The sequence below is a fragment of the Taudactylus pleione genome, unplaced genomic scaffold (genome assembly GCF_031769625.1).
Source record: "Taudactylus pleione unplaced genomic scaffold, aTauple2 ptg000314l, whole genome shotgun sequence".
In the NCBI taxonomy this organism is placed as follows: Eukaryota; Metazoa; Chordata; class Amphibia; order Anura; family Myobatrachidae; genus Taudactylus; species Taudactylus pleione.
Genome location: NW_028284715.1, coordinates 8079654 through 8151742, shown reverse-complemented (window position 1 = coordinate 8151742; position 72089 = coordinate 8079654). Strand labels below are relative to the sequence as shown.

Sequence of the window (72089 nt, the reverse complement as noted above, 5' to 3'; positions counted from 1 at the left end):
GCACAGAAAAATCCATTTGAAAAGTGAGTGACAGGTCATCAGTGTTTGGGGGTGGTAATGGGGGGTGGTTGGAAAAACCCAGGCGTGTCTGACCTTTTAAACGCTGTTACATGAGCGTGCATAAATTAACTCTTGCGAACGCCTGTGCAACATGAGAGCCCCCTGTGTGTCAGGAGAACCACCAAGTCTGCAGCTAGTCGGAACAGTCGCAAGGGCAAAATGGGCGCTTGATGTGCGTCAATGTTACCGATATTTACAGAGGTAAGCGACGTCGTATGCAGATGAGAAGGCAGCAGTGGGTGTCCCTATCCAAGGGTAAACTTTGGAACTATTAGCATATTTTCGCAGCTGCGTTCCGTGCAAAATTGCAGCTGCGATCGCATTAGTGTAAATCTCTGAATCAGGCCCTTAAAACTTTATCTTCATGCAGATGACTTGATGTTTATTTTAAAATACATGTATTGTATGATATATAGACCTCACACTAAACACGTAAATGTATGTATTGTATGATATTTAGAACTCACACTAAACACGTAAATGTATGTATTGTATGATATATAGAGCTCACACTAAACACGTAAATGTATGTATTGTATGATATATAGACCTCACACTAAACACGTAAATGTATGTATTGTATGATATATAGACCTCACACTAAACACGTAAATGTATGTATTGTATGATATATAGACCTCACACTAAACACGTAAATGTATGTATTGTATGACATATAGACCTCACACTAAACACGTAAATGTATGTATTGTATGACATATTGACCTCACACTAAACACGTAAATGTATGTATTGTATGACATATAGACCTCACACTAAACACGTAAATGTATGTATTGTATGATATATAGACCTCACACTAAACACGTAAATGTATGTATTGTATGATATATAGAGCTCACACTAAACACGTAAATAAATTTTTTTGCTCAACAAATTTCACACCTGTGCTTGACGCAAATGCGTCCAATTGTAATTGAGCCTAAGTATAACTAATGCGGCCCATACACGATGCGATTTTTTTTTTGCACGATGTGGACGATTTTCATTGATCGTAACAAAACGATCAATCATGCACATCAGGTGTTTTTGTGCGTTTACGATGCAGTTGCGCGTCCCAGCCGTTGTATAGCTGGATCGTAGATCTTACAGAAAAAATTAAGATTGCGATCTATCGTGTTTTGCAACACATCGTATCGTATGATCGTATGTACAATCGTATGCCATTTGACCACATCGTATTGAGAATTTCAAGGGAAGAATCTCAAGGGAAATCGTACAACACATTGTTACGTTTCTAAATCGCACCGTGTATGGCCGGCCTAAGACTGTAATCTGCGACCTGTGCGCTTGCTGTATATTCTGTATTGACATGAGTGGAATATTATAGGGGCACAGTTGTGCCCTTATATTAAGGCTGCATCTAAAAAAACGGATTTCTCCACAGAGAATTCTGAAGGGGGGGCAGGGTGTTTAAGGGGCTACACCTCACAAGCTATAGGAGGTGCCGAGTTGAAATTTGGCAGAGGCGGATAGAACAGCCGGACGGTGCTGCATGCCAAATTTCAGGGCATAAACATAAAAAATTAGGATTTGGGAGTAATCTAAAGCTCCGTCACATTTTTCTGACATTCTCAGTTAGGACCACTTTTCTGCTGTAGTCTATGGGGTTTTTTGGGAAGGCAAGACTCAGGGTAGGTGGCAAATTTAGACTTGGGGTTTGTTTTATTAGGTAGCTATTGTGCCAGGGTACGTGCTTTTCGGGTTCAGGTAAATTAGAAAGTTACCGTTTTTAAACTATTACCTCGAGAATGCGCCATTGTAGAGATAGGATGCAGCCTTAGTAGGAGCTTCCAGCAGGTGTAGTCATAGTGGCTATACTTGGGTGCAGCAAGATGGCCGTCGTTTGCGGCCAGGGCCGGGACCGGGAAGCAGGAAGCCGGCGCTTGCTGCAGCCGGGATGCAGGGGAGAGTGGGTAGGGGTTAGCGGGCATTAGCTGCAGCCAGGAACCGGGGACGGTAGCGGGCGTTGGCGGCAGTGGTGCTGGCGTTAGGACCTGGGGGAGGTAGCAGCACACAGATGCAGGCTCGGATCTCAAAATTCTGTGATGCCTGCATCTGTGTTTGAAAAAAACAAACACAGAAGCACGGACGGGTCAGTGAGAGTGCTGAATCTGCAGTAAACCACAGGGTGTGATGGCATACCATATCTGTATTGTGCAAGGAACACATCCATTAAGGTGTCAGCCTTAATGATTGTAATGTCATTGCTTTTTGGAGTTTGAGCAGCAGAAATTCAATAGGTTTTGTGAATTTTCAGATCCTGTCTAAGCAGCCTTAATGGGACATGTGAAACCGTAAGATTTTTTGTCTATGGAATTTACTTATATCTGACTAACATACAGTCACATGAAGATTTGCAGATAAGTACATATACATGATATAACTGATGTAACACCTGGGAAACCATTGTCCTTCCAGTGTTATGCACTAATTACAGACATAATGCAATACGTTGTAACAGAGGCGTGCACATGCAGCATCCTCATTGGCTCCCTTGGTCTGTGTGTTGCACCTTCATCAGTATCTTGTTTCAGAGCTATGAGTCATGAAAGCACAGCCAATATATCAAGGCTGCAAGCCGTGTAGTGGCCAATCCAGTTATTGAGCTTGAATATAGTAATGGCTTTAAATAGTAACAATTACACACAGGCTTGTAAATATTGTTCTTTCTAAGACAAATTATCCTTTCAAGTCTGGGCACCATCCAGACAGCATACAATATACCGTTATCGTATGTTGTACGTTTAGAAACATTACATCGCCCAGGAGATGACAAGTCTTAATATAATAATATAATACAGCTGGTATGTACCTAGAAAATCGCAAAGAACAGCCCTCCCAGTAAAAGCTGTCCTTTGCAATGGAGGGTCATCCGCGTTTATGACCCAGAAGTCCCTCTGGCGACCTTCTGCGCATACGTTTAGGGGAGTTCCGATAAGAAGCCCATAGGCTTCTATTGGGTAATGCCATCTAAAAATGGTGTTACCCACCAGGATGAAGCACATTCCAGTGCTTAGTACATATGGGGAAATGTGGTATACCCGCAATTATGTAATTTTCGGGGGATTTATCACATTTCTGCCCATAGTACATCCTGCCCGGAGTGTGTCCCATTTCTGCAGTAGGAGTTGGGTGTCATACGCCTGTGATACGTGCCCCAATGTGCATGTCGGAGACGTTTCAGACCTTAGCCGATTATTATATTAGTGTTCCTGCTAAGCTGTTTTAGCGGGGCGTCGCACCCTACTCAAAGAGCAAAATGCACCCTGCCCTTTTAGCGGCTGCTAAAACAGCCTGCCCTGAGCCTTCCCCACATGCGGGCCGCAGTGTCCTGTTGGTGGGAAAAGTTGTGGTGAACAATCACCGCTGGGTGAATAGACGCAGAGGAGAGCTAGGGGGAAGCCCAGCTCCGTAAGTGCTGGGCGCTCCCCCAAGTGTGACTAATTGGAGACTTGTTACAAGGGCATGCCCCCTCCTGGCCGGCCACACCCCCTTTTCGGGAGCACCTGCAGGGCACCCCCAGCGCCCTGACCTTCCCGCAGTCTAGTGGGAATGCTATATATAATTATTAATTTTCCAGATAACAGTTTCAGCTGCGAGTGAGGAATTATGAAATTGAATGTAGTGAAGGGGAACATTTGTTGCCATCGTCGGGGAGGGGGAGGGAAGACGCCAGGATCTCTGTTGGCTGACAGAGATTTCCTGGCCTCTTTCTCTCATCTGCAGCGGCCGGCTTGCATGACACAATGGGCAGCGGCGGCTCCTACCTTATGTCTACGGGGGGAAGGGGGGCTGACCGGGCCGCAGTCCAAACCCCATTTGCAGCGGCAGCTGTGCGCGGCCCTCCTTATTCAATGCACATGTGCATAAAATTTTTTAAAAACAAGGCTCAAGAAAAAAGGCTCAAGCGCAGAAAACAGCATTGGCTAGGGGCTGCATCCTCTGCAGACCTAAGAAGCCAAATAAGGTTGCCGTAATAAAAGCAGAAGCACTCCTATTGGAGGCGTTTTCTGCTAACGACAGTCCGGACTGGCAGTCCCAGGGGAACTTCCAATAGGAAGCGCTTCTGCTGTTATAACAGTGGGCTGCTAATTTACACCTGCAGGGGGACTGGGGGATCACAGCCTATTGCTTGTTTCCCCCTTAGCTGAGGGAATACATCACGCTACATTAACTTGCACCAATCAGTCTTACAGGAGCATAAAGGATTCACATCTAAAGATATTTGCAACTCTAAATGGATGTGCTTTTCTTGCACACAAACAACCCCAATCCACCTCTCTAGAAGCAGGGGGTCATAATTGCAAGATACGTGTAACTATCCCTTTGTCTTCACCCACGGCTGATACTAATGGGTGCCGATGGAGCAATTCAATTTTTGTTCCGTTCATCCATGAATATACTCGGGTGGACATATTTCTACTCGCACCCTCCCGAGGTGGCGAGCAGAAATGCACAATTAAACTGTGGGCTGTGCGCCCATTTAGGCGTGCTAACCAGGACGTTAGATGGGTTTAGCCATTTTACGCCGTTAAAACCGGTCTTATTGGGCGCAACAAGAGCGATAATTAATGGGCGTCCAAAGCAACTGAATTGCTCCGATGGGTGCATATTAATTATCATGGCGCTAAAAACAATTGAAATGCCTCCCTTTAGGAGGCAAAGATACGCCTCCTAAAGGGTGGATCTTAAAGCTACAAGTGTAAATCAGACTTCTCTAAGCGGCAGGGGGATAGATTTGCACCTCCAAGCCTTTGCTGTACTAAACTGACTCATGAATGCCAACGACCCGCCGCTTCTAAGGGGTGGCAAGTATAACTCAAAATATGTCCACGTTGTATGCATACACAGAGAGCCACATTCTGTGCAAATACATTTTTATGTGGCAAAAATCCAACTGTACATTAGGCCCTATGTCTCTATGACATGTGGTAACAAAACAGAAATATTCCTATACAAGTGATTATTATATAGATGGCTGCACAGAGTTTGTCTCTACTGACACCTACTGAGCAACTAGTGGTACTACAGTGATAAAAAATCTCTCCCTTACTGACTGACACTAAAGGCCCCCCATACACGGTGCTATATAGCAGCCGATCCGACAGATTGGTACGATATCACTGCTATATCGTACCGTGTGTGGGCATGATATCGGCCCGTGCGCGCGTCCCGTGGGAATCGTACATCGCACCTCTAGATCTTTCTACATGTTCACTCGATATGGGGATGCGATGTACGATCCTATGCAGCGCTATGTGGACGGGGAGTGCCGGCATATCGGGCGGTCGGGCACCCGATCGCTCCGTGTGTGGAAACCGGGCGATATGTCGGCCGTCGGATCGCAAGTCGCATCGCAAGGTGCATATCGCACCGTGTATGGAGGCTTTAAGAGTTGATTTCAATTAGGTGCAAAAAGTCGCGAAAGGCTAAAAGCGTTCGCCGATGCACTGTTTTTGCCTCATTCGCCAGTTTTGATGCGATCTTTTTGGGTACTTTTACAATGCGCGCTCCCACTTGTAGCCCTATTCAATTGCAATACAGGTGAAAACACATATGTGCGAAAACTGCGGATGGCGAAACTAGCGAAAAGTACACCATATTTTGGAGAAATCAGTCTGTACCCCATAAAAAGCCTAACTGACACTGGAAATCAATATAGAAGTGTATTAATAGCCCTAATAAAAGTATTTTGGGTTCTTCAATTTAGTCAAATTGCTGTTATATGCATATTTGCATAAATGTTGAAAAATTATATAAAGTTATTTTTTTTTTAATAGCACAGATCTGGGAAATTTAAGGTATTGAAAGGTTTTCTAATAATACTTTTATATTCTTAATTAAACTCCTGTGTACATCAAGAAATAGTATATACAAAAAAAATTACCACATCACATTTACCTATAAGGGGGTTACATACATTTTTAAAAAAACCCAAGAAGTTTAATTGTTTTTGACATATTTATTGTGAAATATGAAGAAGTGTAGATGATATAACTGTGTTTTTGTCTTAATTACTTAATAAAATAACAATAAAATCAAACAATAATAGAAACAAAACCATAATTATTGAAAAATTATTAATAACTTGTTTTTTGTTTCTTCAAACTTCGTTTTGTTGTTTTTGGCTTATAAGCTTTTTCTGTGTCATGTGTATCATCCAGCAGTAGTCACCCATCATGCTGACATCCCAATGACCCTGGTATCTTCTTTCTACATCTTTTACGTCTTGGTGGAACCGTTCACCCTGTTCTTCACTGTAGTCTCCGAGATTATTTGGGAAATGCTCAATATGGGAATTAAAAAAATGTACCTTTAAACTCATTTTGCAGCCAAGGTTTCTGTAACTATTAAGCATTTCCCTGACCATTTCTTTGTAGTTTGGATCCTTGACATTGCCTAAAAATTTTGAAATCACTTGTTTGAACGAAGTCCATGCTGAAAGTTCCACAATATTCATTACCATGCCCGAAATGTTCATCTTTTATTAACTTTCTAATGTCAGGGCCTGTAAAAATACCTTCCTTCAGTTTAGCATCGGATAGGTTAGGGAATTTGGTGCAAAGATATTTGAAAGTTTCTCCAGCTTTGGGCAGTGCTTTTACAAATTGTTTTATCAGTCCTAATTTTATATGTAGAGGTGGAAGTAAAATTTTATTTGGATCTACTAAACTGGATTTGATGACATTATTGTTTCCAGTTTCTAAACTTTTTCAAGCTGCCCAATTGTTTTTTTGCCAATTTTTAGCTCTGCTATCCCATTCACAGAGAAATTTGGGGAATTTAGTGTAACCTTGTTGCTGGCCAAGTAGCATGCTTAAATGCCCTTTATAGATTTCAGCTCCAGGCCCATGTGGACCTTAATCTGGCACTGGGCGGGGGGGAAGTTTTATGATGAGAACTGAATTGCAACGTTCTATAGTACCAACTGAATTCATTTAAGACAATGTTTTATAATAAATGTAGGCAGAATACATTTATTACTTTAAAGAATATGAAAAAAGTAATTTTTGAGTTCAGAATCCAAAAATCTTTAAGTATCATATAAATTCGTTAAAAAAGGTTTTTCATGGCAGACCTGTGTAATTGTTGTAGTTAAATTGGGGGTACATTAACATGGGTGCTAGTATATTTTTGTGTCTATAAAACTACACCTGATGCAGCCTGCTGCAAACCTAAAAACACCTGTCCCATCCATACAGCCCCCAAAATACCTGCCCCAGTACTTTAAACCCATTCTCCTGCACTTTTTAAGTTTTCACCCCAAAAATGACATGTCATATTTAGGGGGAGTTAAGCTAATTTTTATTTTTTGCTGGATAACTTAATAGGTGGGGGGGGGTACTAAGGATTCTGAATCAAGGGCCTGATTCAGACCCGCTCGCGAGCGCTTGCAAGCGGGTCGATGGTGCCCTAGTGCCAAGCTGTCGCTCCGGGTCTCACACCAAAGGGGGCGTGCTGTCGATGTTGAGTGACAGCACGCCCCCTTTGGTGGGCGTGCCGGTGGCGTGGCTGCCAGACGGAGGCGTTCCCATGGGAACGCCTACCGTCTGGGTCCGGCCCCACTGACATCACTAGTGATGTCACTGGGAGTGATTTTGGCCCTGATAGAGCCAAAATCACTCCAGGGCTTGTGGTCACCGAGACCCTACCGCAGGGTCTCTTCGCAAGCCCGATCATCATGGACGCTCGCATAAGCTGTGGGTGGTAAAAAAAAAAAAAAAACGCCCTGATTCAGAGCGGGCGCTCGTTCAGAGCGTCCGGCTCTGAATCAGGCCCCAAGTCTGGTGGTGGTGAAAACTTTTCAACTGTTTCTGCCTATGGAATTCTCGCATGTGCGAAAACTCCAGGAATTGCTCAGCGCGATACGCTGGTATGCGTAAAAAGATCGTAATGGCGAACGCTTTTCGCACCTAATTGAATTCGGCCCTAACACGGAACATGTTTTGTCTCAGCCAACAAGCTAAAGTGAATTCAGGGCCTGATTCAGAGTTGGACAGAATTACAGAGCTGCACGCAAGCTGCTGTGCAATTCCGTCCATCTCACATGCAAATGCAGCATGAGGTGTCTCAAGGAAACAGACATCTCCTTGCTGCATCTGCGTGGTCCCTGGCCTCAGCAGTCTCTGTATCTTGGTACGCAGGCCGTCCCCGTCCCCAAACACTTCTGCCTGTCAATCAGACAGAGGTTTGGGGGAGCTCCATGCGGTATCCGCATATGTGCAGAACGGGTCCTGCACACTCTCAGAGCAGGAAACATCGGAGGTGTGCACTGACCATCGGGTTAGGGTACATCTCTGACTCAGGCTCTCAGTTTTTTTTTATTAAAATGTTTTTTACCCGTATTCCAGGGGCTGGCCAACCCAAGTACAGCTGGTAAGCAGCACAACACCCAATCACACCTTCCCATATTGCGTAGCGCTTTATTTGATTGTTGGAGGATACCAGGGCACACAGAGGAAACCCACTCAAACATGGAGAGAACATACAAACTCCACACATATAACCCCAGTTCTGTGAGGCACCAAAGCGATCCATAGCACCACCGTGCTGCCCCAATATAGTATTTCTGATCGGTACAGAAGAATCGGTTCTCACAGAATGAAGATTAGCATGGTCAGAGCAGCTGGGTGCCAGTTCTGTAATAAACATGCCAACTAATAGGACAATCCAATCAGGTGCTGAATACACCACACTATACCCCTTCATAAATATATATCCATGCAGCATTGCTCCTCTCCATGCTATCTGACACCACGTTTACAAAGTGGATGGAACGTACTGCTCAGGCGGAGTGGGTTTTGCACTGGATCCACTAGACTAGACTGTCCACCCAGGGTATACACAAAGGTATTTGTTGCTCTCAAGTGGAAGACAAGACGGGAGTTTTGGTCAATATACAAACCAAGGACAGGAGAGAGGGCGAAATTATTTACAATTGGTAGAACAAGATACCGAGCAAACAAGCAGGATGAAGAACAAGGCAGGTCAGTTTCAGTAATACAGTCGTAATAATGCTCCAGCACAACAAACGTCAACACGACCGGTTGCTCAGGCACCAGACAATAGACTGAGCAAGTTCTAATACAAGAGAGACCTACATGGTGGATATGCAGCCAAACGCACACTCACACACTACAGGAGGGCGTATGCGCCGATAGTGAGGTCCTTATCAGATAATGGAATGCAAGAGGCTTGTCCTCTGTTTTGCAATAATGGATTAAATAGACATTTTGTCCAGAAGAGGAGCATAAACATTGGATGCTTTGGCGGAAGACCCTAATCCTTCTACACTGTATAGTTTGCTTTGGGGGATTTTATAAAGACTCATTTAAAATTCTTACTGATTGTGCACAGGTCATACTTAGGGAGCTGTGTTGCAGAAAATAAAACACTGCTGATAGAACATTTTAAAGATGATATATTAAGGATACTGGATATTTGTAAAAAAATAAAATAAAGAAAGTAGTTGTCTAATTAGGAGACTTCATCAGGACCAATGAATCATTGAATCTTTGTACAAGTTCCATAGAAGGCATTCCTGGCAGAAAGCCAGACTTTGGCCCTCATTCAGAGCCGTTCGCTATTTGCGGTCGTTCGTTTAAAAACAAGGGGTGGCTATTCAAATGATCCGTACGCACATTGTAGTCTGTTCACACCTCTAAGTCTGAACGAGCGAGCAAAACATACGCTCGTTTATTTGTTAAAAACGCCCCCTGGCCGCTCGCATCTTACGTCATGTCCGCTATTTATTAGATTAATCGAGTACATCGACCAGCGTATGAACTGCTCGCTATTCTTGTGGTTGGTGTTTGCTACCACAAATTTGCGAGCAGTTCTGGCTATAAAATAACCCAGTGACGTGGACAATGACGCTGCTGTTTTAAATATACACACCCATAAAACGCCCGTTTTGACCTTTAAGCACGCCTGCGTTCGGATCTCCACTCCCCATTTTCAAGCACCTTCCCCTGTTACCACCCACATACGCCTCATTCTGTCATTCAAAATAGCAGGCACTCGCTATATTGCGTACCAACGATTTTTGGCCGCACTGACTGGTTCGCGCATGCGTACTAAAAACTGTACGCATGCGCTCGGAACGAGCGTACTGCCGCTAACGAGCGGCTCTGAATGAGGGCCTTTGTTTTCTAGTCTTATTGGAGGAACAGGAACTTCTAGGCACTGCAAGAGGCACGCGTTATAGTTTGTGTTTAATGGGATTCAAACTAACCTTAATAAGGGGCACTCTGCTATTTTAGTAGTCGGTATGCCTATTATTGCTTGTACTATTTTATTATAGACATCATAATTTCTAGTTAATTTAAAACTTACTAAATTTGCATCTCTGGCTTTGAATGAAACACCAGAAAACAGAACTACTAGCACTTCAGTAAAATATAAATTATACCCCTTTTACACCAGAGCTAAAACCCGGGTTATTGCAGGGTTAACCCGGGTAGCTCCTTGGTGTAAAAGGGGACAGGGTTGGAATCCAACCCAGGTAACTTGCAGGGTTTAACACGGGAATAACCCATGAAACCCTGCAGTGTAAGCGGGTCACGATGACCTGGAGAGCACCGCATGCCTACCGATTGGCCGACTTCAGTAGTGCTTGGAGATGACGTCATCTCCAAGCGCCCACTTCCGAGCCAGGTCACTGCAGTCCAGGCTCGGTGTGAACGGCGCCGACTCTGAACTATCCTGGTTCGGCACCAGTTAAATTCCGGGTCTGATCTGGTTTGGAACCCTGTTCCAACCTCCGGGTCAGACCTGGAATTTAGGTTTAAAAGCGGTATTACTGTATTTAACAGAAGAAAATGCTTCATGTAGCAGACAGGCGGAATTTGCTGGACCCCGTTCATTTTCCTGATTCCACAGCAAGACTGCAGTTTCTTCTGATACAGTTCCCAGGTCCTCACAGGCCTGCTCCATGAGGCCACAGATAACAATTCAGGGAAGACACTTTTGCTGCTTCCTCATGGCAGCAGACCTCAATGGCTCCATTCTAAGGCCCAAATTTGCTAAGCAGCGGGATTTCAAATTGACTGTTTTTCGGCAGGGCACACAGGGAGAAATGTATCAAGCCATCTACAGAGTGACCATAGCAACCAATCAGCTTCTAACTAGCATTTGTTAAGAGCATTCTATAAAATGATAGGTAAAAGCTGATAGGTTGCTACGGACAACTTCTCCTCTCTTAAGAAAGCTTGAGTGTGACTTCATCATCTGGTTGAGCCTCAGCTGCACTCACAAGCATTTGATAGCTGTCGGGGCGTAGATAGTACCTGATCTCTTGTGTTTATTTCCATGTACCTACTAATTGACAAGAACTTAATTGAGGAACTGTGAACATCCATTCTTCTTACGGTTCTCACTTTTGCTGTTGTTCTGTGACCATAATCTGTTAGCAGCAGATATAACGGAGGACATTACACAAGTGTTGACATTAAATATGAGGTTATTAATCTAGAGCAAGTCAACTGTAGCCACTTCTGAAACCCTGCAACAAATCATCTGTCACTTGCTAGGTACTAGTTTTCAGTGTGTTTATATAAAAATAGAAAATAACTTAACAAAAGGACAAAGTAGATGCAGCACAGAAGATAAAATAAGTATATGAAAAAAATTACCTAGTAGAGTGTAATGACATTTTTAGTGGTGGCAGAGGGCCACCGCAAGTTCCAAATTTCCTGTTCTAGAGTCATCTAAACCGATGTCAACACAAAAGATTAGTGCCAGGAATAACATAACATAGCTCACTGCTTTCCAAAGACATGTGACATATGATTAGGTTTTCAAACTAGGTGAAAAGTCATTATTGCAGAACAGAGTATCAACCTGTTTTCAATCCTACAAAATGTAAGATTCTCTGCTCAAATTATTTATACATGATATATATATATATATATATATATATATATATATATACTGTATGTATTTTGTCCTGAGGACGGGGCTGTGACCCCGAAAACGTTAGACACAATATTCCTGTGCTATTGGTGATTATCAACTCTGAGTGCCAGTTATGTACTACTTTGAATTTTTTTCACTTGTGCACCGGAGCAAGCTGCTTAAATTGTGTGAGTGCCGGCAGACTGCGACCTTCTTTATATATACTGTATGTATATATAAGGAGAGTTATGGTAATGCTTACCCTTGTTAACTCTCTTTCTTCGAAGTCCATAGTTTGAGAGGAGAACCCGGTGCCTGAAGGAAGCATCCTGAGAGGCAAATGCATCAAAGGCAAAGAACCTAATAAAGGTGTGGACAGAAGACCACGTGGCCGCCTTGCATAGTTGTTCGGCAGATGCACCACGGCGGGCTGCCCACGAGGGACCCACAGAGCAGGTAGAATGAGCAGATACTGTCTGCGTGTAAGGCCAGTCTGCGTGTAAGCCTGGGAGATAGTCATGCAAAGCCAGAGTCTGTTTGTTAGCTGGCCATCCCTTCTTGTGGAATCCATATAGGACAAAGAGGAAGTCCAATTTCCTGATGTAACTAGTACGGTCCACGTAGATCTTCAGAGCATGGACCACATCCAAAGAGGCCTCACCTGCCAAGAGGTCTGGTGATTGAAAGGCCAGAACCACAATTTCCTCATTAAGGTCTTGTGATTGAAAGGCCAGAATTACAATTTCCTCATTAACGAGAGACCACCTTTGGAAGGAAGCCAGGATGCATTCGGAGAACAGCCCTGTCCAGATGAAAGGTTAGAAATGGGGAGCGACAGGAGAGCACCGCTAAATCCGATACCCTATGGGCAGATGCTATGGCCAGAAGAAACAGTCTATGCAGGAAGCCACTTGACATCTACTGAATCCAGAGGTTCAAATGGAGATTCCTGAAGTGCGTGGAGAACCACTGACAAATCCCATGGAGCCACAGGAGGGACAAAGGGAGGTTGTATACGTAGAACACCTTGCAGGAAGGTGTGAACATCCGGTAGAGGAGCAATTCTGCCGTGGAACCAGATGGAGAGAGCAGAGATGTGTACTTTCAGAGAGGCTAGGCGGAGTTCGAGATACAATCCAGCCTGAAGAAAGGCAAGGATTCTAGAAACCCTAAAACCTGAGTGTCATAGTTTCTAGTAGCACACCACTAGAAATATATATGCCACACTTGGTGATAAATCCTGGCAGAGGCCGGTTTACAAGCTCTGAGCATGGAGTTAGAAAACCCTTTAGACCTTAGGAGGGATGTTTCAAGAGCCAAGCTGTTAAAGACAGACAGGCCAGGACCCTGAGACAACAGGTCTGGTCACATAGGAAGTTGGAGAGGAACGTCTATGGAGAGACTTTGAAGGTCGAAGTACCAATGGCATCTGGGCCAACCTGGAGCTTGCCCCCCTCTTGCCTGAACTTCCGAAGAATCCAGGGCAGAAGGAAGACTGGAGGAAAGAGGTATGCCAAATGGAAGGTCCACCTCACAGATAATGTGTCCATGAAGGCTGCATCGGGGTACCTCATCCTGGCCCTGTACAATGGAAGCTTGTGGTTGTGTCGTGAGACCATAAGGTCCATGTCCGGTAGACCCCATTGTCCACCAGGAGCTGAAAGACTTCTGGATGTAGAGACCACTCCCCTGCATGCACATTGCATTCCACCTCCCAATTGAGAATCCCCAAATGAACACTGCGGAGATGGCTGGGAGATGGTGATCGGCCCATGTGAAAATGTGGGATACCTCTGCCATCGCTGACCAACTTCGAGTGCCTAGTGATTGAGGTAGGCCACTGCCATGGCGTTGTTGGACTGTACTTGTACTGGTCTGCTCTGAAGATCTTGAGCCAGAGTGAGGGCTTTGTAAATGGCTCGGAGTTCCAAGACATTGATGGTTAGACCACCTCGGTTGGAGTCCAGCGTCCTTGGAAGGATTGCTGGCCGGTTACTGCACCCCACCCATGGAGGCTTGCGTTCATGGTAAGGAGTACCCAGTCCGGGATCCAAAGGGGCAACCCCTGTTTAAGTGGGACATATGTAGCCACCAGGAGAGGAACAGGCGAACCTCTAGAGAGAGGCTTATTGTCTGGGATCTGAGCAGATGGGGCAGCCCATTCTACCTTGATAGGATCAGGTGTTATAGGGGCCTTGAGTGAAACTGAGCGAACTCCACCATTTGGAAGGCAGCTCTAGGCACAGGCTAGCCAGTCCGTCACCCAGAGCACCATTGTAACCGGCGGGCACAGAAAATGCCCACCCTCCCTCCAGGCACTAGTCTGATTATGTAAGTTCAGGGGAAGGGAGCAGAGGAGGGAAGGGGCACAACACAGGATGGTGCTGGGTGCAGCAAAGCCTAGCGCCAGCCCTGGGTGGACACCATGGATTCAAAGGTCTGCATTGCAGAGTGAGTTGACACTCGGTACTGTAATACAGAGATTTTGTCTGCTGTCAGGAAGATTCTCTGAAACCTGAGAGTCCATGAGGGCTCCCAGATGTACCATTCTTTGAGAAGGAGTCAGGGAAGACTTTTCCAGTTGATTTGCCAACCGTGCATTTGTAGAAAGGCAATGGTTACATGTAGATGGCGGTGAAGAATTTCTGAGGAGTTTGCTAAGAGCAAGAGATCATCCAAGTATGGGAGAAAACTGATCCCTTGACGATGAAGATAGTCCATCATAACTGCCATGATCTTGGTAAAAACCCGAGGAGCTGTAGAAAGCCCACAAGGCAGCGCTTGAAATTGGTAATGTTGCTGTAGTATAGCAAACCGGAGATACTGCTGATGAGAAGGCGCCAAAGGTACATGTAGGTAGGCGTCTTGAATGTCCAGAGACACCATAAAGTCCCCAGGCTCTATAGCCAGGACAATAGAGCGTAAGGTTTCCATACGAAACCTGGGCACCCTTATAAAATTTTTCAGAGACTTGAGGTTTAGGATAGGCCAATGAGACCCATTGGGCTTCTGAACCAAGAAAAGGAGGAGGGGACTGGAATTATTACCCCCGAGAGCAGAAAGGACTGAATGGCCTTCTGAAGCAGCAGGGCTTTGCTTGGGTGAAATGGAAGTCCTGTGCAAAAGAACTGCTGGGGGGACTGCCTCAGGAATGAGAGGGCGTATCCATGGGAGACCACTTCTTTTCCCCATGCATCTTAGGTGGTCTGATGCCAGAACTGGGTGAACTGAAGAAATCGGCCTCCCAGCCTGGGATCCCCCCGTCAGGCTGAAGACTTGTCCTCAGATTTGGTAGCTGGACGTTTGGTCCTAGGCTTGGAGGCCTTAGTGGATGCCGACTGCCTTGGAAATGACTAACCTATAGATTTCCTTGAAGATGAAAGGTTGACATCCGAGGCTTCATAGTAGATCCAGAGGGCAAGAACGCCGTCTTGGAAGCTGGCAAGGTAGTTACAAACAGGATCTCTCCAGAATAAGGCAGATACTCCAATACCTTTTTAGAGTTTGAATCTCCCTTCCATGAGCGAAGTCAAACAATGCGGCAGGCTACCACGGAAGTAGCAGATGCCTTGGAAGCTAGGAGACCAGTATCCAAAGCCGTTTCACCTAAATAGGAGGCTGCATCTCTAATGTAGACAGCTGTTCCCTCAAAGCATCAGAGGGAAATGTATCTTCTAGGGCAGTGGTTGTCGAACTCTGTCCTCAGGACCCCACATAGTTCACGTTTCCAGGTCACCCATCAGGTGCACAGGTGTATTCATTACTCACTGACACATTTTAAAAGATCCACAGGTGGAGCTAATTATTTCACTTGTGATTTTGTGAGGAGACCTAGAAAACATGCCTGTTTGGGGACCTGAGGACCGAGTTTGAGAACCTGTGTTCTAGGGACTCTGCTCTCAATTGCTTTTGCCACCCAGGCCGTATCCTGGCAGGATGAGTAATAGCTCCTGTAAGAGTATATAGATTTGTATGTAATTACCCTCAAATTAAATCTGAAAGCCTGCAGTTAAAGCACATCTTGTTTGTTTCATTTCAAAACTATTGTGGTGGTGAATAGAGGCCAAAATCTGAAAATTCTGTCAATGTCCCAATATTTATGGACCTGACTGTATGTGCAATATGTCACAGTGTAGTGCGCAACACTGATATATAGTATGTGATAGCTCTCACTAATATAGGGAGATGTGAGGTACAATGAACCTCCTATACCTCAGTATTTGAGGGTTATAATGAAAGACAGGAAAAGGTATAAGCTGACAGTTTGAGAAAAAAAGAAACAGACAGCAGTGCTAGCACAAGTCACATACAATGCAGAGTATACAATATAACTGCACTGGGCACTAAAATCAAATACACAGACTGCAGTGGCTGGTAGGAAATAGCGCTGTATAACCTGGCTCCTGGGAGAGGTATACAGGGACACCGGACCCAGTGTTCCCTGAGACCTGGGGCTATAGCAGAAAATTGCTGCCACGAGTCTCTGAGGGGGCGAGGGTGAGGGAGGAGCTGCTCAGGGGACGTCAAGACCCCAGTGGAATGGCACCCTGAGATGGGGGAGGGGCCACAGGGAGAGTGCCTTCTCCCCTATTCTGACATCAACCACTGGGTCCCTGGCCTTTTTCTGCGCCAGTATAGGTTATGCCCTGTTGGTCTAGTGGAGTCCTGGACGAACCGGTGTCCACATCAGCACCTTTGGTCTGTCTCCTTGAGTCCCGGCTAAAGGTCTGCGGTCCGAGAAGCCCTGCTAGCTAGGTCCCCCCGGAGCCTCACTAAGAGCACCTAGCCGAGAGCTGGAGTCGTGGCGCCGCAGAGGGGTGATGGACAGCAATGCAGACGTCCAGAGGATTGTCTAGCACAGGGGCCAGGGAACTTTTTACCTTTTACCCCAAAATATATTTAGATACGCCGACGCTACCCCAATGATTTGAAAGGAAGGAAATCATATAGTAGTGCCCCCATATAATCCCCCTATAGTGCCGCTTGTACAAAAAAAACCCCAAAAAACTGTTACCTTAATCCCTGCTCCTGCATCTGCCGCCGTCCTGTCTGCCCTGCTGCTCCTTGGAACTATGGGAGAGATGTCATGAGAGCCGGAAGCTGGCGCAGAACAGAACTCCAGCCTCCAGCTAACGCGGCGCTGCAGGGAAGGAGCAGGACGCCCGCTGGTAATAACATCTCAGTGGGCGTCCGGCTTAGAGCCTCCCTGCAGCACATATGCATGCCCGGCTGTCCGACCATTACCCCCTGGAATTTCATTTTTACGCCATGTGGGGTAATTTACCCCTGTTCCCTGACCTCTGGTCTAGCACTACTTGCTCTGTGAAAAATGAAATAAAAAATAAATCATAAAAATAAAGCTTGGGCTGCTTTACAGCCACCCTACTATTCTAACGGTGATCCAGCTCCTGCCGGACACCAACGAAACTGATTTGTCTTCAGGCTGTGGGCAGGGAATAGGGGGAAGGACTGAAGCATCCTGGGATAGGAAAAAGTTTTGCTGTTGGTGTTCGGTCCTCCAAGAACCACCTACACCCCATTGTCTCCCTGTGGAGCCCTAAGGACCCTGAAGATTAAATATATATTTTATCGTTAGAGTGAGACATATTCAACATTATGATCCCCAAATATTTAGAGTGCCACCACCAAACAACATATTACAAGAGTAATAGATGTGTACTTTTGTGTTCTTAGTGGCTTCCCTGTCCTTCCTTTATTTGAAGTTAGTGCCTGATTCAGCAAGGATCGCTATTCTGCTTATACACATGCAACGCAGTTGCTAATATCAGCGGTAATATGTAAATGTTTGCATTCGTATTAAAATAGCAGCCTAACATGAGGACGCCCACTTCCCCTTACACACATCCGTATACTAAGGCAACATAGCTAAACCATCGGTAACATCGGACCCATACGCACAGTTAAGGCAGGTCAGACCTTACTCAGGAATTGCTAACTTCAGCGCATGGTATGAGGCCTCAGACTGCGTATGGTATCGCAGTGGATAATTTATGCATGCCCATGCAACGCCATCCCAACGCACAGGTACGCCTGCGTTCGCCCGACCACCACCCCGTCACCACCCCCAAACGGTACTTCCTGTCAATCACTCTGTGATGGCTCTGCGTAGTCTCTGCAGACGCAGTACCCATCGCAATTGCTAGTACGCGCACTGCGATGCATACGCAATGCAAATTAATAGACAGATTGCGTGCGTCTTTGCAGCTGCGATCCTTGATGAATCAGGCCCTTAGTTTGCTCAGTTTACTGTAGGTGATAATTTGTTTCCTGGAGACTTAAACATGCTTCAGAATACTGTACTGCTATTCAACTCTGAGCAGGACTGGCTGTGAGTTCACCTGCCAGGGGCCCAGGCTTTGCTGGACATGCAGGCCATGCTTGGGTTCTCCAGCTTGGAGAGGGTCTAGCAAACCAATAAAGTCTCCTCTGTGAGGCAGGAAGTGAGGAACAGGAGGGGCACAGCGCACCCAGGGGGAGAGAGCCTCCTGCCACACTACGCCTCTAAGCACAATTGTGTGGTACTAGTGCCCTGGCTACTTACTGCTGGGCGACATCAAACCTATATTTCACGACTGACCTGATTTGCTGCCCTCTGAATGCTTGCCAAAGCCTCTTTTTTATTTTCATGTGTTGTAACTGGATAGCGACACTCAAGCTGAGCAGCTGATAAGGTGGGAACATGTAAAAGAACATAATAATCTAATACTGTTTTACAGATATGTATATTGCAATATCCCGATATTTCAGTAATGAGCGACCACCAGGGTTTTGCATATTTTCCCTGAAATACATCAACCTTAAAATGCCCAACATACATAATTAATATTTAATGCAAAAAAATATTTTTGGTAACATTCTGTGACGCACAAAGGTCTATATGGATAGTACCAAGTCTGATGTGATTTACTGCCCTGGCTGCCCGACAGTGTCCCTAGAAGTTATCTTTACATGTTTACAAAGCCATAATTTTAAGGTCCATTATTGATACTACTGCGCATGCGTGGCCATACTGCTCGTCTTCAGCTCCGGCCTCCATGCTGGAAGGACGTACCCCTGACAGTCTCCAATGTTGTACACCATACAGAGACAGCATTACAGAGGCCAGTGACCCCAGATAGTTCCACTGCACCACCATCGCTGTACCGCTACATGTACAGAGCCAGTGTGCATACTACACTGTCACCTCTGTATGCACAGACACAGGTGTGTGCTCCCACCTGTCACACACCACTCGTGGTTCCCCTACACGTTCCTGGCTGGATCTAGTGTATACATCATTTACAGCAGTGTACCCATTATACATCCCTGCTGCATCAACACTGTCATCCTGTAAACCTGTTCTGTCTGGTTAATAAACCTAAGACCTGATTACGTGATCTACAATGTGGGACTAACCTACATAACAGACCGCTGCCACTTATGGCGGTGTTTCCCAAACTCTGCCATTACAGTCCAGGTTGTAAGGATATCCATGCTTGAGTCCAGATGGTTAAATCAAATTGACTGAGGTACTCATTAAGTCACCTGCGCTGAAGCAAGAATATCCTTAAAACTTGGATTGTTATGGTGGAATTTAGGAAACTTAGAACTACACACCTGCCAATATTTATAATATATAACCCCCCCCTAATTCCTCACAAGGCAATGTAACTACATGGGAAGAGCAGAGCATGCAATCATCTAGAACTGAACAAGTCCATTTGCATTACTGAATTGTACAAGCATGCCAACCTGCAGTCATATTTAGAGCCTGTCCTAAGCTGGGTACACACTATATGGTATATCCATTGTTCGTCACATCTATGCGGTGCTGTTACATGCAATGACATACCACGCTATTGTACGCTGGATCGTGCAGGGTGTACGGTGCTCGCCAAGTATCGTCGCATTGCATCATCGCTGGGTCGCACCATCTTGTGTACTGAGCTCAAGACTGGCAGCCCCTGGAGCTTGGAGAAAGGTGCCAATGGTGTTGATGTACAGTATAAGTAGACTTTCAGTTTTAATTATGGTTATACACTAGATTACGAATTTTGCCACGTTTAACTTAAAATACACAAGAACAATTGCAACCTTGCAGTCAACACTGCTGATAACACTGAACACCTGCCATCTTCTTAGACAGGAGTAGAGTCAGGTGGTGGTAAATGCTATAGCACAGTACAATTCCTTATTTTCTGTTTGTTGTATGCAATGAGCACTATGCATTTTCTAGGCCAGAGGTTCCCAAACAAGGTCCTCAGGGCTCCCCCAACAGTTCAGGTTTTAGAGCGATCCATGGTTGAGCACAGGTGACATATTTAGTAATTCAGTCAATTTGATTTAACCACCTGTGCTCAACCATGGATCTCTAAAACCTGAAGTTGGGGGAGCCTAAAAGACCACATTTGGGAACATCTGACATAGTGAGTAAACCGGTACTGTGCTCACACAGGAGAAAATGCACCGGTACTTAGGTTTGCTGGCCATACCTTTGTATGAGAAACAACCAATCTACACAGTGCATTTTAATTTATTTATTAGAGCTTCAAAGCTTGTGGTTTAAGGTGCTATTTGTGACGTGATCCTATCTGATGAAATCTTACAATTATGCAATCTAATCGCAAAAGTCTTCAGAAATGGTATTCATCCATCTCACAATAAAGATTCCAAACCACAGACCATTTAGAAATGGAGTTCTTCATTAAAACTTATAAGCATCTAAGAAAACATTTAGGGCATGTATGCAGACACTAGCCTGTTGCATTAATATCAGGTTTTGGAAAAGGGATTGGCTCAGGCATAATATGGGAGACCGTTATACACTGGCATATGAAATGTAATTGTATTATAACCAGAAAGTATTGTGTGCAAGTAAGTACAATGAAACAGATAATGGCAGACACAGTAGGAGGTACAAATAGTGAATTAGCAGAGTGCCCCAGACACTGCCCTGCTATTTTTTCACAATTCCTCTTCAATTGCAACAGGTTTTTCAATACAATTGTTCTACTTTGTTTAATTTAATTATCAGCGCATTACTACAAGTTAGTGAAACAGAACCGGACTGATGCCTTTAATGCATGTTAAAGCTACAATACTACACATGCACACCCAGCAGGGATAAAGTGCCAACTCTTCCTAACTAATGGTGCATACACCCGATCAGATTTTTCCTTCAGATATGAACGATAACGATTTTAAAATCGTTCAGTCGCTCATATCTGAAGGAAAATCGTTCATATCTGACATGCCTGAACGATGGACGATCAACGATGCGCGTTCCCGTTTGTCAGATAACGATATCTGACATCTGATGGGTTTGCAGTCAGACTTGGACGATTCCATTCATTTTAATGCAGTCAAAAATCGTTCAAAACTTTGGTAAAATCGTTCATCTGACAAATCTGACCGTGTGTACGCTCCATAAGTGTGCACGAAACCCACCACCTTCAATTTGGGGGAGGGGGTTACAGGTGCATTTTCACCATGCCGTATCAAATCAGTTTATTAATTTGCATTGGGACTTTGGTGCAGTCTATTTGTTTGCTTATGTTAACACATTGTATGCGCTAATTTTTATGACACTGTACCAAATCAGACAGTGGGAATAAAACATACCTGGGTTATATGAATGATCTGATCAGTTGCAGTGTTATGCGGGGAATGTATTAGCCTGTGACATGCAGGCACTGGTGCAGATTTTGCTATTATGTTTTTTTTTAAGCTGAAATCATTTAAGACGACAAAACAAAGCTGGTTTTCCCTTTTAAATTATTGGTACCTTAAAACATTGGGCAGACACCCCGGTTTCATGCCGATGCTTGTATCTCACAGGCTATTACATTTGTCCCTTGGTATGTGTCTGTGTGCGGGAGAGGGTTAGCAATAAAGCAGGGAGAAGGCAGCCATAGTGCATTCTACAGGAGTAGGTTCCAGTCATCCACAAGTTACTCCTTATTTCACAATGCTTTTTGGCCGTCTAATAATGCTGGGTACACACGGCGGATATATTGGCAAATCAATTGATCGGCCAATATATCTTGTGCCCGTCGGCAGGTGTGTATAGACGATATGTCTGAACGACATAGTTTACAGACATATCGCGGCGGCTGTGCTGCACAGCCGATGCCCAATATATCTTCAGATATAGGCATCGTACTGCGTGTATGGCCACCGCACTATTGGTTGGGCGTTCAGTACCTTACCATGATGGGCTGGGTCATGCAAAGCAGCAACTACTGGGGACCTTATGGGAACTGAGCCAGCGTCATATCTTCAGCAGCTACTAGTGATCCGGACCGGTCCTCTGACAGGTGAGTTGCAGTTGCACAGCCAGGTGAGGACCAGACAATATGGGAGGGTTGGGGTCACGTGACCCCCCAGCCAGCAGAAAGGATCGCAATGATCCGTGCGGGTATCTCTGAATCATCTTTATTACACAGATGCCTACATCACGTACCTCACTGATGCGTGCATGCAGGCAGCTATTGTGCATTATCTAAAGATATGCAAATCTGTAGATCGTGGACGATAGATCTTATATGAAAATGTGCTGTTCAAGCACCATATCGTGTCCTGGAGTGTCGAGGAGAGTTCAAGGGAAATCGTTCATGATATCACATCGTGAGCAGATCGTTCCATCTGTAGGGGGGCCTTAAGAAGCAGTTCAGGGCTGGGACCATCAGCGTCAGTGAGCCCCTTTCCCCCTCTGCTGACCCTGGGCACTGCCCCGCACCCCCGCTGCTGACCCTGGGCACTGCCCTGCACACCTGCAGCCCACCCCCGCCTCACCCTCTGCACCTCACAAAATTACATATAGTACTGTGACACATGTAGTTATAGCAACAGAGGCTAACAGAAAAAAAATCCTATTTCCTTTTCCTGTTGGCTCTTTGGAAGGCCGGCCCATTATGTAAATTGCAGGATGATTTGGCGCATTTCACAACATATACATCTTTAGATGGCAGTGATGGTTGGTCAGTGTGTATGGACAACCACCATCTGCAGATAAATCTGTGTGTATGAACAACCAGGATCTGCAGATATATCTTTCAGGTGTGTACCCATCTTAATAACATACCATAATCCCCCTCAACTGTTGTAGTTAAGCCCCTCACTTGAAAAATAGCAATGGCATATCATGTCCAGACCTTTGAAGTTATGAATTGGGCATTGCCTGCTGCCATATTTTTGTCCATGTCCATCTCTAGGCAATAAAAGTTACAATACCAACCATCATATTGGATATATTTCACAATTTGTTTTTCATTAAAACTCTTCAACTAATACATTTTCTGCCACTAACTAGTGATCGCATTAGTAATTGGCGTGTAGGGCACCCTGGAATCGCCAAAAATGTGTGTAAAGTGCTTTAAACTATGCTAGGAGTAAGGTAGGAGACTGCACATTCGTATAGTATGTATTACACGTTGTTCCAGAAAATCAAATACCCCATGCATGAGCCATTCCAACATTTCTTCTGTACACATATGGATAGCCAAGGGCTAATTTTATGGTTCAAAAACCTTCCATACATTCAATTTTATAAATTTTTCTGAGTTTACTAACGCATTAAAGGGTCACTAGTTTAAAAGTTTTCTGTGTTACAAAATAAAAGATTTGGATGAGCACCAGTAACATCCACCCTACCCAGGAGGCTTACTAAGCCTGGCTAAGACTATAGTTTCATGTGGAGGGTTCCATTAGGGTTTCCATAGTCACATAAAGAGAATCTAAATATTTCACAGTGTTTGGAGCTAAACCATGGAAATGACACATTAAGCAGAAGTTATCATGTCTTGCTGCTTCTCACCCTCTGGCTTAATGGCTCTTGTCCCTGCACCCACGTAGAACCAGCATATACCACTATTAGAGAAAGACATTAGGTTACCATATATTTAAAAAAAAAACCACTTGTAATGTGTCCCCTCCACTAATTTTCTTTATGTACATTTAAATGTATTTAGTTAGATATGCCCTGTTAGGGCTGTTCAATGCAAGCCTGGACTTTAGTGGAAATCATCTACTAGATAAAAGTGAACATTTGTCCTTCTGTCTTTCTATACAAATCCACAGTTTACAAGCCAAGATTGTGAAATTTTACATACGAACGTATTAAAACACAGCAGAGGCAACTAAAAAGTTTTTAAATCTAAATTACTGCTAATTTTTAAGTCATTAAAAACCACAATTTTTGCTAGACGCTCATTGTGGGGCCTCACGGCATATGGGTAGGCCCTCGGAGCAAGCGTTTTGTGTTATGTTTTGTCATGATCTTAATGTTTTTTATCGAAGAGAGCTTTAGCAGGCTTTCCCAGCATTCTCAGCTCTCTGACTATAGCAAAATACGCAACAACATTTACTTCTTTCTTCCAACTGTGATAAAATGATGATTTGCAAGGACCCTGCTGTACTGTGAGCTGCCAAAATATTACACATGGAATGCTTCTCCCAAAGTTTTTATGCACAGAAAACGGAGTCGCTGTAGATGGTCATCCTGGTATCAGAGCAACAGAAGCTCTTGGCCGTGTTTACACTGTACATCCGACACATTTTGAATGCTTCTATCTCCAAAGTTTGCTTTACACCGTTACAGGTCCTACTTCCTTCGAAGACTGTTGATGGGGAAGTTTTGTCACACTATTCATGAGGCCTGCCTAAGGAGAGGTTTGTTGGAGGATGATGTGTAAACAAACATTCTTAAAATCCCGGGAAACGCCGGGTACTCCAGCTAGTTGCATAATAAAATCTGAACTTGCCATTTCAATTGCATCAGTGACTTCTCATGGTTAATATTAGACACATGTGAGCATGATACATCTCTATGTACAAAGATTTATGGGGAGCAATTCAATTATATACAATGTGCTATCATGGTGTGAGGAAGGTATAATGATATTAGGCCTGTGCAGTTACCAGTGTTGCCAGCAACACTGGTAACTGCACAGGCCCCTTAGTGTTAAGGTAGATAATTCAGAGACTGGTGATTGCATTGGGACAGGGTAAGCAGCACCAGGAGCATTGAGATAGCTATTCAGTAAGTCCCTTGGGGGTGTCCAATCAGTCTCCGGTTAAATATAATACCGTTTTTGTCCATGGTGTTAAAATCCCCTAAAAGCCAAAGCAAACTATCCCATTAGACAAAGCATGACAGCAATTAGACGTCTTATAGCCAAGGCTTCAAAAATGTTCCGGGTTGATGTCTAAAATAAAACAGGAAACCGCAGGAGGCAAATTCTGGTAAAGATGAGGGGTATCAGGGGAGGTTCTGGTGTCACACGTATATATGTAATTTCTATTACCAAACCCCCAAAGATGGGAGTACTGCATTGGGTATAAATAACTGACTTAGCCCGAGTGCACAGTCACACTCGATACTCCTATATTAGCCAGTCCCAGTGCTTGGAAAACTGGCTGATTGACAGGGAATCACCACCCAAAAAACTGGACATAAGGAACACTATTTAAAAATAGAGCAGTTATTGGATTTTATTCTCTGCTTTCTCTGTAGAATGTTTCAGTAGTTTTTGTGATTCTATGCTATATATTGTATGGCAGAAAGCTCTGGTTAACAGAAAGAAGCCAGAATACACATTACTGGTGATTTTTAGTCCACCATATGAATAATACAGTTTGAGAAAAATTTACTTTCCGCAAACAAGAAAAAAAAGTTAATGTTACTGGACCTAATAGCGTATGACTTCTGATAAAAACAACCAGGCTTTAAGCTGTTGATGCGACAAACCGCTACAACAGAATATGGTAACCCTTTGGATTTTCAGCTCCATGTTTAGTTTTGAACCACTTTAGGGTACTTTAATACAGTTAGGAACCATTCAATATTTGAAAAAAAAAAACATTAACATTTATCTCCTTTTAAATTAGCCATAAAATAAAACCATGATTTCTACACAAAAGTTTATTGCGATCATATGTTAACGTCAGTTTGAAGAAAAAAAAAAAAAAAAAATTAAACAAAAATAAAAATACGATGCAATTTACATTTATTAAACTACTTGCCAAAGCACAAATTTACACATTCTACACACACTAAAACATATCTAACTCACACGGGTCTTTCAAAGACATGTTATACTGGTGGAGACAAATGTACAAGACTAACAGGAATCCTTAGTATAAAAACCATGTACTTATGTAAACTTACAAGGAACCCAGGTCATGGCTTCCATCTCAACTAAGTCATCCATTTTGTTGCATATTGTATTTAAACTGTGCAGGGGGGATGGAGGAAGCTGGCACATTTAAATGTAGGCGTATCTAATAGTCACCCCAGTGTATTACTTTTAGCTGCTTTTTGCCTGGTCCCGTTTTCATGTTATTGAACTTCAAGTTTTGAAATGAGGTTTATCCCGAGATCCATTTCTTCCAGTCTGGAATGTAGACCAGGCAAGCCGATAACTTGTACCTGTAGATTTCAACCGATTAGTTACACCATTAAGCTTCAAACTGAAAACAAGGCACGCAGAGACTCCTCATCAAGGTTTCTGATGTAATCCCAGCATCTTGAATTTCATACCTAGGATTAAACTACTGTCAGTGGATGATAAACCTGAACGTTTCCAATAAAAGATACAGCACTAATAAGAACAGAACCTCCTAATCGGTGGTAATCAGATGTCTCCCCCTCAGATGGCTGCCATATTGTTGTGCTTTAAATAAATCTTGGGATTAGACTTCTTTCCAGACCATTTTCCATTTCATTAGTAACTTCTCTTGACATTCTACTACGCCCCTATTTTCATAATGAATTTACAGTCCCTACTAATCTTAAATGGTCTCATCAACTAAATTGCTATAACACACAGTGGCTGTCTTATTACCCCATATGTGGCAGAAAGGACATCCCATGACTCCAAGTCCCAGTGTACCCTGATGGATATCAGTCAGTCAAAGCATGCTGGGACTCGCATGCCCAGGTCCGCCATATGGCAAACACTTCTAATAGGATTTGATCATTTTTTAATATTTAAAAATATGAGATATGGTAAGAACTTACCCTTGTTATCTCTATTTCTACGAAGTCCATAGGGTTCCACAGGATACCTTGGGGTATAGGTGTGACGTCAGTCGCAGGGCACCAAAGAGTTAAGCTTTCAGCCTCCCAGGATGCACTAGGTCCCCCTCCTATACCCCGCCCCCGGGCCAAGGCACCTCAGTTAGTTACCAAGCCATAGGCCGGAGGAGGAGAAGGAAGAGAGAGAACAAAGATCTGGACACATACAAGAATCACATTCTCACAAGAGGGAGACGGAAAACCGGTGACCAGAGCAAAGCCCATCTGCAGCACAGGTGCGACAGGGCGGGAGTCCTGTGGAACCCTATGGACTTCGTAGAAATAGAGATAACAAGGGTAAGTTCTTACCATATCTCATATTTTCTACTTCAGGGTCCATAGGGTATCCACAGGATACCTTGGGGATGTCCCAAAGCAGTATCCTTTAAGGGTGGGGACGCTCCTGTGCAGAAAGGAGAATCCGCCGCCCGAAGGAAGCATCCTGAGAGGCGAAGGTGTCAAACCTGTAATACCTCACGAAGGTATGGACAGAAGACCACGTAGCAGCCTTGCAGATCTGAACTGCCGAGGCACCACGTCGAGCTGCCCACGAAGGACCCACAGACCTAGTGGAATGAGCCTTCAGAGAAGGAGGGACCGGTAGGCCTTCATGAAGATAAGCTTCAGAAATAGCCATACGGATCCAGGCTGCCAAAGTTTGCTTTGAAGCAGGCCAACCCTTTTTACGGAAGCCAAAGAGGACAAACAAAGCGTCCGACTTCCTAAACGAAGAAGTGCGGTCAACATAAGTCCTTAAGGCCCGCACAACATCCAAAGAGGCCTCACCCACGGAAAGACCCGGTGAGTTAAAGGCCGGAACAACTATTTCCTCGTTAATATGAAACTGGGAAACAACTTTGGGAAGAAACTCGGGCCGAGTGCGGAGCACTGCCCTGTTCCCATAAAAAACCAAGAAAGGGGGTCTACAAGAAAGAGCCCCTAACTCAGAAACACGTCTGGCCGAAGCAATGGCCAGAAGGAAAACAGTCTTAGCTGTTAGCCATTTAAGATCCACTGAGCCCAGTGGTTCAAACGGCGGTCCTTGGAGAGCCCTCAGGACCACAGCCAAATCCCAAGGCGCCACAGGTGGAACAAAGGGCGGCTGAATGCGGAGAACACCCTGCATAAAGGTGCGCACATCCGGGATTGTAGCAATCCTACGGTGAAACCAGACAGATAGGGCCGAAACCTGTACCTTCAAAGAAGCAAGGCGAAGCCCATGATCTAGTCCCGCTTGCAGGAAGGCGAGAATCCGAGACAGACGAAACTCCCGCGGTGCATAACCTCTCGGTCGACACCACTGGAAGAACGTATGCCACACGCGATGGTATATCCTCGCGGAAGACGGTTTCCGAACTCGTAACATGGTACGCATCACAGAGCTGGAAAACCCCCGGGACCTCAGCATGGCCGTCTCAACAGCCACGCCGTCAAAGACAGCCGAGTCAGGTCCGGGTGAAGGCAAGGACCCTGAGACAGAAGGTCCGGTCGTAGCGGCAACCGCAGAGGAATGTCCACGGACAGACCCTGAAGGTCTGAGAACCAGTGCCGTCTGGGCCACGCGGGAGCTATCAACAGGAGCGTCCCTCCTTCCTGTTTGAATTTCCGGATTACCCGTGGAAGAAGGGAGACCGGAGGGAACAGGTATGCGAACCGGAACGTCCACCGGACGGACAGAGCATCCACCAGAGACGCCCCTTCGTCTCTTGTGCGAGACCCGTACACCGGCAACTTGTTGTTGTGCCGGGACGCCATGAGATCGATTTCTGGAAGACCCCACCTGTCCACCAGTAGTTGAAAAACGTCCGGGTGCAGGGACCACTCCCCCGGATGAACGTCCTGGCGACTTAGAAAGTCCGCCTCCCAATTGAGCACTCCCGGGATGAAGACCGCTGATATGGCCGGAAGATTGCGCTCCGCCCAAACCAGGATCCGAGAGACCTCTACGAGAGCCGCCCGACTGCGAGTTCCTCCTTGCCTGTTTATGTAGGCCACGGTGGTAGCGTTGTCCGACTGGACCTGCACCGGGCGACCCTGGAGAAACCGCTGTGCCTGCTGGAGAGCATTGAAGACCGCACGGAGTTCCAAGATATTTATTGGAAGCTCCGCTTCTGTCGGCGTCCACCTGCCCTGGAACAAGTGTGGACCCGAAACTGCTCCCCAGCCCCGAAGACTGGCGTCCGTTGTCAACAGGACCCAATTTGGAACCCAGAACGGACGTCCCTTGTTGAGGTGGGTCGTCTGTAACCACCACGTAAGGGACAGGCGAACCTCCTGGGTGAGCACAATCGTCTGGGACTTCAGAGACTGAGTCAGCCCGTTCCACTTGGACAGGATCAGGTGCTGCAGAGGTCTGGAGTGAAACTGGGCGTATTCCACCATGTCGAACACCGACACCATGGAGCCCAGTAACCTCATCGCCGAGTGTAAGGACACCCGGCGGCTGTGCAGACAACTGCGCACCCTTGACTGTAAAGCAGAGATCTTGTCCTCCGTCACGAAGATCCTTTGCTGTCCCGAGTCCAATAAGGCTCCAAGATGCAGAATCCTCCGAGACGGGATTAGAGTGGACTTCTGCCAGTTGATTAGCCAGCCGTGCCGTTGCAGCAGTGCAATGGTCAGGTCCAAGTGGCGTAACAGGAGCTCTGGAGATCCTGCCACCAATAACAGGTCGTCCAAATACGGCAACATGCGGACTCCCTGCAGCCGCAGAGAAGCCGCCATGACCGCCATCACCTTGGTGAAAACACGTGGTGCTGTTGCCAGGCCAAAAGGTAACGCCCGAAACTGGAAGTGGTCGCTGCTGATTGCAAACCTGAGGAACTGTTGATGGCGCCAAAGAATAGGGACATGCAGGTAAGCGTCCTGTATGTCCAATGACACCAAGTAGTCCCCAAGTTCCAGCGCCAGAATGATGGACCGTAGGGTCTCCATCCGAAACTTCGGGACCCGCAAAGACTTGTTGAGTGCTTTGAGGTTGAGAATCGGACGATATGACCCATTGGGTTTCTGTACCAAAAATAGATTTGAATAGAAACCCTGGCCCCTCTGGGAGAATGGAACCGCCACTATAACTCCAGCCTGGAGCATAGTGTGCAATACCTTCCGCAGCTCCGTAGCCTTGTTCCGGTCTGATGGGAGACCCGTGGTGAAGAAGCGAGCCGGGGGTCTGTGCCGGAAGGAGAGGGCGTATCCGTGGGAAACCACCTCCAGAACCCAAGTGTCTGTCGTAGTGGTCGACCAACACTGGGCGAACTGTAGCAGGCGGCCTCCCACCCTGGGATCCCCCAAAGGGAGGCCCGGACCGTCAGGCCGCAGGCTTGTCATCTGGCTTGGGGGCCGGACGTCTGGTACTCCATGCCTGCTTCCGGGGCTTGACCGATTTCTTAGGGCCAGCCTGTCGAGGAAACGACTGTGGTTTGGGCCTGCCCTGGGCCCTAGATGACCGAAAGGACGATGGTCCCGAACCAGAAGGAGCAGCGGCCGACGGGAGACAGGCAGATTTGGCTGCCGCCAGCGTGGCCACAATCTTATCCAGATCCGGACCGAAGAGAACTTCTCCGGTAAACGGCAACGCTTCCAGACCTTTCTTGGAATCTGCGTCCGCCTTCCAGGATCGCAGCCACAAGGTGCGACGAGCAGCTACCGCTGCTGAAGAAATTCTAGACACCAGAGTACTAATGTCTAGAGCCGCCTCGTTGATGTAGGTGGCCGAATCACGGAGATTGCCAATCAACTCCGCCTGATCGGCCGGACAGTCGGATTCAAAAGAAGCCTCTAATGAATCCGCCCAGCGCTCCATCGCTCTGGCAACCCAGCAAATGGCCATAGCCGGCCGTGCTGCCCCCCCTGCAAGGGAATAAGCGGACTTCAGGCAGATTTCTACCTTGCGGTCCGTAGCATCCTTAAGGGAGGACATGGATGGCATCGGCAATGTGGCACTACGGACAAGACGGGTCACGTGAGAATCCACCTGTGGAGGGGATTCCCACTTCGCAAAATAATTATCCGCGAACGGATAAGCCACCGCCAGGCGTCTCTGCGGCTGGTATCTTTTGCCAGGTTGTTTCCACGCCTCCTCTAAATGGTCCACCAACTGACCCGAAAGAGGAAAGACTGTGGCATCGCCCTTCACATCTTTGAAAAAGGCATACTTAGATTTAGCCGCTGGGGGAACTTCGTCCTCAATCACCAAGGCTGTGCGGACCGCCCGAATAAGTCCAGGAATATATACTTTGGACTTAGCATCAGCGTCCTTAGTATGGAGAGGTTCCTGATCGTAAGGATCTAGAATCTCCCCATCATCAGACGTCCCTTCGTCATCCTCATAAGGAGCGGACAGAGACGCCACCGGCCTTTTATGAGACCGCATCACAGACTCCCCTTGCAACACATCCGACAAGTGCTGTACAGAACTCGTCAGGGAGTTAACCAACGCTGGCTCCTGAGAACCCGGGAGCGGGGAAATAGGGAGACTGTGGGGTACCACCAATTGTCGTGGGAACCCCTGCATGGGTGACGACACCACAGACTGCTGGGACAAACCCATCGGAGTAAACGCGGGCTGCGGAGCTAACTGGCCCACTAAAGCTGTTAACGCCTGAGCGAAACAAGCCCAGGGCGGCTCCTGTACCGGTGCTGTAACCGTAATAGGCCGCGCCATGGACAAACACTGCCGGCAAAGGCCCTCCGCGCTACCCTCCCCCTCCGCTAACGGTACTTTGCACGTGGTACACTGTAGCCGGAGGGGAAAATCACTTTCAGACATGATGGCACCACGTATGTGACCTCTCTCACCAATTAAGTATTAAATAGGCGAGAGACCACCCTGCAGCACCGCACCGCAAGGGCTTTAGCAGAAAGAACAGGGACAGTAATAAAGCTGACAGTTTAGAGAGAAAAGATTACAGGCAGCAGCGCTAGCACAGTCACATACAATGCAGAAAAATAACAATTCCTGCACTAACAGCGCTGATCACTCAACTACACAGACACAGGGCCTGGTAGGACACAGCGCTGCATACACAGACCTGACCACAGCGGAGGAGAGGTATGCGGGGGGACCCAGACCACGATGCTTCCGTCCAGCGCTTCCAGCAGCGTTCACCATGCGTTCTGGAGAAGATGGCCGCCGAGGAGCAGAGAGGAGGCTGGCCTGGGGGAGGAGCGCTGCCACAGGACCAGTCGGCAGCATGCAGAGAGGGCTGTGTGCAGCGGGGGAGGCGCCGGCTGTGAGACAGGGAAGGCGCGCTCCCCTGGCATGCATTTAACCCCTGGGACGCCGCAGCGCTACCGCTCTGCTGCGGTCCGCTGTCCCAGGGGGTAGTGGAAGCACAGGTTGGTCGCCTGGCTCCACGCTGCAGCCAGTCCCCAGGGAGCCCCCTGCCTGGGGACTTAGGACCATGTGATCAGCGGGGACCCACCGCGGGACCCCGCTGCTTACCTCTGTCCCCCTTGAATCCGGCCATGGTCCGGAGCATCTGGGGTCACCGCTAGCTGTGACCCCAGACGCCCACCAGCATCCCCGGATCAGTACCGGCGTTCTGGTACCGGCGGGGTGTAGGGAAGACAGCATGGACGTCAGGACTGACTGTCCATGCTGTTCATCCAGTTGTGCAGCCACAGCTGCATGAAGAATAAGCTTCAGGGGCTCTTCTAGCCCCCACTCCAACAGGTGCACCCGACTCCGGCCGGGCACCAAACTAAACTGAGGTGCCTTGGCCCGGGGGCGGGGTATAGGAGGGGGACCTAGTGCATCCTGGGAGGCTGAAAGCTTAACTCTTTGGTGCCCTGCGACTGACGTCACACCTGTACCCCAAGGTATCCTGTGGATACCCTATGGACCCTGAAGTAGAAAATGTTCCACTTGTGTCAAAAGAAAAGGCACCTTGCCTTTCACATAAATTGTAGTTGAACTACTGTTTGGAACATCCCTAGTATTTTTTGTTTGTAACCATTAGATATATTTACCATTGCTTAATTTTACAGGTCCATTCACCTCTAACCCCTATACTACACTTCTACCCCTAATTATCTTTACCAAGCCCCCCCCCATCCCTTCTGTACACTATGTTGCAGACTGCAGCTATGTTAATCTTACCAGTCACCAAATGACATGAAGTTGTACAGGGATGGTCTTTCAAAATCTGCAAACACAGATTGCTCGTTCATGGCACCAGATCCCATGTTCTCAAACACAATCCAGTCTCCGACACTCAGCTCTGGCAGAAGACAGTGGTCCACAATTATGTCCAGCTCATCATAAGATGGACCCAAGAGGCTGCTGGCAAATAGCGGCTCGTCTTCCTTGTACTTCTGAAACAAAAAGTAGTCAAGTATGGGTCTCTGTGCGGCATCAGTATGATATACCGCCGGCCGCAAAACCCGACAGGAGGAAATTCCGATCGTCTAGAGATTTTAAGTATAACTAATCTAATTCTCTCCCACCCCCAACCCTCCTTTAGGGTGCCTAACTCTAACCTCTCCCCCAGTGCCTAACCCTAATCCCCCCTCTAAGTGTCTAAACCTAACCCCCCCCTCCCCCGCCGCCTAAACCTAAGTCCCCCGGGGGGGTGCCTAACCCTAACCCGCCCTTCCCCTTGCGTAACCCTGAGCTCCCGGAGGGGTGCCTACCTCTAAGTCCCCCCCCGGGATCCCTAAACCTTACCCCCAATCCCCCCCCCCCTCCCCAAGGCTGTCCGCGGCGGCGCCCGGCATCCCTTCGATCGGGGTAAAATGACAGGCGTCGGGACTTCGACACCTGTCATTTAACCCTTGCCGGGATTAAGCAGTCGGGAAGCCGGCGGTCGGCATTGCGTCCGCCGGCTACTTCCCCTCTGTGCTGCATTGTCAGGTCCACGTAAAAGAAAGACGTTGGCACAGCGGCTTACCTTGTGCACAGTTGGGGCAGTATCTAAGCTCTCTGACAATTTACTCGCAAAAGAACCATAGACTCCATCGTTCAGGCAATAAATAAAATCTGGACTGTTAATGGGTTGCTTGCCTAAAATATAAAAATGAGAAGTCAGGATGCAGGACGAGAATGTCCGAATCGCACAACGGGGACTAGAACTATGAACTACAAATGAATGCAGTATAGACCAGCTAAGCGAGTCTTGGGGCTGCATCACTATACAAAGCCAGAATCACGAGGAAGCCCGGTGGGTATAACACAGCAAACAATGCTAATTGAATACGCTGTATCTAAACGTTGTTATGGGGGCCCTTTATATAAGAGTCCATGGACCGGAGGAGGGAGACCAAATGACATATCCCAAGCACAACAGTGATCCTTACTTCAGCCATCCTATACATCTCTATCTAATCATTAACTGTTCAGACAATTTCTTCTGTTTACAATATCAAAGATAAGGGGGTTTGTGTCTACAACAGAAAAGAAAATTACCTCCAAGAAGATGCTGATCATGATCAACTACTTTCTTTGCAATGATGTTAACTGCTAGGGTAAAGGCAGATGAAACATAATAGCTTCCAGGCTCTGCAATGATTTTAATTCCATATTCCTCAGGGAAGTAGGCACCCAGCAGAGGGCTGACAGCATGATACAGCTACAAGACAAGAAGTTTCCAGGCTTTTAGCTCATACCAGATACCAGACTACATCCCCCCCCCCCCCCCCCCAAGTCACCAGGTGTAAGTTGCAGGGTCACAGTCTGCGCCCTCTATTGGGGAACTTACCTCTTCCAAATGAAATTCATTCCTGGAAAACCCCCCACCAATGTCCAGTATTTTGATGTTAAAGCCAAGTTCCTCCTAAGAAACAAACAAAAAAAAAAAGGGAAAGTGAAAAAGTGTAATTTCCTCCGCTGACGAGGGTTCAGCAATTAACCATGTCCCCACAAACAAGACAATGTACTAATCATAACCCAGGAGTTGCTCGCGGCTATTAGTCATATGGTTTTTATGCCGGTTTAGTTTAGCAGACAAGATCATGTGTTCTATAGGGGGGTTAGTGATCCGATATGCAATTATTGCTGTTCAATAGATTAGGTATTGATTATTTATATACAGTCTAAACTATAAGTAAAAGTCTGGACTCTTATGCCAGATATTTGGGACTAGTGCATTTTACTCCATTTAGAACATATGCCTAAATTATAATTATATTTAAAAGTTTTTCTCTTCATTAATTTAGCAATGCTTCAACCAAGTGACATCTCCAGCAAATAGCATTTACATCTACCACTGTGCCCTGCTGTAATGGTTTCTGTAAGACAGTGTTGGGGCACAGTTACCCCATATGCTGCATACACACAACGATTTTGTTAATGAACGATGTTCGTTAACAATTTTTTGAAGTGTAATTAACGATTTCTTGAACGATGAATGAAAAATGTTCCTTCCCTTAATGAAAATCGTTAAGTTGGTCAGTCTGAAATGGACGATGAACTACAAACGGGAACGTGCATGAACGAGAATTGTTCATAGTTATAACTCAGAAACTGAACGATTTTTTGAACGATAACGTCGTTATAGTTAAATAGTTAAAAAAATCGTTACGTGTGTATGCACCTATGGGATTAATCAGGGGTAGACAAAAAGTGGCATTCCAGCCGCAGTGGAACTTCAAATTCCAGCATGACCTGCCAACATGATCTAACTGCAAAATTGTGGCAGGTCATGCTGGGATGTGTAGTTCCATTGCAGCTGGAGGGCCACAGGTAGCCTACTCCTGGTAAAGCCCATCAATTTCTTACACTGGATGAGCAGCATTGATGAACACAACAGATAGGCTACATGATTTCAATGCAGTGTATAATGGCAACCATGTGCTAACAATTGATTAAGCATGCAGCTGTTATACACCGCAGGACTCTAGATAAATCTAACTATGGACCTTCACCTGGTGGACAAGCCTGAAAAATGGTCATTCCAACCTGTCCAGCTGAAGCTTGGAGCCCAGCAACCAGGCAACACTGATACTCCAGCATGAGGAACAAAGTTCTCAGCGTATGGTTAAGAGGAATCAGTATGATTTACCACCGGCCACATGGCCAGCGGTTCTAATCCCAACAGCAGCAGCCTGACAGAGGAGGAAATCCCAATCGTCCTTAGGGTAAGTATAACTAACTCAATTCCTCCCCTAAGCCTAACCCTCCTTTAGGGGTGCCTAACCCTAACCTCCCCCCAAGAGCCTAAACATAACTATCCCCTTCCCTGCAGCCTAACCCTAAGTCTCCCGTGGGGGTGCCTAACCCCACTTCCCCTAGCTTAACTCTAACTTTCCAGGGGAGTGCCTAACCCTAAGTCCCCAAGCGTTGATAAGTTATCAAGTGACCAAAGCCGGGTGGCCGGGGAAGGTGAAAACCTAAGCTACCGGGAACAAATTCCTAGTCTAGGCTTATTGCTCAATTAATGTTTTAGGGGAACACAATGGTTTGTGTGTGTAGGGTTTAACAATTTTTAGGTGGTCATGGCCTAAAGAACTCTGTTCTAACAAATCAAAAAGTAACCCACTACTAAAACATTCACAACAGTAAGTGACCAGCAAAGAACACTAAATAATTAGTGTAATTGCAGATTAATATCCACTGATGACCTGTGATGTGCAGATGACCCTTCAGTAATATACATGAAAATGCCTATCAATGAGCACTGTAAAGAGCTCACACACACTAGACTATATTTATGAATAATAACTATCGTTCGACGATATATCGTTCATATCTTCCAGTGTGTATGAACGACCAACGAAGCACGCTCCCGCGGGTCGTTAACGAAATCCCCAGTTGCCTGAACATGCAGCTCAATCTTGGGATATCATTAACTATGCCATGCTGGCTCCCCCCCACCATCGTTCATCGTGGCCGACATCGCTAAGTGTATATACACTTACCGATGTCTGGTCCCATCGCTGACGATATTGTCTAGTGTGTATGCAGCTTAAGAGAAAACCTTGACTTCTCTAGTCTATCTGGCAGCTGATCAGCCACTGGGAAAGCTCCATCACACAGTACAGTTATTGCCAGTATCCAACTATTGCCGGTGAGAGAGTAAACTAATATCAGACATAAGGAGAACAGTGCATTAAAGTCAGTGTTGGAAAGTGAACGCTGTTGGCCTATATATAGGAAAACCATTGGAACCAAAGACTTATATTAGTGATCTGCTATTACAAAGCACATGCAATATTTACTCATTTTAAAAATGACTAGTGTTCAGACAGAATGGGGAGGAAGCAACATTAAAAGGGACACATTAGGTACTGGTGCAAGAGATGGTAAATGCAAAGGTCAAATAAGCTAGCTTGTCTGGTAGAAGTATGTGTAGCCACTGAGTCTGGACCTGTGGCCAGTGCTACCATTATAAAAGCCTGTCATTTATATGTGATTGTCTGAAATGGACCTCAGCAACTCTTGTAGTACTGACCCCCAGGAAGCCTGTGACACTTACTGCCATATCGTACACACAGCGGGCATCAGACAGAGCATGACTATATGCATGTGGGTCTCTGGAAGAGCTTGACACATGGAACCTGGGGACAAAGAAAGAACATCTTCTATTGATAATGTCACTGCGTCAAGTTTCCGTTGTTTGGCAGACTACAAGTTATGCGGACGTGTTCCATCAAGTAATCTACCACAGACCTAGTGTTTTCACACAAAATGTCATATACATTATGAAATTGGACACACAGACCAGTAGGGCACAGCACATAACTAGCAAATAAAGGTTATTGCCAGGAAAAATATATATTTTTAAATTAAAATTATAATTGATGCTACAAGTGACTGGACTAACTTATGTCACTTGAAAACACGACTTCTCTGTCTAGAAGCAGTATCGGTATACCTGGCAGATAGGATGAGAACGGACAGTCATAGTAGCGTTACCATGGAAACATTCAGTGCAGTCCAGTTGTTTCCATAGCAGCAACAGTGGGGGCTCATGTAGAGTTGGTGCAAAAAAACAAGGTGCTTGCTTAGCTGGCAGAGCTTGCCGTATAAGCAGGACGCATCAATCTCTGCAAGGGTAGGGAATTATCCACTTGATTTACTCCAGGAAGGAACTGTAGTATATGCACCTACTTTACTACTATAAAGCAGGTGCACAGTTGTATATGCGCAAGACTTATGACCGGAGAGTACAGCTGTATATGCGCCTGGCTTATGACCGGAGAGTACAGCTGTATATGCGCCTGGCTTATGATCGGAGTACAGCTGTATATGCGCCTGGCTTATGACCGGAGTACAGCTGTATATGCGCAAGACTTATGACCGGAGAGCACAGCTGTATATGCGCAAGACTTATGACCGGAGAGCACAGCTGTATATGCGCCTGGCTTATGACCGGAGAGTACAGCTGTATATGCGTCTGGCTTATGATCGGAGAGTACAGCTGTATATGCGCCTGGCTTATGATCGGAGAGTACAGCTGTATATGCGCCTGGCTTATGATCGGAGAGTACAGCTGTATATGCGCCTGGCTTATGACCGGAGAGTACAGCTGTATATGCGTCTGGCTTATGATCGGAGAGTACAGCTGTATATGTGTCTGGCTTATGACTGGAGAGTACAGCTGTATATGCGCCTGGCTTATGACCGGAGAGCACAGCTGTATATGCGCCTGGCTTATGACCGGAGAGTACAGCTGTATATGCGTCTGGCTTATGATCGGAGAGTACAGCTGTATATGTGTCTGGCTTATGACTGGAGAGTACAGCTGTATATGTGTCTGGCTTATGACTGGAGAGTACAGCTGTATATGCGCCTGGCTTATGACTGGAGAGCACAGCTGTATAAGCGCATGGAGTACAGTAGTATATACACCTAGTCTACGCTAGGAGGTGCAGCTTCAGTGATCATAGCAACTGGTAAAATATATCTGGACAGTTAATGATAACCAATACATTCGCATTCACCAAAGAAAAAATTAAAACAAGAATAAAATTCAAGTACTAAGATCAAATCAATACACCCATTTTAAAAGATCGACTCAAATGCCAAACAGACATATCAGTATTGGGGTCAGCATGGATTGTATTTTACATGATTGGCGGCCTTACTGTACCTTTGGCTGCACCTGTATGTCCTCCCCAGATGAAAAGGGTTCCGGGCTATAGATACAGTAAAAAGGTCGACAACGTCTAGATAGACACCAGATGTTAGACCGTCTGACAGGTCGACCCGTCGGACAGTCAGAGTTAAACAGCACATCGACTAGCAGACCAAAAAACGACTGCACGATTACGACATTGTAATGGTGCCGTCTTTTCACAGTTTGTGCTGTGCCTACACTGAACGATTGATCGTTCAGTGTAGGCATCCTCCATCCTCTGTGAACATGCCCAATCTGTCGTTATCAACAGATTGGGCATGTTCACCCGATGATTGATGTTGGAAACGGCCAAAGGTAGCTCGCAACGCTGGTTGTTTCCGACATAAAAGTGCACAATTACTGAGCGATTGCACGATTACGATGTCGTAATCATGCACTCAGTATTATCGGCATGTGGATGTGCGCCTTTAGGCACCAGCAAGAGAGGGTTAGGATTAGGCGCCTGGAGGGAGGTTTAGGGTGAAGATTAGGGCTAGAAAACAAAAAAAATAATCATGTGTCGACCATTTGTACTCGTTCACCTTCTGTGTGTCAACCTTTTGTCCAAGTGGACCTATTTACTGTCGAACATCTGGTGTCTATCTAGACACTGTCGACCTTTTTACTGTCTATCAGTTCAACCACACCCGGATGAAAGGTCATAAGCGCAAGATGCATCTTAGCCAGCAGGGGCCAGGAGAAGGTTATTGTGTAGTTGAAAAAAGCGCGGATTGCGTTTCCATCCAACTCTACATGAGCTTGTGTGTTTAACTTTCCACAAGGTAATTTCAGAGATAATCTCTAAGTATCAAGAGCTATTCCTGTATTAGTAGATGGAGGCATAAATGTAATTAGTTATATCAGTAGAATAGCCATTAAGTCACATGGGTTGATGTCTTCTTGTTTAAGCTCAATAGGAATAGATCATTGTGTGAGAAAAGTCATGCTAAGCAAAGACAATAAAAACATTTCGCTGAGTACATCGCCACCTAGTGCTAGAACTGTACATTACACAATACTCAAACACTGCCGTATAGTCCAAACTTAAGTCTAGGCAAGATATATACTTTGCATTTATTTCCACCCAATACCCATAAAAGTTGAATCAATCTTATATAATGAACCTGACTGCAATGACAATATTAAAAGGATCTTTGTACTCACCAATTAATCCTTTTCTCTTGCAGTACATGGGCGGCAGAACCATGCTACATGAGAAAATATACCTTCCAACACACCTGCCAGGAAATCCCCCAGCAGCTACAAATAGGACCTGCATGTATTCAACCTGGCTGCAAAAGTCACAGTGCTTTCCTCAAAATCCCCATGACTAGAAAGAAAAACATTAGGCTGCTTTATACATATAGATAAAGTTTCTTCTAACCGTGCCAAACTTCTATAGAACAACTATAGAGTATGGGGTTAGTATGACGAGAACGGGAATGGCGCCGTTTGTCCAAAACCGTTTGCGCTTCATATGTATCTACCAAGCAACCATAATAGAAATATGCAAATGAACTGGTCAATTTTTAAAACAAATTTTCATGGGCTGGAAAATCTCTCATCACGTAAAGTAGCAAAGACCACATTTGACATAATTCATGGGTCACTCACTTTAATCCAATTACTTCCACATTGCACTCCTTAGCAAATTCCAGGAGGTGCCTGCAGTTCTTCAGGGTGCTGCCAAACACCATGTTCATCTCTCCATCTCCTCTGATGCCTTCCGTGGCAATGTGCAGCATGAGCCTAAGAGAAGGGGAAGATGATTGGGGCACAGTTGGTTTACATCAGCACATGATGTTTTGCAGAAGTATTGTTGCCGCAGCTCGAGCACCATCCTTGGAAGAGTCAAGAACTTAGTGAGAAATATTCCTGTATAGAGAGAAAACTAGCAATTAGGGCCTAAGACTGGAAGCTGCAAGTGGGACACATGGAATTACAGCAAGCCATATTTATTACGTACTTAACCATGGGTGGATGCTGTAAAAAATGGTATTTAGAGGTATTCCCACTTATTTGCTTATGTCCTGAATTCTAAAACTTTTTTTCCTTCCATATTTAAAGCTTAAGAATTTAACAATTTCCAGGCAAAGCATACATGTGACGCACATAATTCAGTTTTAGCATTTCTTTGCAGCGCTCAACATAGTACCTCTCCCCAATCCATTACAGATAACCAATGTACGTGCCAACGGAGCTGTACAAATAGGCATTTTAGGGACATCATAACTTCCCCAAAGGCGCACACCACCCCCCCCCAAGCTCTCATCAAAAGTCAATCCACCCGTCTGTATGTCTTGCGTCCATGGGAGGAAAAACCAATAGTACACAGGACCAACAGGTAGCACACTGTCTAAACCCAAACCGCAAAATTCTGCAAGTCTGTCGCTCACACTGGGGGTCATTCAGACCCACTCGCAAGCGGCAGTACGCTCGCAAGTGGGTCGATGTTCTCCACTGCGCATGACGAAGGGAGCTCCGTCGTGTGCATGCGCGAGACCCGGACTGCGACAGCCAAGCTGTCGCTCCGGGTCTCGCACCAAAGGGGGCGTGCTGTCGATGTTGATTGACAGCACGCCCCCTTTGGTGGGCGTGCGAGCCAGACGGAGGCGTTCCCATGGGAACGCCTACCGTCTGAAGCCGGCCCCACTGACATCACTAGTGATGTCAGTGGGAGTGATTTTTGCTCTGATAGAGCCAAAATCACTCCAGGGCTTGTGGCTGGGAGAGCCTACCGCAGGGTCTCCGTCGCAAGTCCGATGGTCGCGATGGTCAAGACCATCGCGACCATCTTTTTGGACGCTCGTATATGCTGTGGGTGGTGACCCACAGCTATACGAGCGTCCAGGAGGACGCTCCATTTTAATGGAGGAGGGCCCTGATTCAGAGCGAGCGCTCTGGTCAGAGCGTCCGGCTCTGAATCAGGCCTACTGTCTCCCCAAGTTAGAAAGCCACTCCCGCCCCCCAAATAAAGCCTACCTACTTGATAGAGGGGTGTGGAAAAAGACGGGCAGATTTAATCAGCTATGTCAGATGTATTTAAAATCAGATCAGCCTTAATCTTTAGTACTGAGCTGATGTTACAATAGCTCTAGCTGTTAGAATGGAGACGCCTCAAGAGATGAATTGCAAGCAGACACCATTTAAAGGTTTGAACCATCATTTACAATCAGAAGAACAGTCGGTCACTCGGTATGTAGTTTATTATTCAACTGTGCCGGATTGTTTCATAACAAACCTAGCCAGCATGAATGACAGAAGCCAAAAAGCTGTGATTTACATACATTTAATGATTAACCTAAAAACAATTCTCTATATAGGGCTCCCGACTCACCATGCAATCACAAAGTACAAAACTAATTTTAACGTTCCAGCTAGCCTGTTTTAGAGGGGCGCTGCACCCTGCCTGATTTTGAAACCCTGAAATGCGTACAGCCCTTATGGTGACGGCCAGAGTGAAACGGTCAATTTCCCATGGGCATCTTTTCAATCTGCAGGGAGAGCTTTGGGACTGCCCAGCACCTCCGTAAGTGCTGGGCATGCCGTCAACAGTGCTGAAGAGAGAGGGGGGGGGTGAGTCTTAAGGGCACACGCTGGTGCCCCATTGTCACGCCAGGTGCCCTGCTGCCCTCCGGCCCTGGCATGAACACTAAAGTTTGTATACCCAAGTCAATTTAAGAAAACCTATTTGTACATTTCTGTCTCACGCACTGACGGGCCGTACAGCCATCTGCACTTACTTGGCATTAGGGTGATTCCGAGCAATTTTCTTCAATTCGGTTTCGTTTTCGCAGGTCATAATGTTTACTCCGATTTTGGCTGCATGTTTGATTTGAGCAACTTGCTTACATGGACTGGTGTATATAACATTTTCCATAGAGATGCCCAAGTCATACACCATTGTCATTTCAGTCTGCAAAAGGACAACGGCATTATTACCCATACAATAGGACAACTAGTCATGTTCCCACAATAGGACAACTAGTCATGTTCCCATAGCTACAGCAAGGAAATATAAAAGGCTAGCAAACAAGTTACCACTATTGAACTATAAAAAGCACTCTTCCTCTTTAGGGGAAAAAGAGGATTTACTCACTTTATTGGCACATATGAATCCAACACCGAGAGCCGATAATATCTCTAATACAGCTGGAGACGAGTTACACTTCACGGTGTAAAATGGCTTAATGTGCCCCATGGTATTTTGCCACTGAACGTGCTTTTTGACAATTTTCCCTAGGTCGGCAACAAAGAAAGCATTTTTCCCCGCCTGTTCGTAAACATAAATGTTAGAAAATTAAGTATTCAATACATTATACCATACACTGCAGCAGATGCAATCTCAGGCTCAGAAACATTGAAACATATCTATTAATGGGCTGGTCTAAAACATGCAAGAAATCATCTTCCTAACCAGATCCCTTTATTCAATTACCAGCAGTTTAAAAGAAAAGCATTCTCTCTATACAGGATAAATATAGTATTGAAGAGTATATTTTAATATATTTGCAGATTCCATCTAAGGAGACAACATCGTAAAATTAGTTTTGGCTTGAAGCACCCACAGAAATGATAGCACTGTACAACACAAGCTGGTCTAGATGACAATGTTGCCTGCTAGTGGAATCCATACTAAGGAATTTAATTTATTAAGTAAATAATCTGTATCATTATTAACTTCAGATAAATTTCACGAATTGGAAGCTTTAAAAAAACCTTTAATCTTTAAATTGTGTCCAGTCTATCAGAACATTACAAACGGAGAAACAATGGATGTTGTCCAGTTAAGTGGAGACTCACCAGGGTATGCTCGTAGATGTAATTATTAATGACATCTCTAGGAGTCGCTGTATCATCCAGTAGGCCAATGGAGTAATTCGCATCTTCGTTAAATCCTTTCATCTCAGCCGTATTCCGCAAAACCGACAATCATAAACCAAGAAACGTCAAAAAAGGGGTCGTATAGGTCTTTTTGGGTCCTACAAATATGCAACAAACTAGGAGAAAGGAAGCAATGATCAGATGTTGCGTTACAGTTACTGTGTTCATAAGCTTACAATGCATCATGAGCAAATGGCTGCACATTTCAGCATCCAACAAAAGCCCTTCACAGCGATTCATATAGGTTATACTTAGTCTACACCTCTACAGCAGGAATCTTTAATCCATTACACATCTGAGATGACAATTGGTAATAGCAGTTTGGGCTCGAGGGAGCTCCCGAAGCTATTAAATTCTGTGCGCAGTTAGGTCGGGGAATGCTCGTTCTCCCGCCCCTTGCGCCTTAAACAGGGTGTTTAGTCACGAGAACGGGCATTCTCTGACTAAACTTCCCAGCGCGATGCTGTTTTCCTGGCGCTAAGGGCAGAAAACAGCATTGTGCCTGTACTTTTGGCGGATTTCTTCTCGCACACCTGGAGGGGTGCGAGAAGAAATCCTTAATAGCGCGCTGAATTGAATAGATTTGGGAGCTCCCTCTCGGCGCTGTTTAATTTGCGGTCAAATGAATCGAGCCCTTTGTATTTTTATGTCCAACCATAGCAATTATATAGGCTCTCATGTAACCAGGCAGGAACATTCCCACTACACAACGCATTACCTCAGAAAAGCTCCAAGGTTTGTACTATGGGGTCAATTCAATGCGCACACCTGAGAAATGTGAGATTCAATTATAAATGCCAACTTGCGGCGATGTGTGACCTTTCTACAAAAAGTGACCTGGGACAAGTGCATGAAGGAGTGGGGAAACCATCCAGGACCCCAAAAAAAGTGACAACTGAAATAGCAGGAGCATATAGAAGGCTGTTAGTGGTAATAAGTAAAATACTGGAGGTTCTAAAAAGGTGTCAAATGGCTGATTATTGCACTTTATATCATTGGTGGAAAAATTATAACTAGCAAGTGTTTTTCAGGATTTTGTAAAAAGTTAGAAAATATGCTTTAGTTCCCAAACTAGCGTTCGAAAACCCCTCTCCCATTAATACAGCCCCTCCACATACCTGTCCCACTTCACTTACCCCTCCACATACCTGTCCCACATCACTTACCCCTCCACATACCTGTCCCACATCACTTACCCCTCCACATACCTGTCCCACATCACTTACCCCTCCACATACCTGTCCCACATCACTTACCCCTCCACATACCTGTCCCACATCATTTACACCTCCACATACCTGTCCCACATCATTTACTCCTCCACATACCTGTCCCACCTCATTTACACCTCCACATACCTGTCCCACATCAGTACACCTCCACATACCTGTCCCACATCATTTACACCTCCACATACCAGTCCCACATCATTTACACCTCCACATACCAGTCCCACATCATTTACACCTCCACATACCTGTCCCACATCATTACACCTCCACATACCTGTCCCACATCATTTACTCATTATTTAACTTTTTAGAGCAACTGACATGAAAATGAATGTCTTTATTGACCAAATGGTGCTATTTAAACCCCTCCAAGTGGGTGATTCTACAATGAGAGGGGTGTAGCAGAGTTTCAGCATCTACATTTTACCATAAACATTTTCCCTACCTATTCACCTGCTCAGGGGCGTGCACAAAAAAACGTGAATTTGAAGTGAGCCGTTTCATTGCGTGACCCAAACTGATATTGCCCAGACGTAGTCATTAATTGTACAGCAACACTAGTTCCCAGAACTCCTCCCTTCTTTACCATAATTGAATGGGATTACCTATGCTTCAAGAGGCCGCATTACCTGCACACACAACGTATATAGGAGATGCATCGAACCTTCAAAAGGAGTGAAGTGGACAAGATGCCCACAGCAACCAATCAGATCATAGCTATCATTTTATAGAAGGCACTTGATAAATGCTAGCTAGAAGCCGATTGGTTGATATGGCAAACTTCTTCACTTGTTCACTGCTCCACTCTTTAGAAGTTTTATTAAATCTCCCCAGTAAACACAGAAAATCCACTACTGCTAAACAATTACTACAGTGAATGGTCCAATGGATAGTCGGATTTTTCCAGTTAGATTACTAGGCTCAGTACTTCTAAACCATCTACTTGTGCTTAAAAATGACTATATTCACACCACCATCAGGGAGTGAGCAGAGCTAAAGTAAGAGCTTCGGGTAAATAAACCCTTCCTTTATTTCAGTCTATAACAACGAGCTTCTGTAAAGGGAGCCCCATTCAGTTACCATATATACCCCAGCAGCTGTCTCTAATGACAAGCTGTCCACAAGCTTTATAAAATGTTATTCATCGCCTCACTGTAATTGCTGGCTTTTGGGAGGGGGGGGGGCAAAGATTTTTTTTTTTTTAATCTACTTGAGGCTATCGTGTCCAAAAACCAGTAAGTCTGCACGTCGCCCCAACACAATAGTCAATAGGCACACCCAGGGTGTTCTATATTAAGCGTGCCACAAGCTTTCCTTATCCCCGGTGGTACTCTATGCATGCAGGACACATCAGCAATTAACACAAGCACATTAACAATCGCAGGCTGTCTGTATTGTGACTAGCTTGTATACTAGAACAATGACTGTCAAATAACCTACTGAACAAATTCATGACTTATTTATAGAGCAAATGTAAATAGACTCACAACATAATGCTCATATATTTGGAAATGACTGTACTTAGACAATTTGGCAACGTACATGTCCACCATTTCCTATGAAGTGTGCATAAAACCTGGATGGTAAGACTAGTTGTTCCTTGGGTTCTACCTTGCTAGCACTTTGATGGAGTTTCATAGATCTCACGAGGTGTGCCCCCAAAATGCTGCACAAACTGACATGGGAGCCAGTTGTAATCTCTCATACGATTGGTGGCCAATAGTTAAACTGCCCAGATGTAGTCCTTGTTTATGGACTGCTGTCCAGCCATGCTACCTGCAGGACAATCTGGGATCACGGACTGGAATGCGCCATGCTACAGGAGCATGCCGTATATATTACCAATGTACGAGATGAACCGAACACGCACCTGCCGCTCACCGTATAACACATGGCTGCTGCCTCAGGTTTCCTTCACCAATTACATTCATTTTAAAAAGCAACACAAACCATGAACTTTTAACAGTACTGGTAAGTACACCCGGCACTAGTCACGTATGGCTGACTGAGGAAGATCATAATATAACAAGTGATTTTGCCAGTGTGCATTCGAAAAGCAGCATGAAGTGGTTTGTGAATACCAAAAGAATTGCGTGAAAAGATGCTGTAACTAGACGACGTCATTAACGGACCAGTCGCATCTGCAGCATGACTATCTGAGCAGTAGCTCTGCATGACAGGGATACTGACAAGCAGCAGCAGTATGTAGCCAGAACGCTGTATGAATAGGTTGGTTTTAATTAAATCTATTTTTCCTCACAGTATTAACACCAGTGCTCCTTGCTCCTACAGCAAAATGTTACTCCCTGGAGTCATGTACATGAACAGGTGAGCTCCTGGGTGTTAACAGCACATGACAATCAGCACTATCCAGATCATGACACTGTCTAACTTCAGTTTATCCTGAGGATAGAATCATGTGGCAGCTATTTGTCATGGTATAAGCTCAATAACTGTACGAAAGATGAATGCATGAAATGGCAATAACTGTACACATCAACTAGAGAGTATATCCACTTTGTGCCTCTTATAAACTCCATTAGAAAATCCCCGGACAGGAAAGATGGAAACTTACATGGACAAGTTAGGAGATGGAACCTCCTATCATCAGCTAGGCTGCCAAGGTGGCTCCGCGTTGAAGTCGAACTGCTCCCTATAGAGCGCTTTTCCTAGTCCCGCTGGGTAGTTGTACGCTTTGAAAGAAAATCCGCCCTGCAAGATAAAAGATATACTATCCTTTAATAAGAAAGCTTTATATGATACATGGAAAACAAAATGACTACGGTAAAATGCTTCGCTACACCATACTTCCAGTATTGGATGCCATTCCCTATATAATAACCATCTTTAAATCTGTATCGATCCCTTGTGGTGGTCTATTGCTTTACTCTCTCAAGGTGACTGATGTAGACATCCCGTTACACCATTATACTCCAAGAACAAGTAAAGGAATTCATTGTGAAGAAAGAAAATAGAATTATGTTTGTTTACCATTTGTGTTTTCCCCAACAAAATCAGATATATGAACATTATATTGAAACTTTATGCATGTAAGCGTAACTAAAACTTGCAGTGCTCACCAATAGTGCACCCATTACCACAAATATAAAGGTCATACAGGAGAAATGGGTGCCTGCCTTCACAGTCCAGGGAAGGGTCTATTATGATCTAGGGGTCTATTTACTAAGCAGTATTAGGAGAAGTGAAAAGTGACAAGGTACCAGCCAACCAGCTCCTAACTGCCATCTCACAGGCTGTGTTTGAAAAATGACAGTTGGGAGCTGATTGGCTGGCACCTTATCACTTTTCACTTCTCCTAACACTGCTTAGTAAATAGACCCCCTAGTATTTTGAAGAGCATTTGAAACGGATTTAAGATTCTTACTTTGTTATGATATAACTATGTTCAGTTATCCAATGTCTTAAATGTCTATGACCTGATTGGTTATTCTTAAATTCATAATATACACTGCATCAGACGACATGAGTGAGTAACCTAAGCCGGGTATACACTGGACGATGTCGGGGTGATTTGCCGTTTTGGAATGACAAAATCGCCTGTATCTTTCAGTGTGTACCGGCGATTGCACGCTCCCACAATCGCCAGGTTTGACGTGCCGCACATCAAACCTAGCAATATCACTAGCGCCCAGTGCATTGTTAATAAGGGACGTAACGGTGATCGTTCTATTGTTCATTAAAGTCGTCCAGAGTGAACGCACAATCACTGGTCACGGCCATTCGTTCTAATGTCGGAACAAATGCCCGCCGCTCCAGTGTGTACCCAGCCATAGTTAAATAGTGGTATTTGAACTAGATCAGTTTCCCAAACTCCACCATTAAATCAAGGTTTTAAGGATATCCACGAGTCCAGATGGTTAAATCAAATTGACTGAGGTACTAAACCTGGACTGTAATGGAGGAGTTTGGGAAACTAAACTAGATTATTTAAGAAAGATTCACAGCAAAACTTTAAATGGATAGTAATTTCACTGACTATAAAGTATATAAAAGGACAACTAATCCTAAAATACATGCCGACTTCGACAACTGTCAATCATCAAGCTGGGTACACACCTAAAATAGATATCTGCAGATCAACTGATGGTTGTTCATACACACTGAACCACCATCAGTCATCTGGCTATGGGTCATGTCGTGCCCCCCTCCCCAAGATCTCTGTAGAAAGTATACGGGCAGTCGGCTGCTGACCGCTTGTACACTGCACGGTAAGCAGATATATCTGCCATCGGCTGTGCAGCACAACCGGCGCGATATGTCTGACTGATTACGTTCACACACATCGCTGGTACACGCTGCCCGACGCACACATGATATATTGTCCGATCTATTAATCGGCCAGTGTATCTGGAAGTGTACCCAGCATTAGTGTAGAAAACTAGCAAGTAGGTACTTCATCCTCAGTGCATTTCTTAATGTTTTGTTAGGGACAATAAAGATGCTTAATGCAAGATATTGGCCCCCTTTAAGCTGCCCATACACTGACATATCCAGCAGCAGCCAGCCAGCCATGTCTGATATTCTGCAACATTTCTATAGACATGTATTGCTAAATGTGCTCACTCCTGAAACTGCAACTGGTGGAGCTGCAATACTGACGATTACCACATATGTGGTCACTGACATCAGAGATCCCTTCCTTCAGCCCAGACATGTGGTGATTTGCAGCTAATTAGCCCTACAATTGCTTTATTAGCTAGCAGCATGTATGGCCGCATTATCAGTAGCAAAGTCTTATTGTACAAGTGACAAGACAAGGATGTCATCTGTGACCGAGCTGCATTTGCTGCAGTCTATGACCAGTGTAATAAACACGACAGGAATTCTAGAACTGTCATTTTAAGCAGACGGACCGCCGGGGTCCATAAATAGCCTTTAATACTCTTTACAATCAGTAAGTTTAATACAGAAGAGCGTTTCCCTATGTTACCAAACTCCTAAAAGGCTGTGGTTTGGGAATTTCTTTAATTATGCACAGGTGATTTACATCTATTTGGCTGTGCCAGTAATTAACCCGCCAGCTCTCAGACAGAAATCCCAAAAACACGAGTTGTTGGTTCTTCTTTGGGAACAGATATTGAAAGTGTCTGGAGGAATAGTCTAGTAAAGCACGTGGATAAAGCTGGCCTCACATGCCCTCATACCATTAGAGGAGAGCTGTTCCGCTGAAAGCAGTAAGTTTGCATCCAGAGCTGCAGTGCCAGATAAATCTTGCTACAGAGAGCGCAGGTGATTGGGAGACATCCCAGCTGTACGGGTGCCTGGTGCAAGCTCGCCACAGCACCAATATACTATTAAAGGGAAAAGTCCTACAACATTAGTCCAAAGTTAGCAACTGACTATAACAGAAAAAGTAACTCAACAACGAATGACGTAGTTACAATATGCAGCCCAGAACCCTTGAAGGAAATACATGCAGCTAAGGAAAAAGTTTTAACCCACGTTCAAGATTTCTATTGCATCAGTGAAAGAAAAAAATTGTACCATGAAAATATATATATATCCACAATCCAATTCAAAGCTGAACAGCCTCGGGGAGGGAGCTCTCGGAGCTATTCAATTCAGTGTGCTAAATCGGAGAATGCCTGTTCTCGCGGCTTAACCTGGGTGTTTAATCGTAAGAACCGCCATTCTCTTACTACAGTGTGGCCCATGAGGCTGTTAGCACCACACTAAGCCATAACCGAATGCCGGTTTAGTCTGATTTCTCCTTGCACCCTTTAGTCGGCCCAAACAGCGCACTGATTTGAATAGCCCCGGGAGCATTGCTTTGAATCATGGCCTCTCTATATATCTCTATACATATATATCGAGACTCATTTTGGAAGGATACACCTGCTAGCTTAAAACGTGTTGCCCTCCATAGATATTAGCATACAAAGTTCCAAAAGAGAAGACAAAGCTCCGGGTATTAAAAATAATCAGACTCTGAAGTTACACGCATGGTCCAAAGTTTCAGAATGTGTCATCTTGAGAAAAGATCAAACAATGAGGGAGATGTACAAAGCCCAGAAACGGTATCAGAGCACGTTATGTGCGCCGATACCGCTTCTCCCCGATGTATGATCGGGGGTCCGGGCGGTAAATGATAGGGGCACTGACGGCAGGGCCATGTACGAACGGTCATAACGCATGACCGTTCGGCCGGCTGTAGCTGTCGTTATCGACAGCTACAGCCTGGCATTAGCCTATCCCCACAGCAGGGACAGCGCTGTCCCTGCTGCAGCGGCTGCCGGCTCCACGCGGGGATCTCGCGATACTTGCGAGATCCCGCACATGCTCAGAGGAACCGGCCGGGAGAGAGAGACAGGGCATCAGCACTAGGCTGATGCGCTGCTGTCTCTAGCGGGTAGCGCCGGAGGGGAGAGTTAACGCTCCCCCTCTCCGGCCGATGAGATGTTTATACATCTCATCGGTAGTGCTTCCTGCTTCGCCTCGGTAAAGAGGCGAAGCGGGAAGCGTTATAGCGGCACGTTAAGTGCCGCTATAATACATCTACCCCATTGTCTGAAACATCAGACTAAGCATGAAACCAAAAGGTTCTCAAACTGTGACTCACGAATGCTTGAGGAGCAGCAGGCAGCACAGTGCCTGACACAGTCCTGCTCCTCCTTACTGAATGCTGGGCATGACATCATCACGTCCCAACACCAACTCAGTGAGGACTGAGCAAGAAGAGAGGATCCAGCAGAAGAAAACATTGGCAGGTAAGAAAATTTCCTTTCATTTGATATATGAATCATTGTATTGCGTGAAGGAAAACAGTTTTTATAAGCGTTCAAAGTTGAAAAAATATTCAAATTTCAAAATGTCAGCAATTTGGCCACCAGTGTAGATAGAAAAAAAGAAATATCTATATCTATATATCTATCTATATAATATATATCTAATATATATATCTATATCCCTATCCACAGACACACACTGGTGGCCAAAATTGCAGATATTTTGAAATTTTAATGTTTTTCAACTTTGAATGCTTATAAAAATTTTCCCTTCACGCAGTACAATGATTCATATATCAAATTAAAGGAAATGTAATGCTGAATTCAACACAAACAGAGGTGAAATATTTGCATTACAAGGGAAACTACTACTTACAGTCAGACAAAGCAGCACAGATGCGTGAGATTCAAGAAGCGGATTGTAGTAACAACTACTACCATCCAATCGGAATCGTCGTTCTGAGGACCAATCAGCTGTCGTTTATGAGCAGGTGCAAGGTCATGTTCAAAGCTGGGAAAGGTCAGTTTGGCTGTTTCATTTTGCAGACTAAAGTTGGTTACTGAAGTGCAATTACGGTTGGATTTTTGTGAGTATTGTTTAGTGCTATTGACGGTATAAGAAATAAATACAACAATGTCGTCCAGGCAAAGTGGTGACTGGTCACCCAGGAAGAGATCCAGGATTGTGGTGTTACGTGAAAATGGTTTTATCGTATGCAGCAATTTGCGAGAGAAGTTGGTGGGAATGTGACAATAATCAGGAGTACGAAAGTTTTGTTTACGCTATCAGGAAACACAATCTATACAAAACAAAGAAGGAAAAGGCCGGAAAAAGTGCACAACAGCTGTTAAGAGAATAAAACAAATTTGCGTCAGGGACAGATGGATGTCATCTGCGGCCACTAGCAATGACCTGAGTGCAACTAGTGTTTTTGTCAGTGCAAGAACGGTACAGAGAAGACTAACGGAGGTTGGCCTAAAAGGTAGGATTCCCCGAAAAAAGCCATTGCTGAATAAAAAGCAGCAGCAGAAATGAATACAGTGGGCAAAAGAACACATTGCATGGACAGAAGGTCAGTGGAAACAAGTGAGATGGAGTGACGAAACGAAGATATCGATATTTGGTAGTGATGGGAGAAAATATCGGAGACGTTGCATCAGGGAAGAGGTACATCCAGTTTGCATTCAAGCGACAACAAAGAATCCTACAAGTGTTATGATCTGGGCATGTATGACAGCAGATGCTGTAGGCCGCCTTTATGTCATAGATGGCACACTGAACATCACAAAGTACATTGACACCATCCTACAACCAAAATTTCTACCTTTTATCAGGGATAATGCCCCATTTTTTTTCCAGCAGGATTCAGCTCCCTGCCACACTGCACGGATATGCAAACAGTGGTTCATGGAGAAAGACATACAGGTGCTGGGATGGCCAGGAAACAGCCCAGACCTGAACCCCATAGAACATTTGTGGTTCAGTTTGAAAAACTGGTACATCTGAGGCTTCCATCCAATAAAAGACAATAAATTGGGGCTATAATTGTCTCATGGCACCACATAATAAAGAAGGAAGAGCTCCAAACATTGGTTGGCTCAATGACACATCGCTGTGCTGCTGTCTTGAAAAATAAAGGATACCCAACGAAATACTAATAGGACAGTAACATCATAAGTACACAGGGATTTTCACCCTTAGTGTTGTTTTCACAGCATAACTTCCCTTGTAATGCAAATATTTGACCTCCATGTATTGTGTTGAATTCAGCATTACATTTCCTTTCATTTAATATATGAATCATTGCACTGCATGAAGTGTAACAGTTTTTGTAAGCATTCGAAGTTGAAAAACATTAAAATTTCAAAGACTGTCCGCAATTTTGGCCACATTATATATATATATATATATATATATATAAAATAAATAAAATAAAAAAATAGAAAACCCAGCACTCACCATGTTTAAACACTCACAATGATGTATAAATAAGTAAATAAACCTGTGTCAGCTGTCTTTTTGGTAGTGTGATAGAAGCTATGTCAGGTGACTGCCTTACCTTTAAAAGCCATTAGCTGGCAGGTGAGCTTTAAACCAGGTAACATTTTTTCAGTCTAAACTATGTGATAGCAGCTACCAGGTTTCCATCAGTGTGACGGATAGTGTAGGACCTGCAGAAAGTGGGGTCCCGTGATGTGGGCTGCGGGCTTAAATGCATTGATCAATCCATGAACTAAATCCCCATTATTTATTTACTTATTTATACATCATTGTGAGTGTTTAAACATGGTGAGTGCTGGGTTTTCGGTTTTTATTTATTTAAGCAATGTGGTCACAGGCCACTTGCACCCCAGTCCTGGGAATGGCGAGAGCAGGTCTGCACCCCAAATCTAGGAGTGGCGAGTGCAGTGGATTTCTGACATATATATATATATATATATACATACACACACACACATATATATATATATATATATATATATATATACACACACATATACACACATATATACATACACACACAATCCAATAGTCTAGCACTCCCTAATGACATAAATGACTTTCCCCAGTTGCCAGCATCAGCATATCAACATAGACATGCTATCATAAAGGAACAGAGTATACACGACACTCAGAGGCTTCAATAAGACACATGGGTGACGTCATTGGGAGCGGGCCATCTGACGGGACCAGCAGGGGGCAGCGCACCAACTTGGTAAGGGGGAGCACCTATTTAATGGTGAGAGTCAGGTTTGTTTTTTGCCCTGACGAAAATACATAGTCATTGAAACGTTGACCACAGCAAGACTTGTTTCATGTGTCTCATTGAAGCCCCTTGCAAAAGTATTCACCCCCTTTGTATTTTTCATGTTTTGTTGCCTCACAACCTGGAATTAAATTGGATTGTTTGAAGGTGTGCATCATTTCATTCACAGAACATGCCTACAACTGTGAAGTTGTGTTTTTTTTATATTGTGAATCAAACATTTAGGACAACATAACAGAAAACTTCAATGTGCATAACTAGTCAGTACTTTGTCGAGCCACCTTTTGCGGCAATTACAGCGGCAAGTCGCTTTGAATAAGTCTATGAGCTTGCCCCTGGGATTTTTGCCCATTCCTCAAGGCAAAACTGCTCCAGCTCCTTCATGTTAGATGTTTTTTTATTGTCAACAGCAATCTTCAAATCTGACCACAGATTCTCAATTGGATTGAGATCTGGGCTTTGACTCGGCCATTCCAACGCATTTAAATGTTTCCACTTAAACCACTCGAGTGTTGCTTTAGCAGTATGCTTCGGGTCATTGTCCTGCTGGAAGGTGAACCTTCGTTCCAGTCTCAAATCGCAGGCAGACTGAAATAGGTTTTGCTCAAGAATATCCCTGTATTTAGCACCATCCATCTTTCCCTCGACAAATCAGTTTCCCAGTCCCTGCTGCTGAAAAACATCCCCACAGCATGATGCTGCCACCACCATATTTCACTGTGGGGATGGTGTTCTTGGGGTGATGGGATGTGTTGGGTTTGTGCCATACATAGCGTTTTCCTTGGTGGCCGAAAAGTTCAATTATAGTCTTGTCTGACCAGCGCACCATCCTCCATACATTTGGGGAGTCGCCCACATGCCTTTTGGAAAACTCAAATCGTGTCTTCTAATTTTTATCACTAAAGCTGCATACACATGTAAAGATTTTCTGTCCAACCATCCAACTAGTTGATTTGTTGGAATGAAAATCTGGTAACGTATGGGAGTAACTGATGATCAGCAATTTGCTCCTAAATGCCAGAAAACAGATGAAAATGGTCGTCAGACAAGTTTGAACAAATTGTTTAGATCAAACATTTAACAAACAACAGTTTTGGTCCATTTTCCGGCGTTTGGGAGCAAATTGCTGATTGTCATTTGCTTTCATAGCTTACCAGATTTTCATTCCAACCAATCAACTAGTTTAATGGTTGGACAGAAAATCTTTACGTGTGTATGCACCTTTAGTAATGGATTTTTTTCTGCCCACTCTTCCATAAAGCCCAGCTCTATGGAGTGTACAGCTTATTGTGGTCACATGCACAGATACACCAGTCTCTGCTGTGGAACTCTACAGCTCCTTCAGGGTTACCTTTGGTGTCTGTGTGCCTCTCTGATTAATGCCCTCCTTGCCCAGTCTGAGTTTTTGTGGGTGGCCCTCTCTTGGCAGGTTTGTTGTGGTACCATGTTCTTTCCATTTGATGATGGATTTGATGGTGCTCTGGGGGATCATCAAAGATTTGGATATTTTTTTATAACCCAACCCAGAATTGTACTTCTCAACAACTTTGTCCCTGACTTGTTTGGAGAGCTCCTTGGTCTTCATGGTGTGTGCCTCTTGCTTAGTGGTGTTGCAGCCTCTGGGGCCTTTCAGAAAAGGTGCGTTTATACTGACATAGCGTTCCCGCTAGGCTGTTTTAGTGGGGTGCGGCGCCCTGCCCTCCTTCTGGAGGGCAAAAAGCACCCTGCCCTCCAGGAGGAGGGCAAAAAGCGCCCTGCCTCACAGCCTGCGGGAGCCGTTCTCACTCGCAGGACACTGCGGTGACCCGGTCACCGCCGGAGAATAGACGCCGGGCGCATGCGCCCGGCATCTGTTCTCCCTGTCTGCAGGGCTTGGGAGCTGCCCGGCGTGTCTGCAAGTGCCGGGCACGCCCCCAAGAGTGACGAAAAGGGGACGTGTCTTATAGACACGCCCCCTTTTCCGATGACCACGCCCCCTTCTCGGTCGCGCGTGCGCCTTCGGCGCGCGCATGCCCTCTCTAGCTCCGGCGCTCTGCCTCCCGCCGGAGCTAGAGGGAACACTGACAGATCATGTGACACTTAGATGTCACACAGGTGGACTTCATTTCACTAAATATGTGACTTCTGAAGGTAATTGGTTGCACCAGAACTTTTGAGGGGCTTCATAGCAAAGGGGGTGATTACATATGCACATGCCAATTTTCAGAATTTTATTTATAAAGATTCTTTTTTATATATATTTTTCTCATTTCACTTCACCAAATTAGACTATTTTGTGCAGATCCAGCACATAAAATTCAGATTAAAAAAATAAATAAATTACAGGTTGTAATGCAACAAAAAAGGTAAAAAGCCAAGGGGGTGAATACTTTTGCAAGGCACTGTATATATAATTTTATGATAAGGAGGCTGCTTTTGTATCTGAGTGCCAATGTTTGTACATGGCTATAGATATACATACACACGTGTATATATATATATATATATATATATATACATATATGTGTGTATATGTTTGTGTATACATATAATTCTCCTTTGCTCAATGACATTTTGTAATGCTGGCTGACAACTATTCCAGGAATCTGCTATCTGGCCACTGCACATTGTGAGTATCTGAGTTGTCAGAAGCAACAGCAAAGAGCTTTTTACTTATTGTATAGGTTTCAGCCCTCAAGAGATCACAGCAACTTCTAGTGAAAGCTTGAGTTTGTATAAGGAATAAGAGACCGCATTTAGGGGAATGTGTATCAAAATTGTGAGATATATATCACCAATCAGCTTCTAACTTACATTCTGCAGGTTGTGTTTAAGAAATGATAGTTTGGAGCTGGTTGGTGGTATACATTTCACAATTTTATCTTACATCAAGCTTTGATACATATGCACCATAACGCTAATCATAACTGTAAGGATATACAGTTTCCTGTGCTTCACGCGCTCATTGGGAAACAGTCACTGAAATGACTTGAATTTCCGCACGATGGGTCGTATGAACAAAATAAATGAAACAATCTACACACGATACGATGGACAAGATGTTCTGCACATCTGATCATAAGATCCGATTATAGGAGCTGCGGTAGCGCGCATCGGATCGTATCTTACTAAAAAAAAAATACACGATTTTCACAAAATCCATCTTATGACCTGTCGAAAATCGGGCAATCGGCCCGAAATCGTGCAGGTGTATGGCCAGCAGATGTGTAGCGTTGTGAGGTTACCACTTGTAAATCTCAAAACATGGACAACTATCTGCGATATTCGTATTTAGGGGCATATGTATCAAAGCTTGATGTGAGATAAAATTGTGAGATATACATCACCAACCAATCAGCTTCTAACTTACATTATGCAGGCTGTGTTTAAGAAAAGATAGTTTGAAGCTGATTGGTTGGTGATATATTTCACAATTTTAACTCACATCAAGCTTTGAAACATATACCCCTTAAATTGATGTCTATCTGGATTGAAGAAGACTTTCAATTATGTGCTTCAAGATCAGCACAAATAAAGTTATTCTAATTTCCCATTTAAAATAGCAGGCGACCCAAGAAGCCTATATAGTCTGCACATTTCTATAGAAATTCAAAGCTTTGGGGAAACTTTACATTTGAAAAGGTAAATAAAAAAATTTGCATAATCCTCTGAAAGACACTACCCGGGGAACAGATAAATCGGACTGGTAACCAGCCATTGTCATGGATATGAACAATACTGAAAGCAGTCCTCACGAGTCATCTTAGCAAGGTTACACATTGTATGGAAAGATAGCAGGATGCAAATGAAGCACCGGAACAATACCAAAGATATGAAATATCCTTGATTAGAACAAAAGCTGTTCAATAGTTATTTTAGACATTAAATCGATTGCATCAAAGTACCTTTAAAACCAAACAAATTTATTTTTCGGCACATTTCACAGTAGTAAGAGGTATATTCAAAATAGCAAAAAACAAAACACCAAACCATCTGATGCCAAAGGCTGAGTATGAAGTGGGGAGTTTGCAGAAAAACAGCGTGCACAGCAGTTACATAGGCAGCAATAGAAGCATCGACAGTGCTGTCAGAGGTCATTGCTCCAAACTAAATGAGCAGATGGATGTGAGCTCTGAAGTGCCCGGACTGTGTACAGCTTCCAGAATCCTAGGACTCGCTTAGTGTCAACTACACCGATGTTATACAGTGTTTAGAAACTAGACCCGCACCTCAGTCAGCAAGAAGTCTGACAGCAGCAACCACTAACAGGACAGTATAAGTCCTCAGGTGCAGGGATTAACATGAATTGCAGAAAGCAATATAAGCAGCAGCCAGTCAGGTTTTCCATCAAGTACATTCGGATGAAGTTTTGAAAATGCAACATGCTCCATTGTCTAAAATGCTTTTAGGCCGCCGACAGTTGACAAAACCTTCCTGAATACAGATGAAAGCAATATAAACTACTGCAAAGGTTACTGAGCGAGCAATTTGGTTACCTCGGGCATTTACAAAAGTCAGATGCCATAGCTGTGCTGGACGTCTGAGTGGTGCATGACAAGGCAGTCTCCCCGGCCCGTCAGACTGAGAGTGAAACCCAACAAGAGCAGAGTATATTGTTCATTTAATGACAGGAAGAAGTGAAAACTAGATTGGGCTGGTCCAGACCGGAAAGAAATCCCTCACCCCACCCTGCACTCCCTCCGTTTGCACTGTTGCCACCAACACCGGCGGCATGCACACAGCCCGGAGTGATGAAAGAATAGAGGATCTGCCCGGCGCCAAAGCAGGGCAAGACTTGGGTGGATTGTCCGGCCATCTCCGCTTCCTAGAATAACCCTTTCTCTGCCAAAGGTGCACAGCAGATAACGCTAACACGTAGCAGGCAATTCTAGATGACAAAACTGCCAGAACAGCATTCGGACACACCAGGGTATTATAATAACCCACATTTATAACTGTTACAACTGCAATAGGACATTCAACGAAGCCCTAGCACAACTGCATTACAGAAAGAATGATTCACGGCAAACATCAGTCTGATCATAAGCTCCTTCATCAAAGCCTAAACGTGCTCCGCAAACATGTTACCAGTTGGTAAACCAATTACCATCCTGTCTAGACTGCCAAGTAGACCAAAAGTACCCTAGCAACTAGGACCGTACGGAGACATGTGCTTAATACAAACACGCCGGCCTGCCAGCATAATGCTGCATTGCACATTGGAGCTCACATCCATTCATGGGCACTGGACTGCTATGTGATTGTATAAAGAGGCACCATGTGAAATGTACCAGGGATAAAGAGGCACTGCTTTACTGAAGAGGGAACAAGCACAGAGGAATACATGAAATATATGGTGGTGAAACCTAGCACTAAAGTGTTATGCTTTATGGGCGGTATTGAATTGTTATAGCGCGCACGATCTCTTAAAGTGACGGGAGATGGCGGGGAGCTATTCAATTGCTGCAGTTTTTCACGCTGATCGCGCCCAAAGTGATCGGGCTTAGCCGCGTAAAACAGCTTCCCCCAACCAAAGTGCTGGGCGCAAACGCGAAAAGTGATGTTTGAGCGCCTAAACATGGCACTTTTCGCCCATTTCAACTCAAACCCCCTCTGGGGCTGCGAGCTGAAATGGTGAGCAGGCAGCTGATCGCGCCTGACAGGCGAAAGAATTGAATAGCTCCTGTCGGGCGCAACAATTGAATACCGCCGTGTGTGTTCTATTTTGCATGGCGATACAATATACACTAATACAAAACTAAAATATTTAGCATTCAGCAAGTCCAATCGATACAGATGTGTGGCCCAATGTGTGTACTATGAGCCAGTCTAAGCTGCACATCCACTAGGCGATGGCAGCACGACAATACGATTAGAACATTGTGATCGTACAGTCGTTGCTGTGCCTCTGCAGTGCCTACACTGAACGATTTGTCGTTCAGTGTAGACACCCTCCATCATGTGTGAACGTGCCCAATCTGTCGTTATCGACCGATTGACCGGCATGGTCACTCGATGATTGATGTCGGAAACGGCCAGCGGGAGCGCGCATTGCTGGTAGTTTCCGACATTGTAGTGCACGATTAATGAGCGATTGCACGATTACGATGTCGTAATCTTGCATTAATCTCGGGTAGTGGATATGCACCATAATGGATTAGGAAACCATATACCGAGTTTAGCATTTGACTCAATCACCTATTTTAGATGGACAGGTGAACCAGAGTGAACACAAAGGGCGGAATTCAATTGTTTCAGCCACCCTTCGCTCCCGACGGAGCTATTCAAATGTTTCTCCTGTCCAGCGCGATCAGCTGCCGGCATCAGCATTTCAGTCCACACATACAGAAGGGTGCGAGCTGAAATGCGCGAAAAGTGACCAGTTTGGGCGCCCAACCGGCACTTCACAATCGCGCCCAGCACTTTTGGCAAGTGTAGTATGTTTACGCAGCTAAACCAGACATCTTTTGGCGCGATTGAGGCGAACATTGGCATCAATTGAATAGCACCCCGCAATTTCCTGCCACTTTAGACGCAAGACCAGGCGCGCTAAAACAATTGAATACCGCTCTTATGCTGGCCATACACTAGTACGACCAGCATAAGATGCGATTCATCATATGGTTTCCCTTGAACTACCCGGCAGCCCCGGCCATACGATCTGGTGCTTTTTTGACACGATGTACATACGATCTGACATATGATCACTCGCCCCTATATGACTGGTCGTGATACGATCGATCGTGTGCCTCAGCAAAAACACACTTAAATAGAGGAAAATGTCACTCAAATGATACCGCTCCGACAGTCGGATGCACAATGTATCGCATGCGATAATACACGCCACGATCTGCATAGGATTACGACGGATAACATGGACTGCACGTCTGATCAGAACATATGATAGAACAGCAGAAGGAGCGCGCATTGGATCGTATCCCTACCTAAATACTACACGATATCCACACAATGCATCATACGATGCATCTATAATCATGCAATCGGCACGAAATCGCACTATGGCCAGCATAAGGGGGCAATACAATGGCAGGTGTGCCACCGACCTTTGTCACACCATATACAGTACCTTGCACCATCCTGCGATATCACATTTCAGAAAAGCACATTGCATTCAATTAAAAACTCTTTAGTGACCTTGAAGCTGCAACCACTATTTAAGAGAAATGTTCAGACCGTCCATGATGATCACCTTTCAGATTCCACATGAGATTATGCAATAAAACATTACATTAACTCATTATCCTGACCAGAGCAATACTGCACAATATTACAAAGCTGCAAACACTCCTAATTCAAAGCCTGGAAACAAAATACAAGCAACACTAAGCTTCTGAAATCATGGTGCAATACAGTCATTACACTTTGGCAAGTTCTCCATGACGGATCACGCAATATTCAGCGTAATCTAACCCCGGATAACACAGACCGGCAGCTGTAAAGGGAAAGTGCCCTCATTCACAGGTGGGTCCTGCTGCTCTATTTTAGTACCATAACCTAAATCCATTAAGAATGCATAAAGCAGCATTCCATAACTAAAACGAATATTCAATAAAGCACAAAATAAGCCACAGGGAGGGTGAAGAGCTCACTGAAACCACTGAGAACCCCGGCTACTACCTGGGCGCATCAGCTTGGGTAACCCTGTTACAGAAGCTGTAGTAGAAGTGCAGCAGATGCAGATTTCCCCTCTTATTCCATGGAAGGAGCTATATAAAACGAGAATATAAAGTGTTCTGGAGACCCTGTGACTGAGCCCTATATACCCAGCATGACTGACCACTGTGCAAGCACATAGGGGGGCGTGCTGGACAATTAAGTCACGCTACAAGACTGCCCCTACAGGCAGACCCTGGGATAGCAGCAGTAGCCCAGTCCCAGCAACACTATAGAGGCTGGAGCCTTTGAATCTCCCGCATTGTCAAGGGTGCAAAGCTCCGCCCCCTACCAGCCAGCCGTCACGTGACGACCTCCCCCACCGCCACTGCCAGGCGCGCTCACGCCAAGTAATAACCCCGGGGGTCACGCGCAGCACCCTCATACAACACCCCCCCCCCCCCCAAGCCTTCTACCCCATCCGGGTACTTACGTGAGGTAACGGCCCAAAGGATTTGGGGAATCGTCTTCTCTTTTTTGGCGGAATTTTTAAAGAGTGGTGTGGGGGCCCAAGGTAGAAAACACAGAGGCGGCTCTTGCCATATGCCCGGGTAGGGGCGCGGACGGGAATCGGCTCAGCGGCGTCGCAGCTATATCCGTCACCGGGGGGTATGTAGCCTGGGAAGCGGGTCTGTCTGTGCTTGCTGCCTGCGTGTAATGGAGGGAGTCAGTCAGACAGGATCAAGCCAGCCGGGGCCGGCTGCAGAGGAGGGGGTCCTTATATAGACTCAGGGAGGCGGGGGCGGGGCTTGGGCGGCTGACGTCACGGGCTGGTGGCAGGGTCGGGCGGTGCTGATTTGACCGCGGCCGAGGGTGACGTTGCGTCCGCCGTTCCAGATGTCGCCATTTTTGTAGCGGGCAGTGAGGGCAACGTGTCTTCTCGGGCATCGCCACTGTATGTACTTAACTGGACACGGAGGCAGGCGGATGCGAGAAACGAGAGTACTCCTGTTCTCACCCACCAGTCAGCTTTCCCTGAGGGGAGAGATGTTGTGCTGGGGACGCTACACAAGTGTTGTTCTACACAACAATAATTTACTGCTAGGTCTTGTCTCCTGGTAGTCATGTGACATCAGGGCCATAAATAAGGCATGTGTTAGGGGTGCCATCTCCCTGAGTGCAACTCGGAGGGCGCAGTACCATTGCTGCCATGTGGCACATGTATTTGGCTTGCAGGGTATGTGAAAGGGATGTAGTTATGAGACCGAGGTTAGTCCGGGGCGCCCTTAGCGTTAGCCATGGGGGGAGGGGAAAGGTTAGGTTTTAGGAAGCGTAGCGGGGTTAGGTTTTGGGGGAGGGTTAGGTTTAGGCACTAACAGGGAGGATTAGGCTACAAGAAGGGAGGGTAAGTATACTTACCCGACCCTGTCGGGATACCAACCATCGGGATGCCGCTGTTGGTATTCTGACAGGAGGCATCCTGATAGCCAACATTACATACCCATTCCTCGTTGAAACTACCTTGCGGTTTGCCGATCGGCTGGAGGGCTATTGGGTATTCAGTTAGCCGTGGAGTTTCAACCACGACTAGTTACCGGCAAATATCCCCACGGCGCAGGGAAGAGGCTATTCAATTAAATAGCCTTTTTCCCGTGCCGTAAAATCGGGACTCAGACGCGAAAACTCACTGATTCTGCGTAGATTGCAGAATCAATGTTTTTTTTCCCCACGCGCGAGCCCGATTTTGTGGTTTTTCCGCAGACTTTACCTCGCACATCCATGAGCTGTGAGGTTTAGTCCGACTGCGAGGGCTTGCGCATGGGGTAATCCCCGCTAATTGAATTGCTCTGGCATGGCAACTAGGCACAGGGTAAACCCCGCAGTTAATTGAATACCCCTATGTGTGTCCTTAAGATAATAGACGCCTTACTGTAAATTACAAATATATTCTAGGTCAAAAAAAGTGTAATTTGACCATATAAGAGCAGAAGGCCCTGGGAAGCAGCTCATCACCGGACTCCATAGCAAAATGTGTTTATTCTGAAATGAGAGAGAGAGACTCTTCCAAGCATGCGTGGTCTGGCGCCCTGGGTGTGTTGATTTGGCATTTACCCCTCTCCAGGCTTTATGGCAGCTGCACCCATAGTAGTTCTGCCACTGCACAAGGCTGTAACCTTATTCAGGATAGGTCAGAAGAGTCTGGAATTACCTCTAATCCTATAATATGCTAAGGTGTCTGTCTAGGATATGTGCAGTGCCCTCCACTCACTGCACCAACTGCCAGCTACTAATACTGTCCGGTTACAGTGGCTGGAGGCTATCTCCAACTTACTGTCCAACGCTCAGACAGGACGCCCAGAGCCTGAGAAAAATGGGGCGGTAAAAGTGAGGGGAAGAGCGAGAGATGAAGAGGACGAGAGAGGGAAACCGGGGGTGGAGTTTGTGATGACCACCATTGTATACCTCTCAACATGACCCTCTCCAGGAGGAACACAATGATCTGGTCCTGGACTTCCCTGGTAATTTATGATTGGTGGGGCTGCAGTACTGTTCAAAATTCAAATAGGGGAGTCACACCAACTGCCAGTGAGTCCCAGCCAGTGATGTTTGGCAGCGTGTGAAATGACAGTTGGTGTGACTGCCCTATTTGAATTTTGAACTGCGCTGCAGGCCGACCTCTTACCAGGGAAGTCCAGGACCAGAGCATTGTGCTCCTCCTGATGAGGGTCATGTTGGGAGGTGTGACCATTGGACAGACTATGCGCAGACGGAGGCCCACAACCGCATAGCGGGGCTGGTAGTCACCATCGGAACAGCCACCGATGATTTACCATCGATGGTGAAACGCTCTCCATCAATGATTGCTAACCATCGATGGCCACCCCTGGGGGTGAAGGGGTGGGGGCATTAGGCTATGGCGACAATATTGCAATAGTTAGCTACCACTCAAATGACAGGTCTGTAATACAAATTCATAATAATTTGCAAATGGGGGGGTGCAATATTCCTTTTATACGTTTTCCTAATGAACACTGAAGTGATGACATCACATCTCACTGTATTTGCAAGGATATTATTTACATACGCTTATACATAGATTTATCACCACCTGTGTACTACATAACTGTTGGCACTGGCCAGGTAAGCTTTCAAGTGGAGAATTTACCAAACTATATTTTTTTGGATTGGATGATCTAATCTGATTCCTCTCTTTTCAATTTCATAGTCAGCAAAGTCATTATGAAAGAATAAAGCTGGCCACACACTAGACCAACTTACATCCAACCAGCCAACTTGTTGATTGGTTGGAATGAAAATCTGGTAAGGAATGGGAGTAAATGATGATCAGCAATTTGCTCCTAAATGCCAGAAAACAGATGAAAATGGTCTTCAGACAAGTTTGTTAAATGTTTGATCTAAGCAATTTGTTCAAACAACAGTTTTGTCCATTTTCCGGCGTTTGGGAGCAAAGTGCTGATTGTCATTTGCTTTAATTCCTTACCAGATTTTCACTCCAACCAATAAACAAGTTGGCTGGTTGGATGTAAGTTGGTCTAGTGTGTGGCCAGCTTAAGAAAACATGTTTGAATCAATTAAAGTTTGTAACTGGTCATGGTCTTTGGGCATCTAATATGTTTCTATTCTCGTCCTGGCCATTCAATCGCAAATCACTTCATTTAATCCTGGTATTTTTGGCAGAAATTGCTGCAGAATATTCAGACTACAAAGCCAGCACATTATTGCAGAAACAGAATCCCCACAGACAAACGTTTAAAAATAGAGTGGTGGTGTTTTTTTTTTTTTAATCTCTGAGGAAAGAAACAGGTGTCTGTTGTACAGTAGGTTTCCAAGCCAGTCAGAATGGGAGTGAACTGCAGTGTTTTGCAATATCGTCATATAACCTATTGCATGAGGACCTACCAGGAAATGTCAACGATAACATTTGGCTGTTCAAGTGAATTAGATGATTTAGGGCCTGATACAGGAGTCGTACGCTAATTCCGTCGTGACTGCTTTCTTTTACGCAGAATTAATATGCAAATGTCGCAAATGTGTATGGAGTCACCCGCCTGCGGCTTTGCAAATTCAAGTGGCTGCATAAAAAGTTTCAGCATCTGCGTAGAAAGACTGTCGCTGGGTCTGACACTCCTGTAAAATGTGTTTTTCTATCCACCCCTCCTATACCACCCTCAAACGATCCCTAACTGTCAATCACTCTGCGGCTAAATCCTCTGCGGGCGATATCGCAGAGGCATCGGGACACATGCGCTATGCAACTTAGAAGCATGCACTGTAATAAAAACATCAGCCAATTGCGTAAATATCGGTATAGCATACAACTGTGAATCACGCCCTTAGTACGCAACAGGCAATTTTGTATAATGATTCATATAGCACAAGAGTATTACACAACACTGTACAGAGAATATGTAGCCATTCTTATCAGTCCCTGCCCCAATCCAGCTTAAGGCCCCCATACATCAGCAATCTGAAAACCACAATTGAACAATTTGAAGATTTATTGCCCGATGTTAGGATTTCCCAATCTAGCAATCTGCGCCCATACATTACAGATCTTTTTCAGTGATTTGCAGATCGATTGCAGAAAACAGATCGGACAATCTTGAAAGGCCCATCATTTTACTGGCAACGGTCTGCAAATCTGCTGATCACTTCCATACACTAGCAATCTACAGCCCCAATTCATCTGTGAAATCCAACATGTTGGACAATCTGATTTAACAATTCCAATCACTTTTTGGTTGCAATCTGCGATCTGTGAAGCCCATACATTGCAGATTTTTATACACAATCGATTGCAAATTGCTGGATTGCCACAATCAATTGCTGATGTATGGGGGCCTTAAGAAGCCAGTATATCACATTGGCACCTAAAGACCAATTTTTCATTGACTCTCATCGTGGTGACAAGAAAACCTTTTCAGGCTGATTTATTCAAGAAAAAAAAAGATGCCCCACAGGCACACCAACGTTCTTATTTGTCAGAGGTATGTCTATGGGTTGTGGAAGGAAACTGGAAAAATCATAAGCAAGCTTGGTAAGCACATACAAACCCCGCACAGTAAGGATCCTGTTTGGAATTAAGCCTCTAGCCCCAGAGCTGTGAGACAGCAATGCTAACCACTACGCCACCCTGTAAATAATTCTGGAACACAGAGCTGGAAACACAACATCCAATTAACAAGTAATCTCTAATCTCTAAACTTTTTATGCTCATTTTATTTTCTGCATGATGACATTTGTGTGTGTACAGCCATGGCTGAGAATAACACAAGTATTGGTTTTCACAAAGTTTGCTGCTTCAGTGTTTTTAGACCTATTTGTCAGATGTTACTATGATATACTGAAGTAACATTACAAGCATTTCATAATTGTCAAAGGCTTTTATTGACAATTACATTAAAGCATCCTGAGACCATTCATGTGTGGGGTTGCTTCTCAGCCAAGGGAGTGGGCTCAATCATAATTTTGCCTAAGAACACAGCCATGAATAAAGAATGGTACCAAAACATCCTCCCAGAGCAACTTCTCCCAACCATCCAAGAACAGTTTGGTGAGGAACAATGCCTTTCCCAGCATGATGGAGCACCTTGTCATAAGGCAAAAGTGATAACTAAGTGGCTCGGGGAACAAAACATTTAAATTTTGGGTCCATGGCCAGGAAACTCCCCAGACCTTAATCCCTTTGAGAATTTGTGGTCAATCCTCAAGAGGCGGGCGGAAAAACAAAAACCCACAAACTCTGACAAACTCCAAGCATTGATTGGGCAAGAATGGGCGTCCATCAGTCAGTATGTGGCCCAGAAGTTGATTGACAGCATGCCAGGGCGAATTACAGAGGTCTTGAAAAATTTGGACCAACACTGCAAATATTGACTCTGCCTAAACTTAATGTAATTGTCAATAAAAGCCTTTGACACTTATGAAATGCTTGTAATGTTACTTCAGTACCATAGTAACATCTAACAAATAGGTCTAAAAACACTGAAGCAGCAAACTTTGTGAAAACCAATACTTGTGTCATTCTCATAACTTTTGCCCATGGCTGTATTTGCTTTTTCATTATTCCTAGAACTCACACAATTATAATTTCAAATGTTTAGTCTATCATTTTGAATGTAATACATTAATTTCTTCTCTTTTCCACATCTTTGCATTCCCTGATCTACAGAAGCACCACACATTTTTTGTGGTTAAAATACAGCATCATATATATCTTTTGGATTGCATTGGCCATATTGGTATTTTTTTTTTTTCCATATGTACTGTCAACGTTTGGGGTTAATGTATCAAGCAGTGAAAAGAGTGGAGAAGTTGCCCATAGCGACCAATCAGCATCTGCCTGTCATGTTATATAATGTATTTGATAAATGATGCCTCAAAGCTGATTGGTTGCTATGGGCAACTTCTCCACTATTTTCACTGCTTGATGCATTGACTCCTTTATCCTGTGAGTGGACCAAAGGCTAAATTCCATATGCAACCACGACAGGCACATGGTTAATGTGTACTGAAATTTTTATACTCAAACTAAAAAGTGCAGAACGAGGAGGCTTCAATAATAGATAAGTAGAATCATAAACAACACCTATGAGATATCCTAGTGTTCCCGCTAGGCTGAACACTAAAAGGGCAAAATGCACCCTGTCTTTTTAGCGGTGCCCCGATAAAACAGCATGCTCTGTGCCTTCCCCATCCGCGGGCCGCAGAGGGAAAAGTTGTGGTGAACGGCATCTGTTCAACATGAAGAGAGAGCTTGGGGGAAGCCCGGCACCTCCGTAAGTGTTGGGAACACCCCCAAGTGTGACAAATTGGAAGCGTGTCACAAAGACACCCCCCTCACCGGATGGCCACGCCCCCTTTTTTTGGGCACAAGCGCGAAGAAGCTCCCTGCTGGCTCCCCCAACGCCCTGCCCTCTGTCTAGCAGGACCGCTATATCCATTTGACTAACGACCTCTGCTAGAGTAAACCCAGCGGAAGTCATCCAGTATTTCTGTCAACAGAAAGGATATCTGCAGCCTATCCACTTGCATGGAGGCCCAGGAATTTGTATGTTACTGGAAGCTGGAATATACAATACAAATAGCTAGTACTGAACATTCTGTTCCCTCACTTACAAGATGCAGACATTAGCTAAAATGGCCAAATTGGACAACTGGATAGAACGGGGGCAGCTTAGTACTTTCATATATCTCATTTTGATCTGTGGTTGTCTAGAATTTAAAAAGTTTCTTGTGTTGTCTTCTATGACACAATTTATATTATTTTTGTCTCGATCTTGTTATTTATATTGGTTTACTGTGACAAGGAGCAGTACTTGATGGTGGTTTCCATATTAATCCATTGAGATTACAATGCTGCCGCAGCACTACACATGGACGCCCACTTTACCTTACACACATAACGTAATGTTTAGCAAGACAGTGAAATCATCGGTACAATCGAGTACCATCGCAGCCTCATGCACACTTGCACAAGGTCAGACCTTACTCAGGAATTGCTAACTTCAGCGCATGCTGCGCAGGGCATCGCAGTGGATAATTTATGCACGCCCATGCAACGGCATTCAAACGCACTGGCACGCCTGTGTTTGGCTGACCCCCCCCCCCGTTACCACCCACTCTGATGCATGCGCAGTATGCAACAATCAGCCGATTGTGTGCGTATTAGCAACTGCGTTCCTTGCTGAATCAGGCCCAAAGTTAGGAAGGAAATTTCATGGGTTTCTATGGATACCACCCATATATGCCCACTACCAACATCTCCAATTAGTTTGGCGTTAATATGAATTATGTCATGTATGAAACCTACCTACCTTCTATGGGATACCACCCATATATGCCCACTACCAACATCTCCAATTAGTTTGGCGTTAATATGAATTATTTCATGTATCAAACATAGGGCCTGATACAGAGACGAACTGTAATGCAAACAACTGCATACACTCGCGGATCGCAGATGATAAAATACGCTAACATCTTCCAAAGCACAGCCGGGCGGCCACTGCTACCTTCTCATATCTGACAACGTGCAACAGAGTAAACACTGGTACCATCGACACACAGCAAGCAGCCATGCTTCATCCAAACAGTGACTACGTGTCACTCACTTTGCAAGTGGGTCCCCTGGCCCTCACTCAGAGCCGGATGTCCTGAATCAGGGCGTTTTTTTTTTTTTGAGCCACCCACAGCTTTTGCGAGCGGCCAGGTGATGGTCGCGACCATCGGGCTTGCGACAAGAACCTTGTGGTAGGGTCTCGTTCCCGCAAGCCCCAGTGAGCTTTCTGCTCTAATAGCGCCGGAAGCTCAACTACTGACTTCACGAGTGATGTCAGTAGGGCTGCCCTCAAACGGCAGGCATTCCTTCGGGAACCCCTCCGTTTGCCAGCCACCCCCCCTCCCCGCCTACAAAATGGGGCAAGCTGTCGATCAACATCGCCAGCCGCCACTGTTTTGTTGCGAGCCCCGGAGCAAGTGATTTCTCGCTTGCTCTGGGGCACGTGCAGTGCGCACTGCCCGGCCATCGACCCGCTTGCGAGCGCATAACGCTTGCGAGCGGGTCTGAATCACGCCCTCTGTGCGGGCATGTTCACAATGCAATCGCTGTGTGTGCGCAGTGCAGCATTCACGCATGCGCTTTACCAAACAACCGCTCGTTCTGTGTAAAAATCGCCATTGCATCTGTCTCTGAATCAGGCCCATAGATAGTATTTAGAGTATGCAAACACTGGCTCTTGTCACCTCTATCCCCTGTTCCGTTATTACAGAGAGGGAACATGTTGCTCAGATAGATATCAGGAAGGAAGGGACATGGATAGGGGGGTGTAAAGCATGTCCTACTACGTCCTCTGTGCATTGTATGGTGTCACCTGTTTTATTAGGGAGGCCGTGTGAACTGTGAGTCCATATCCATGTACAGATCTGTGGGCCTGATTCAGCAAGGGTCGCAAATGCTAATACGCACGCAATCGGGCGATTGTTGTGTACTGCGTATGCATCGCAGGGCGCGAACACTCCACCATGATCGGGACTGCGATCGCAATGCATCGCAGAGTGATTGGCAGGAAGCACTGTTTGGGGGTGGTGACGGGGGCGGGAGGTGGTCAGGGAAGCGCAGGTGTGTCAGTGCGTTTGAACGCCGTTGCATGGGCGTGTATAAATTAACCACTGCGATGCCGTACACAGCTTGAGCTCCCAATGCGTGCAATGAAGTTAGCAATTTCTAAGGTCAAGGCTGCTGTAATTCTGCGTGAGGGACCGATGGTTTAGCTAAGTATTACAGATGTGCGTAAGGGGATGTGGGCGTCCTTATGTTAGGCTACGACGGTATTGCGATAGCAATTATTAGCATATTTTCGCAGTGGGTCTGCGTGCAATTATGGAGCTGCGATCACAATAGCGATCCTTACTTAATCAGGCCCTATGACCTCTATGTAACATCCGTCTCTTCTCCATTCACTTACCAAAATAATGTAACAGAGGAGAGAAGGATAAAAAACACTATCTTGCCCAAGTCATTATTATTTTGTTAATGGAAATGGCAATTGTTGGGAGGAAAAATCATGCAGGTTTTTAATGCAGGGCCGGATTTCCCACTAGGCAACCTAGGTGCTCGGCGGGATCCAAGGGGCCCGTGGACTGGCCCCTTTGCCCCAAGAAATCCGGCCGGTCAAAATGCTCCCAAAGGAGCACCGCGTGAGCGCCGCGTGACATGATGTCACACTGTCCTG

At 45.2% G+C, this 72089-nt stretch overlaps 1 protein-coding gene across 3 annotated transcripts; it reads right to left on the bottom strand.

The window, feature by feature from the left end:
* Positions 1-25968: 25968 nt before the first annotated feature.
* AZIN1 (antizyme inhibitor 1) lies at positions 25969-63111 on the bottom strand. 3 transcript variants are annotated; one of them, XM_088442665.1, is made up of 12 exons: positions 62828-63111; positions 47803-47939; positions 43915-44111; positions 43211-43384; positions 42855-43027; positions 40726-40860; positions 37468-37549; positions 34753-34827; positions 34461-34623; positions 33946-34058; positions 33156-33367; positions 25969-26518 (listed from the first exon to the last, which is right to left on the bottom strand). In XM_088442665.1, the coding sequence occupies exons 3-12, from the start codon at positions 44014-44016 to the stop codon at positions 26437-26439; spliced, it is 1311 nt and encodes a 436-aa protein (XP_088298791.1). In that variant the 5' UTR covers positions 44017-44111; positions 47803-47939; positions 62828-63111; the 3' UTR covers positions 25969-26436. The 3 variants fall into 3 exon arrangements, with proteins under 3 accessions (XP_088298791.1, XP_088298789.1, XP_088298790.1); XM_088442663.1 differs by having other exon boundaries at positions 33156-33370; positions 62828-63110; XM_088442664.1 differs by lacking the exon at positions 62828-63111 and adding an exon at positions 59217-59296 and having other exon boundaries at positions 33156-33370.
* Between the last annotated feature and the right edge of the window lie 8978 nt (positions 63112-72089).

What these genes read in the sequence shown, in the direction of transcription:
- AZIN1 (XM_088442663.1), bottom strand. Translation starts at nt 44,016, where the DNA reads ATGAAAGGATTTAACGAAGATGCGAATTACTCCATTGGCCTACTGGAT. An exon ending in GCTGTGTGTACGATATGGCA is followed by an intron (nt 34,828 to 37,467) that starts GTAAGTGTCACA and finishes TTTGTTTCTTAG; the next exon opens with GAGGAACTTGGCTTTAACAT. An exon ending in ATGAATTTCATTTGGAAGAG is followed by an intron (nt 34,624 to 34,752) that starts GTAAGTTCCCCA and finishes CTTGTCTTGTAG; the next exon opens with CTGTATCATGCTGTCAGCCC.